The sequence below is a fragment of the Talpa europaea genome, assembly GCF_964194135.1.
Source record: "Talpa europaea genome assembly, chromosome: 11".
In the NCBI taxonomy this organism is placed as follows: domain Eukaryota; kingdom Metazoa; phylum Chordata; class Mammalia; order Eulipotyphla; family Talpidae; genus Talpa; species Talpa europaea.
The window spans coordinates 7,012,090-7,082,625 of NC_140078.1; the positions used below are offsets into that span (position 1 = coordinate 7,012,090).

The 70,536-nt window shown below is 52.3% G+C and overlaps 3 protein-coding genes across 4 annotated transcripts in view; 2 read left to right on the forward strand and 1 right to left on the reverse strand.

Annotated features, from left to right (window-relative positions):
- Positions 1-5,626: 5,626 nt before the first annotated feature.
- CEBPB (CCAAT enhancer binding protein beta) lies at positions 5,627-6,661 on the reverse strand (the record flags this gene model as incomplete). The annotated part of the gene is made up of 1 exon (XM_084248334.1): positions 5,627-6,661. One exon carries the CDS (start codon positions 6,659-6,661, stop codon positions 5,627-5,629), a length of 1,035 nt encoding a protein of 344 aa, XP_084104460.1.
- A 21,684-nt stretch (positions 6,662-28,345) lies between these two features.
- LOC311180196 (plasmanylethanolamine desaturase 1) lies at positions 28,346-42,859 on the forward strand (the record flags this gene model as incomplete). Of its 2 annotated transcripts, none has more annotated exons than XM_084247857.1 (6): positions 28,346-28,469; positions 34,470-34,589; positions 40,021-40,112; positions 41,209-41,353; positions 41,871-42,083; positions 42,680-42,859. In XM_084247857.1, 6 exons carry the CDS (start codon positions 28,346-28,348, stop codon positions 42,799-42,801), a joined length of 816 nt encoding a protein of 271 aa, XP_084103983.1. In that variant the 3' UTR covers positions 42,802-42,859. The 2 variants fall into 2 exon arrangements, with proteins under 2 accessions (XP_084103983.1, XP_084103984.1); XM_084247858.1 differs by having other exon boundaries at positions 40,021-40,103.
- Positions 42,860-64,773: 21,914 nt separating this feature from the next.
- The window catches only part of UBE2V1 (ubiquitin conjugating enzyme E2 V1), a gene marked incomplete at its 5' end in the record, with an annotated part of 9,612 nt that continues 3,849 nt past the window's right edge, over positions 64,774-70,536 (forward strand). Inside the window, one exon of the mRNA XM_084247859.1 lies at positions 64,774-64,818. Coding sequence (XP_084103985.1) covers positions 64,774-64,818 — 45 coding nt within the window. The remainder of the gene's footprint in view (positions 64,819-70,536) is intronic.

Below are 70,536 nucleotides of genomic sequence, written 5' to 3' on the forward strand. Positions count from 1 at the left end.
AAAGTGACTTGCTCAAGGCCACACAGCAAGTGTTGACACAGTTTATTTCTGGGTAGTAGAATTATGGGTGTTTGCTTTTATGGATACCCTACCTTCTCTCAGCCCTTCCACCACAATGGTGCAATACTTAGGAAATCAAGGAAAAAGAAATAAAACCCTGAAGGGTCCAGCCTGCTCCCCAGGCCCCACTACACTCACCCCTGAAGCCTCAGGGAGGCCTGGCCCCGCCTCCCTCTCCAGCCTTGCCTCTCTCCCTCCCCAGTGCCCTCTCCCCTGCAGTGTAAGCTTCCCAAAGAACTCTCCCTCTCTTGGCTCCCAGCCTCTGCTCCTCCAGTACCCCTTCCTGGCATGCCCTTCTCCTCATTCCTGCCCGATGAACAGCTCCTCGTGGCTCCAGGCCCTGGGTCAGAGGTTCCTCACCCACGAGGTCTCCCAGGCCCAGGCAAGCGGCCTCCCTGTGCCCTTCACCCATTGCACTTTGCCTCCTCCTCAGAGCCGAGGGGCCTGTTTCGTCCCATCAACAACCTTGTCAAGGGTTTTCCTGGTGCCATGCCCTGACAGGGGCATTCACGCGTTCCTCCTCAAAACCACCTCTCTTAGCAGCACCCCGGCCTCCAAGGCCCTGGTGAAGGACGATGCCTCCCCTCTGCCCCCCCTCCCCATTCACCTGGCTGGCTCCTCCATCTTTCCCTAACACACTGAGCTCAGTCCTGTCACAGGGCCTTTGCACCTGCTGCTCCTTGGGTCTGGCACGCTCTCTAAAAACCCTCCCTGGTCACCCTCCACCACCTCCCCACCAAGGTCTTTATCACAATCTAAGGTGAGTTTGCCAATTTGCCAGCTGTTCATCATCCATCTCGCCCACCAGAATGTCAGCTCCGGGAGGGCAGGAACCATCTTGGGCCCACGGTAGGTGCTCACCTGACACCCGTTAAATGCATAAATGGAAACCAGTGCTACTCTGTCAGAGGTGAGGGGGCCAGGCCCAAAAGGATCACGCATCTTGTCTCAAGTCGCCCAGCAAATGCATTCGCCCAGCCTGCCAGGGTGAATGGGGAGGGCAGGGCAGAGGGGGGGGGGGTGCTCTCCTGCCGCCAGTCCCTGTGCTTCAGGGGGACAGACACACAGAGCTGGATTCGAGCCCCAACTTTTCTGCTTTCTGGGTAAGAGATGTTCCCTCTTAGCTCTGAGGTCCCCACTCGGTGATGCCAGACTCCTGGCTCTTGACCTCAGAGGACAGCCAGGAGGACTCCAACTTCAGCAGGCTGCAACCTCCACAGCCGCCTGCCTCCCCGGCCCACCCCGGCCTCTTCAGCCCCTGCTCCTGGCCATGATCGACCCCCGAGGAGGGGCAGCCAGGCAGCCGGCTGGGGCCAGGGGGACTCTGTCACGGCCACCCGGTGGGTCAGCCGGCCAAGAAAGGACACAGGCTGGGGTGGGGGACAGGACAGGAGAAGAGAGCAGAGAAAAGGGGTGCAAAGGAAAGGGGGAGGTGGAAAGACCTGGTCTCGCAGGTTCAGGTGTAAGGTGTGAATTCAAGTCTCACAGAGTGAGATCTTAGTCACCAGCCCTTGGGACTTCACCTCTAATGCCTCAGTTTCCTCAACCAGGGAGGAGGGCTGATAAGCAGCACCCACGTCATCAGCTGTCAGAAGGGGAAAGGCAGGAAGGTACCCCGCGTGCAGAATGAGCGCTCGATCACCGTGGCTCCTCCCCACTCCTGCCTCACCTGGCTCAGGTGCCACCTCCTCAGAGAGGCCTTCCCAGACCTCCTGGCCCCACCTGTCATTAACTTGTTCTAGTTACCGGATACTTCGTGTCTGCACTTCCACAAGTATCACCCTCCAGCTTGGTCACATGTCCCCAGAACCCACGTAGGGCCTGGCACACACAGGTGCCCAATAAATGCTTTTGGAAGAAATATTTTTAAATTAAAAAAAAAAAAATAGGACAAGTGAATGGCTCAGAGATAAGAACAAAACCATCTCGGGGGGTCTGGACAGGACTTTAGTAGGGGGAGGAGGAAACATGCCTTGGGTGTTTCCATAGGAATGTCCCATTCTCTGTCCCCCCCACCTCCGCCCCCAACTCGCACAGGTGAGGCGGCTTCTCAGCTATGCAAACTCGGGCACGTTCCTGCCTCGCCGGGCCCGGCTGCTGCACTGGAATACTCCGCGAGGCCGATGAGCAGATCGCACTGGAGAGTTCCTCTGAGCCAGGGCCAGCGCCTGGCTCTCCGTTCTGACACCTACTTTTCTCCGGGGAAAGTCATCTGGCAGTGGGGTGACTGCATAAGATTATGAGGTGTAAAGGTGTTTTGTCAATTCTCCTGGCCCGTGCAAGCCTGGGTTGGGGTTCCAGCTAGCCTTGGTGGTCAGCCTCACTAGCTGGGTCTGTGGTCAGCATGATCAGCCGCCTTGGCACATGGAAGGATCCAGCAAGTCCTGTGTGCCAGGCCTTGGAGGGGTGCTTTGCACATCGTAAACCTTGAACTCCAATCCACTGCTGTTATTATTCCCTCGAGGCACTTCCCTGGCCTCCTGGGCTTCCGTGCGCCCCTTCACCCCATCCCAGCTTTTTTTTCTCATTTCCCAGCTTTTGATGCTCTGGTTCCTCCTCCCTGCAAGGCTCTAGTCCTCCTAAGCTACCGTGGAGCACGTGTTCCCCCATCTACAATGTCCCCCTGAGTCCTTTGGGCACAGCTCTGTCCTCAGTGCTCCCAGACCACCATCAAAGCCTCCCACCTGTTAACTGTTTCCCAGCCTTCTTCAAGGGCTGTGTGATGGGCTCAAGTTCAAATCCCCCATTGCTTCCAAACTGTTACGTCCAAACTAGTTCTTGGGGTGTCTGAACTTGGGGGCCAGGCCAGGAGCCCCCCAGGCAAGGCCCCAGATCTGGGGCAGGAACTGAGATCAGACTGAGCTTTGGAATCGGCTTCCCCTGCTTCCATCTGAGCCCTCACCCCACTTCTGTGGGTCTCCGTTTACTCCTACAAAGTGGGTGTGATCCTCTCCATGGGCACTCGTGCAGTCGAGTGGGACGTGGGCATGTGCGGAGGCACAGGCCGGAGACGCTGGCCAGGCTGCTCCCCTCTCCCCTCTTTTGGGTCCTCTGCAAAACAGGTGAGCAGTGGCCACCAGCCAACTCTCAGTGACACAGAGCAGCAGAGAGTGGACTGGGGAGACCCGTTCCTCAATTGTGAGTCTTCCACCCGGCGCCTAAGACTGAGCCACTCCCTTCCCCAGGTGCAGCCCCCCACCCCATCCTTTGCCCAGCAGAAGGTAAATCCTAAAGTTGGCAGAAGGGCTGAGCAGGTGCTGCACTGAGTCCCAGGCTCCGGGGCACGGCCACCACAGCACGGACCTCGCAGAGCAAGCAGACCTGTCTGAGGCCACACCAGAGACCTGGGCTGCCCTGAGGTTATCTGTGTCCAGCGCTCTGCACAGCCCTTTGCCACGAACTGGAGACGCTAGCACTAAGGATGGCGTTTGCCAGGACCCTCAACTCCATCATGGTGGAGACCGTGCATCTGTCCCACACACCCCAGACTCCCAAAGGGAAAGCACATGCAGCCCCCCAGCCCCGCATCCCCAAGAGACAAGGAAGGGAAACACATTTTCTGCTCTCCAACCAAAGTATCAGCAGCCGCTCCCAAGACCCGGGCTGCCCCAGGCCCTCGGTCAAGCAATCTCTGAAGCCCCCCCATTCCACTCCCGCCCCTAAATTCCTCAGGGCGGGAAACCCACAGTAGCCTCTTTCCTCTAGGGATCTGACAGTCAGCACGCTGCTCCACGACCCTAAGAACAGATCTCATGATGGTAACCCCCCACCCCCCACCAAGGTTGTCGTGAAGTTTAAATGAGATGGGGCAGGTTCAGAGTTTACCAGACGCCCAGCCCCTGGCAAGGGCACACCACACTGAAGGCCGGGATGCCAAATGCCAGAGCCTCCCAGAGAAAAATAATAACAAGAGCAAAGCTTATATAACACCTCCTGCGTGCCAGGCACCGTGGGACGCAGTACGTGTATCCACTAACCCCTCTACACCCCTCCGTCTCTATCTTCAGCTCTCAGGAATGCCTGACAGGGCTGGAAGCTGGGTGGGGGTGCGGTGACGAGGAGCCGGAGGGTATCAGGGGCAGGGAAGCAGGAGCCTGGCCGGGGGACCCTCTCAGGACCAGAGATTTAAGACCGAGTCCCCAGGCTGAACCCCAGGCTCAGCCTCCTTGAGCAAGCAGGTGAGGCTGGCTTCTGTGTCCACATCTGGGCCAAGAGGGCAAGTGGTTAAGTCTCCCCCGTCAAGGCCAGTGAGTGGAAGTATGGGCGCCCTCCCCCAGGTCCCTCCACCTGGCCGGCTTCTCCCCACAGCCAGCCAGGGACACGCAAACCAACAGAGACACACAAACACAAACTCGCCCACACACCCGGGCCCTGCTCTTAAAATATATACACACACACCAAGTATTCCCTAAACAACCCCCCCGCCACTCACTGCACTGACCAAAAGAATCTGCCCCCATTTGGGCTCAGCAGGACCAAGACCTGCGCCCTCCTCCTGCAGAGACCTGCCTAGTCCCCAGTCTCCAGGCAGGGATCCCAGACCAGCGCGCCCGGCCCTCCAAACCCGAGTCTGGCCCGCGGAACCGAGCCGGGGCCCTGCACCCCCTCCCCAGGAAGAGTTCCCAGTCACTCCTCCCCAGCACCCAGGGGCGCTGAGTCACCCTGAAAGCCTGACCCAGCACTCTCAGCCCCTCCCCCACCCGGTTTCCAGGCACAGCCCGGGGGAAGTAGCGAACAGGAGAAAAAGCAGCTGCAACACCCCCTCCCCGCCACCAAAAAAGGCAAAACTCATGGCAGCCCCCCACACACACACACCCCCCCCCACCGCGGAAAAGCAAAAACAAAGCCATATAAATCCCAACTAAAGGGGAAAAAAAATCAAAAGCCAACTACTGCCCCCAAAAGGCTTTTTAACCATTCTCCAAAAAAAAAAAAAAGTTTATTAAAAGTGTTCTTAATGCTTGAAACGGAAGATTCCCAAATATACAGACGCCTCTTCTCATAGAAATAATTATTTTTTATAATACAAAAAAAGACAAAAAAAAACCAACAACACGACACGGACCGCGCGCGCCCCGCAGGCCGTCTGGGCGCGACTCCTCCGGCCCGGCTGACAGTTGCACGTGGGTTGCGTCAGGCCGCGGACACGCGCGTGCAGCCATGTTGGGCCGATTGCATCAACTTCGCGGGCGGCCCGCCCGCCCGGCGCGCCTGGAGAGGGGCCGCGCCTGGAGAGGGGCGCGCGCCCCCCCTGCACACCTGGACCCGGCTCCTTAAATAGCAGCGCGCGCGGGCGCCCCCGTCTGCAGGTGCGGCTGGCTCGGACAAAAATATAGATATATATATAATAAAATATTAAAATTACCGAGGAGCTCCCCGCGCTGCCGAGCGCCCCAGTGCCAAAGTTTCGCCGGCGCCACCGGGGCGGGGCGGGCGCGGGCGCTGCCCGGAGTCTCGGCGGCCGCGGCGCGCGGGGCGCGCGGGGGGCGCGGGGCGCGCGGGGGGCGCGCGGGGCGCGCGGGGGCGCGCGGGGGCCGGCCGGCGGGGGGGCGCGCGCGGGGCCGCGCTAGCAGTGGCCGGAGGAGGCGAGCAGGGGCTCGGGCAGCTGCTTGAACAAGTTCCGCAGGGTGCTGAGCTCGCGCGACAGCTGCTCCACCTTCTTCTGCAGCCGCTCGTTCTCGGCCGTGAGCTCCAGGACCTTGTGCTGCGTCTCCAGGTTGCGCATCTTGGCCTTGTCGCGGCTCTTGCGCACGGCGATGTTGTTGCGCTCGCGCCGGATCTTGTACTCGTCGCTGTGCTTGTCCACCGTCTTCTTGGCCTTGCTCTTGACCTGCGAGGGCGCCGGCGCCGCCCCCGCGAAGCAGGCGGCGGGGGGCGCCTTGGCGTCGGCGGGGCTCGGCGTGCCGGGCGGGCTGGACGACGAGGACGTGGACAGGCTCCCGCTGCTGCCGCTCGGCACCGCCTGGTAGCCGAGGTAGGCGCGCAGCGCGTACGGGAAGCCCGCCGCCATGCCTGCGGGGCCGCCGCCCGGCGCGCCGGCCTCCTCCTTCCGCTTGCAGTCCGCGGGCTCGAAGCCCGGCTCCGCCTTGAGCTCGGCGGGCGGCGGCGGCGGGGGCGGGGGGTGCAGGGGCGCGAAGCAGCCGGGGTGCAGCGCGCCCTTGGCGGCCCCCAGGCGCCCCAGGCTCACGTAGCCGTAGTCGGCCGCCTTCTTGCAGTTCTTGCCCCCGTAGTCGTCGGACAGCAGGTCGGAGAGGAAGTCGTGGTGCGGCCCGGAGGAGGCGGGCGCGGGGGCGGGCGCGGGCGGAGCCGCCTCGAAGGTGTCCGTGACCGCGGCCGGCGCCGGGGCCTGCGGCGCGCCCAGCGGCTCCAGGTACGGGCTGAAGTCGATGGCGCGCTCGTGGTCGCCGATGCTGCCCAGCTCGCCGGCGGGGGGGCGCGGCCCGGGTCTGGCCGCGGGGGGCGCCGCGGGGGCCGCCTTGCCGCCGTACGCAGCAGCCAAGCAGTCCGCCTCGTAGTAGAAGTTGGCCACTTCCATGGATTTAAAGGCGGGCGGCGGCGGCAGCGGGAGACATGCTGGGTCCCAGGCCACCAGGCGTTGCATGAACGCGGGCGCCCGGGGAGGGGGCCTGGGGCTGCCCGCTCCGGCCGGCCCGCAGGTGGCGCGGCCTCCCGGCCCCGAACTGCCGCCGCGGGGCTGCTGCCGGGGCTGAAGCTGCCGCTGCCGGGGCTGCCGCTGCTGCTGCCGCCGTCCCGGGGCCGCGCTCGGTGCGGGGGCTGCCGGCCGGACCCTCGGGTGGGTCCCCTTCCCGGTCCCGTGCGCGGCTCTGACTCGCTAAAGTTTCTCCCGAGCCCGGTTATTTATAAGGCGGCCCATGGCAACGGCTGCGTCACGCCTGGCGGCCGCCCCGGCCCCTCCCGCCGCGGGGCGCGCGGGCCCCCGAGTGGCCGCGGGGACCCCCGGGCGGGCGGCGGCGGGCGGCGGCGGCCCCGCGGCGGCCCCGGCGCGCGCCCCCGGGGGTCCCCCGCGCCCGGGGGGGGCGGCCTCACGCCCCCCGCCCACCCCCACCCCGCGGCCCCGGGATTGGGAGCGACGAGGGGCGGCGCGACCCCGCCCCCGGCCCGCCCCTCCGGGCTGGGGCCGCGCCGGGAGAGGCCGGGAGGGGCCCCGAGCGCCGGCCCCGCTCCAGGCACGGCCGGGCCCGCCCCCTGCTGGAGGCGGCGGCGGCCTCGGGATCCGCGCGCCCCGACGCCGCTCGACGGGGGCGCCGCGCCGGCCGGGCCCCGAGGGCCCCGACGCCGCCCGGCTCCGCGACGGGTGACCGTGTCCAGGCCGGGCCCGGGCGCGCGTCCCCGCCCCTCGGCGCGCCCCCAGCCCCGACGCGGAGGAGGACAGGACTCCACGCCCGGGCGCCTCCCGTCCTAAGCCGAGATGAGGACCCTGGGGGGAGGGGGGGGGGCGGAGGGGCGCGCCTCGCCCCAGCCCCGCCCCCCACACCTGCCCGCCCCCTTGCGCCACCCCCGCTCCCTTCCAGCCCCACCCACCCCATCCTGCAGCCCCGAGTGGGGAAGGGGCGCAGGTGGGGGAGGGAGTCGGCGGGAGGCAGGGCCCGGGCGCTCATGCTCAGTTCACGTCGAACCCCATCCGTGAAGGTGCCGTGCCCCCTCGTTCTCTGCCGGCCCAGACGCCCAAACACAAGGCTGAAGTTTCAAGTCCACTCTGGAGGAACATCAGAAAGAAAGGTCCACGCTGCAGAGGACGCAGAGGGGCCAGGAGGGGGAGCGTCCACCCACGGTCACAGGCCTCTCGCGTCCCCATTCGCAACAGAAAAGCGCTTTTTGCCACCCCGCAGCCCAAGAACCCGCTTCTGACGGTGATGAGGTGGCCGCTGCTGGGGCCATGCAGGAGAGAAGGGACTTCCCTGCTCTCTACCCAGCCCGGCTGTAGCTGGGGAGGGCCCCGACCTAGGCTGCCCTTTCTCCCTGGCCGGCCGGGAAGACGCTTTTGCTGCCCCTGGTTCATAGACGGGAGCCCGCCATGCCGTCCCGGATTTGACACAGGCCTGAGACACCCCCTTGCTCCCTCCAGGCCCATTCCTAAGCCATCGGGGCACCTCCTGGCCCCACCCCTCTGCCACGCCTTGCCCAGACCATCCTGGGGGGAGCGCCCAACTGCCTGGGGCTGACCCCCGGCCCACTGACCCCAGCCCTGGCCCTGGCGGGCAGGCGGGCATTGCTCAACCTTCAGCGTTATCTGCTGAGCTGGGGTGACCTCCGCCCTGGAGAACTGGAGAAATGACATCTCCCAGCGCCCTTGGGGGGTGGGGGGTGGGGAGGGATGAGATGAAACACCCGCCTAGCCTACTGGCTTTCTGGGCCTTCCCAACAGCCCAGACTGGCTTTCTGGGCTGGGGAAGGATCCAGGACCCAAGGGGGTGCAGCTGCGTTCGCCAGGGCCACCCAGCTAGGCCTTCCACTGTGCAGTGTCGGACACTCGGGGCTACACTTGAAGGGCACCACCTCCAAGAGGCCCTCCTGATCCCAGCTGCTGCTGCTTGTCCACCTGACTCCCCGCCAAACTGCCTCCTCCATGAGGGCTGGCCCTCAAATCCTGGAACTTCTGGGCCACGCATGCTCATACTTCACCATGGGATGAATGCATTTGCTGCGTATTGCCCCAGTTCTGTCCAGTGCAGGGCCTCAGGGTGCAGCTCAAAGGTTCCCTCCTCCAGAAAGTCCTCCCTGACCTCCCAATTGAAAGTCCCAGGCCCTCTTTCCACAATCCCTATTTTATCGCCTTCGTCATTCTCATTACAATCAGATTTTCCTCACCTACCCATTTTGCTTTCTGTCCCCACTGCCTCCTTCCGTTGCCAGCCCCATCAGATCAGGGATCATTGATTTGTTCAGCGTTGCTACCGTGCTGCCTAGAACAGTGCCTGGCACACGGAAGGGGCTCAGGGAATGCAGAATAAGAAGGCGGTGAGATTCTCCCAGTAGCTAGGCCTTGTGACTTCAGGCAAGATGGCTGCTCTCTCTGAGCCTCAGCACCCCCTTCCTGCCTCTCAAGGTTCCAGGGATGCAGTTAGACGGGAGACCTGAAGTTGATTTGGTGTGTGTCCTCAAGCCAATCTTCACCCTGTCTGAACCACACTTTCAGCTCTTTGCATGTATTAACTCATTTAATCCTCCCAATAATTTGTAGGAAGCAGGTCCTATTATTAGCTCCACTTTACCGTGAGGAAGCAGGCCCAGCAGAGCTAAGTGTGCCTCCCAAGGTCACAGTGGAGGGGGGAGTCTGTCCAGCTGACCTTTCCCTTCGGGTTTGTACTAAATCACACGGGCATAGCAATGTACACCCCATTTTCTGGCTGGAAAAGTTCAGTCCCAGAGACAGGTGTCCTGGGGCCATTCATACAGTAAGTCAAGAGGCAACCCAGGGCCTCCCCTGGTGGCACAGGCGGTTGAGCGCTGCACTGTGAAGCTGTCTGCAGCCTCTGCAGCGCTGGTTTAATCCCAGCCGGCCGGCGAGGGTCCCACATGGCGCAGCAGACCTCTCTTGTCTCACCTTCTGCTCCCCTCAGCAGTGTATTTCGTCAGTCTGCCTGTTCTGTTCCCCGCTCTGTCTCTGGTGAATCCTCTCACCCTCCCGTGCATCTGGCCTGTACCCCGGTTCTTGTATAAGTAAATAAATAAATCTTTAAAAAAAAAAAAAAAAGAGGCAGCCCAGACCCTGGGGGCCAGTCCCAAAGGACCAGTTCAGACCCATCAGGGTCATGCCCCTCTGGTCTCGGGGAAGGACTTTGCCCACTAAACTCTGAAGGGAGCCCTTTGCTTCCCACCCTCCGGGCCCAGGAGTCCCCACTCTGGCCCAACAGTGAGATCCGTAGCAGTTGCCACCCGATGCCACACAGGTCACCTGTGACGTCAGCCCGCTTCCACCAGCTTGTTGCTCAACAGGCCCGGCCTGCTGCCCCGCCAATGATGCTCAGCCCTTGCCCAAGGAGGTCCCTGAACCACGGCAGCCACGGGCCCGAGCACACCCCAGCAACCCACAGGCAGCAGGGCCGGACCCCAGGAGCTGCCATCACCGCCCTGACTTCTCCCGGGACATCCCCCATGGCAGGAACCTGGGGGCAGAAGGGGCTCAAACTGGCCACCAGCAGCCAAATCCAACCCACAGCCATTTTGCCTTTTTTTTTTTAATAAATTTATCACTAACATTTAAAGAGCAGGAGACCTAACATCAAAATCCCCATTTCCAGCTTCTCTTAAAACCCAAAGCTGTAGGCTGGGCCCACGAGAAGGCAAGTAGTGGGCAGCAGCCAGGTGGGGGCTGCAAAGGGAACACACTTGACTTTCTGGGAACACACACACCCCCACCCCCAGGCTACTCCCCAAATGCCTCCTCTTGGTCTCTGCAGCCTTGTCTTAGCCCCATGTTCAGGCCCGCAGGGAGCCCCCGCCACTTCGTTGCTGAGAGGGGTGAAGGCGTCCTCAGAGGCTAAGGAGTCGGCCAGCGGGCAGGGAAGGAGGCTGAAGGGCGCAGCAGCAGGGCATTCAGGGAGGCTGGCTCATGGAGGCTACAGGTGGGTGCCTGTGCCGCTCTCTGCCCTCCTGGCTGTGGCACTGCTGCACCCCCTCCAAACCTTGGTCTAGATAACAGGGCAATGGCCCTTCTCTCTGGGTGTTCTGGGCCTCCCGTCCCCTCACTCTGGCCTCCCCAGTGAGTGGAAATGAATCAGACTCCTCTTAGCCCCACCAAGGGCTTGACCAGGCACCACCTCACAGATGGGAAACAGGCCCGAGAGGGCTCGGACCTCTCCAAAGCCCACTTCCTCCAAGACCACGGTGAACCAGTAAAACAGCTGGACGCAAAGTCAGATTCCCCCAACCCCAATGCCTGACATTTACCCCACCACGCCGCCTCTTTGAGGTTGTCTCTCCATATGCCAAATGGGATCCAAATTAGATCCCTGGGGGCTGCCAGGCCTGGGGTCTGGAATTTCGGAGTCCCGGGATCTGGAATTTTGGAGATCTGGGAGACGGAGACCGGGGAGCTGGCGGGTGAAACTTGCCTGGGTATATGCTGCCCCCATGTGGCCGTCCATGGGAGTGCAGGACTAACTGAAATGAATCCTATTGATTGGGGACCTACTGGGTGTCTCACTTTGGAATACAGAGAAGTCAGCACTGTGGGTACAATCAGTGCTCACAGATCAGGAACAGACCACTAAAAAAGGCACTCACTTTCACTTAGTCATTCATCAAATCATTGGCACCTGCTGTGGCTCAGGCCCTAGAGACACTCACAAACCAGGCAGAAGCAATACCTGTCCTCATGGAGCTGACAGTCCCCTTGGGAGGACAAGCGCTTGAGTAACCGATACATCGTGTTAGATGCTAGTAAGCACTACAGAGAAAAAATACAGGAGAGTGGGAGCTGGGAGATTTGGTCTTAGCTTTAGATTAACATAGTCAGGGAGACCTCATTAAGGTGGTAGTTGAGCAAGAACAAGAATGCAGTGAGGGATCAGGCCATGCAACTCTCTCTCTCATGGGTCAGCACGCCTGACCCATGTAGTTGCTGTGGGTGGAGCAGAGGGAGAGTTGAAGGGAACACACACACCCCACCCCCAGGCCATGTCACAAAGCGCTTTGTGGGCCACTGTCAAGTCAGTGGCTTTTGCTGGCCAGTGGGAGCCACTGAGCACTCTAAGTGAGGAGGGGCAGGACCTCACTTAGATTCCGCAGAAGCCCTCTGGCCACGTGTAGAAGATGGATGACTGCACAGGAGGTAAGGGCAGCCAGCGGGCTCCACCAGGGTGGTGGCTGAATTGGTGAGAAGTGGTCAGGTTCTGAATCTGTTTTGAAAGGATCTGCCAACAGACCCAATTATATGGCCAGAGCGGTCATGCATGCGCCACTCCATCAGCAATAACCGGCCAAGGTGAACGATCTCACAAGCACTGGCAACAAGGAAAAATGTGATAAATTGGCCTGCAGTAAAATTTAAAACTTCCGGGACCTCCCTGGTGGCACAGCGGGTTGAGCACAGTGCTGTGAAGCTGTCCGCAGCTTCTGCAGTGCGGGTTCGATTCCCAATCTGCCAAGGGAGATTCCCACATGATGCAGCAGATCTCTCCTGTCACGCCCGCTGCTCCCCTCAACAGTGCTTTTGGTCCATCTGCCTGTTCTGTTCCCCTCTCTGCCTCTGGTGAATCCTCTCACCCTCCCACATCTCTGGCCGGTACCCCAGCTCTTGTTTAAATAAATAAATCTTAAAAAAAAAAATTTAAAACTTCAGGGCCTCAACAGACATAATCAACAGACCAGAAAGGCAGCCAGCCCACAGGACCAGGGAGGGTACTTCAGATCAGATCTCTGGTAAGGGGTGAAAATCCAGAATATATAAGAACTCGTACAACTCAACAACCAAAAATTGCCATTTAAAAATGGGCAAAGGACTTGAAAACACACTTCCCGAAGATCTAAGAAGAGCTAATGGGCTCCTGAGAAGGTGCTCATTGTCAGGAAGATGCAGGTCAAGGCCACGGGGAGATGCACTCACACCCACGGGAACGGTCACTACCAAGAAAAGCAGAAAATAGCACGAATTGGCAACGCTGTGGAGAAACTGAGACTTTCCAGGGTTAGTGGGATCGAAAAATGATGAAGCCACTGAGCAAACAGTGGCAGTTGCTCAAAAAATGAAGCGAAGAGGTACATGATGCAGCAAGTCCACACCTGGTTGTAAATCCAAAGAGCAGAAAGTGGCCCTCTGCTGGGAGCCCCCACAGGTCAGCCCCATCTGGGTCAGCCCCGGAATCATGCAGGTGGTGAGTAGGTGCTCAGTGACCAGGGAAAACAACACACTTGCCTCCCCCAGGACCAGTGTGGCCTCTCTGGTGTACTGTCTAGATTGGCCACCAGGGGGCGATAGAGCAGGTCTCCACCCTCCACAGGTGCTGCGCCCGGGAAAGCACCTGCCGGCAGATTCTGGGAGGTCAGAGACCCCAGCACAGTGGGTACCAAGCCCAGATGCGAAGAGAAAGGTCCCATCCTTATGCTCACTCCTCTACTTCAAACTCTGCTTCCCCCTCGACTCAGCTGCCTTCAGTTACAGGAGTGCCAGCCACTGAGAAATGCAGCAAACCGGATGAATCTCCAAAATCCTGCACGGAGTGAAAGACACAAGGAACATTTACAGGGCTGCCCCACGAGACAAAGGGAGGACACTCCTATTTGGCTATGATTTAGGTTATTTGGGGAGGGTTGCAAAGGTTTTTTTTTTTCCTTTTGCCTTTTATACATGTATGCAGCCATCTAATATGGAAAAGCATCCCCAAGCCTCAAAAGCAACCTACCAAATCGCGCCAAATAGGAACATTCTACTTCAGAGAGCAGAGGAAATATGCACACAGAGCTCTAGAACGGGCAAAGGTAATCTATGATGGAAAAGAGTGGACAGGAGGTTGCCTCGGAGAGGGGACTAACAGGGCAGAGGCAGGAGATACTTTCGGGGGTGATGGTAAATGTTCTGTATGCGTTTCGCAAGGCTGCCATCACAAAGTGCCACAAACCCAACAGCTTAAAGCAATGTAAAGTTACCCCTCACAGCTGTGGAGACCAGAAACCTGAAATCAGGCCATGCACCCCCTGAAGTCGCTGGGGAAGAATCCTCCTTACCGCCTCCAGCTCAGGGCGGGTGCCAGCAGGCCTTGGCGCTGCCTGACCTGCCGCTGCCTCCCGGTCTCCTCTCCCCTCCCCCCCAGTGTCTCTACGTCCATTCTCCCTACTCTTATAAAGGGGCCCCTTGGAGTTAGAGCCCCTCTGGTCCAGAATGAGCTCACCTCACTTCCTTACCTCTGCAAGACCCTATTTCCAAGTAGGGCCACAGTCACAAGTATCAAGGCCCTGATCTCAGGTGCACCTTTCCGAGGGGCACAATTCAACCTATTGCTCTGCATCTTGGAGTTTGGATCACACAGGGAGAAGCATTTGTGGAAAATGATCAAAAGGACACCTGAGGTTTGTGTGTTTCTCTGAAAGTGAGTTTCTCCAACAGTGAAACAATTACTGGATCTAGCTAATGGGGTGTGATGATGGATTTGGGGGTGAGTCCTACCAGTATCTGCGGCTTTCTCTGCATTTATTTGCCCTCCATGAGGGTCTTTCACTCGGAACAACCCCTCTGTCTTTCCTCCTCAATCTTGACCTTGATGCTGCTGAAGAGGATGGACTAGTTACTTCACAGAAGGTCCCTCCTGTGGGTCTGCCTGAAGTCACTCATGGTTGGACCAGGCTACGCACCCCTGTTAGGGACCCCAGGTAGTGGTGTGTCCTCGCAGGACTGTCCCCTTTACTGTGATGTTAATACTGGCCTCTCAGCAACGATGATATGGCAACTGTTCCACGACTGTTTTTCTCTTTGCAACGAGGAAGTATAGCGGGATATCTTTGAACTATTCATCCAATTCCTCCTCCAACTTTCACCCACCAATTTTAACATCCATCCTCAATCAGCTATCACGTGTATTAAGTGACCCCCCCCAACTTAGCAGCTTAAAAGAAGCCTCATCCATGTGCTCAGTTTTTTTTTTAGGATTCATTTATTTATTTATACAAAGACACGAATGAAATTCACTCTAGTGATAACTTTTACTTAATCCAAATAGCTAAAATCTTCTCATTTCAACAGGTACGCGGTATAAAAATTTAACAAGATATCTGCCATGTCTTGTCACACTGGCTCTGAGATTCGGGGTGTACTGAACATTCGGGGTCCACTCCAGGTTGGACGAGCAAGGTCGGGGCTACTTCCCAGGGGGGCTCGCTCCTGCGGCCCCTACGGTCCCACCCTAAGGGCTCTTCCCAAGGCCCTTCAGTGACCTCACCATGTGGACGCTGTCCTCCCCCAGGGAGTGACCACTGACAGCCTGTGACGCCTGATGCCTTTTATGACCTCATTTTCCAACACAGCGTCACTTCTGCCAGATTCCACCGCCTCGAACCGAATCACCGAGTCCAGCCCCAACTCCGAAGGAAGTGACTCCACTGCACCCCCTGAAGTGGGTCACAGAGCTGGTGAATACATCTTTTTTTTTTTTTTACACAAGCACTGGGTATAGTCAAAAGCGCAGGAGGGTGAGAGAATTCACCAGAGCCAGAGCGGGGAGAACAGGCAGAAGGACCGAAGGACACTGCTGAGGGGAGCAGCGGGCGGCAGGAGAGGTCTGCGCGCCATGTGGGACCCTCCTCCGGTGGCCGGGGAGCAGCCGGGGATCGAACCAGCGCTGCAGAGGCTGCGGGCAGCTTCGCAACCCAGCGCTCAACCGCTGCGCCATAGGGGAGGCCCCTGGTGAAATATATCTTAAAACCACCACACACACCCCTTTATTCGCTAGGTGATCTCAGCAGGGTCCCATGGATTGGATTTCATTCCAGGGGTTCCAAATCCATGGGTTCCTCCTGTTGTTCATCTCGACGTTCCACCTGGCCCCCGTTGGGCCGGGGTGCCCCCTTTCAGCTATCCGGGGGCCTCTCACCGTGGCCCCATCATTCTGGGAGCACACGGAGACGTCCAGGCTCGACTTCTACTTCCCTCTCGGCCAAGGCCAGTCCCTTTCGGTGGAGAACAGCGCCAGGGCGCGCCCCAGCTTTTCCATGTTTACCAGCCTCCTTGGGGGGCTGATGCGTTTCCCATTTCCAAGGAGCCTGCGCCTTCCAGGCGCTGGTTTTCCTCTCCCCTCCATTGCACTTCACATCCGCCGCCCTCTTTCCATCAGGCCACTGCCTCTGCTGTTTATTTGCAGACCTTGCGTGTGTATTCCCAGCACTTCTGTTTGAGACGCCGCAGTGCCTCCGGCTCTGACGTCTGTCTTCCTTTGTCCCTGATGCACCCTTTGGCCAGAATGCCTTTATTTTGAAGTAACCAAAACAAATATTAAAGCGTTTTCTTGCCTTTGATCCATTTGAGCTTTTTTTTTAAGTTGTGCAACATTTACCTTTTTTTTTTTTTTAAGATTTATTTATTTATGCATACAAGAACTGGGGTACAGGCCAGAGGTGCAGGGGGTGAGAGGATTCACCAGAGACAGAGTGGGGAGCAGAACAGGCAGACTGACTGAAATACACTGCTGAGGGGAGCAGCGGGGAGACAGGAGAGGTCTGCTGCACCATGTGGGTAGCTCCCTGGCCCACTAGGGATTGAACTTGTGCTGCAGAGGCTGCGGATTGTTTCACAGTGCGGTGCTCAACCTCTTGCGCCACCAGGGAGGCCAACATTTACCATTTTTAAGGTTACAATTCTGTGGCAGGAAATACATTCACAATGTAACGGCATTATCTACACCCGAAAACCTTGCATCCTCCCCAACATAAACTCTGCCCCCATCAACCACCCCCTCCCCACCCCCGGTGCCCCCTTCCTGCTCGCTCTAGCCCATGGCGCCCACCCTTCTGCCGTGTCTATGAATGGGGCTGTTCCCGCACGAGTGTCACCCTGCAGGGAGCATCCTTCTGTACCTGGTTTCTCAGCATGACGTTTCCGAGGTCCATCCATGTTGCAGCCTGTGTCAAAACTCCATCTTTGAATGGCTGAATAGTATTCCATGGTGTATCTACAGCTTCTTCGAATTTATATTTTCACACCCCATATTGTGATTTCCAGCCATCTAGAGCCCACCTGTGTTTGCAGTGTGACTTCAGGATTCAGTGCTATTGGCGGCCAGGTCCCAGTATCATCTTCTGGAAATCTCTCCTTTCCCCCACGGGCTGCGTTTGTTGTATATTTGGTGTTTATCCATCTGTCCATCTCTGGCCCCACTGCTCAACCTCACTGGTGTGTTTCTCTTCACACCAGCACCCCACTTTTTTACTATGTGGTGCATGTCTTTTAACTGCCGGAAGGGGAAGTTCCCCCCCCCCCCCGTCCTGTTCTACTCTAAGGTCACATGCCATGCCCCCTGGAATCCTTAGCTCCTCCTGTGCCGATGGGACCTTCCCTATTCCCACACAACAGTGAGGAAACGAGGCTTCAGGAAAGGGATGCGATGGATCAAGTCTACAGAGCTGGACCTGGCAGAGAAAGGACAGGCCAAGTCTGCCTCTAGGGTCGACCTTGATCCCCAGCAGCCAGCTGCCTCTCCCATCTGCAGGCCCCAGGGCTTTCATCTGTAAGAAGAGAGATGGGCTGGCGTGGCCTGTGGAGCTGGGCCCTTCCCTCATATCAATCAGTGTTTAACCAGGAAACCACTGAGCATGTGAACACAGGGACCTTCTCAGGGGGAGCTGGTTACAGAGATGATGGAGGAGAGGCTTGGAGACTGACCACACCAGGGAGCCATAGCTACCTCTGAGCTGGAGAGACTGACTCAGGGGTCACATTTCAGCAGCCCACTCGGTAAATCTAGAGACATACTGGGCCATCCTGGGGGAGCTGGAGCCCAAAGGAGACGCAGTAGTTCACAGAGATACCGACCAAGGTGTAAGGAGCCAGAAACACTCCCTCCAGCCTCCAGTGTCCCACCACCGCCTCCCAGTGGCCAATAAAGTCACTTGGCCTGGACCTGAGAACTGCAGCCCGCAGAGCTCAGCCCCTCCAAGTTCGGCGGGGGATGGATCTGAGAACAAAGAGGAACAGGATGGCCCTTCCAGGTCGCAGTTTCCACCAGCTGTCCCCACTGTGGTCTGAGCCTGGGATTCTTGAATCTAATGGCACCATACCCTCCTCCAGCTGCAGTGCATCCTGGGATGGCATCTTGCCCTCTGGTGACTCTGCTTTTCCAACATCTGTCTAAGCGCTTTCCCATATCCATCCTTCTCCCTGGCGTGTCTATGTGGTCTCCATTCCCCACGCTGGGCCCAACTGATACACCAGATACGCCATCAGGGACAGAATGGCAGAGTGGTAACATGTGATATTGTGGACAGCCTGAGAAATGACCCAGCGGGGGAGGCCGACATCAAGTGAGCTGGGTCCCCAAGTCAGGGCCGATCCGGAGGCCCCGTGTGGGTGGAGCTACAGAGTGACCGCAGGGATGTCAGGATGCTGGGTCCACAAAGATGCTGAGGATCCCCGAGCCAGGCTCCAGCTCAGCTGAGAGGCACCGAGTGGCTCTGGGCCGAGGGAACCAGCTTCTACTAGGGCCTGTCTGTGTTCACAAGTCACCCCATGTTCATCCGCTACAGCTGTGTAACAAGTACCCGAGACATGTTTTCAGTTCTGGAGGCTGAAGTCCAAGGTCAAGGTGTCAGCTGAGTTGGTTTCTCCTGAGGCCTCTCTCAGGGCCAGCAGATGACCACCTTCCCCTGCGTCCCCACATGGTCCTCCCTCGGTGCGTGTCTGTGTCCTCTCCTTATAAGGACACCAGTCATAGTGGACTTGGGCCCACCATCTGACCTCATTTAATCACCCCTTTATGCCCATGAATCACCCTGTCTCCAAATACAGTCACATGCTGACATACTAGGGTTTGAGACTTATATATGGATTTGTGGGGATACGACTCAGCCCATTACAACCCCTCATCTCACAAGGTGGGCATTTTCAGCCTTATTTTCCAAATGAGGAAATGGAAGCCCAGGCGATGATTTGCCCAAGGCCACCCAGAGCTGGGTCGGCTTGGGGCCGGGGCTGCTCCTCTTCCTGCCAGGCCCCAAGGAGTCTTCTCTGTGACTTCCTCTGATGCTGGGGAATGGGTTCAACCTCCCCTTTGACTCCTTTGCCCTGTGTGATGAGACTCTGGCCCACCATTTACTGAGAATTCATTATGTGCCACTGGCTGTTCCGCTGGCATTGCAGACCCAGTCTTTATGCCCAGGAGGCAGCTCGGCAGGCCCTGCACACACCTCAGAGAGGCCCTCCCTGAATGCCCTATTTGTAATGATGCTTCCCCCACACATATCCACCTCCTGCTTTACTTTCCTATGTAGGGTTCTCGATACCTGTAATGACCCAATACGTGTATTTGTTCATTATATCCCCCACACTGAACTGTAAGGTCCATGTGGGTAGTCCCAGGTCTTGATGTATCCTTAGTGCACAAATGTGATTCTCAACCCATCAGGTGCTCAATGCTGGTTCAGCAATCAATGAGCACATGCTCACCAGTCCTCTGAGGCTCAGAGAAGGGTCCCAGATCTACCCAAGTTGACCCAGCTACCAAATAGTGAAGCTGGAACTCACTATTCCAGCTGTGTAATCTGTGTTCTACACCCAGGCCGGTTTCCTTAACTTGAACTTCCTTCCAAATCTCTCTCCCTGTTCTGTGGCTTCCCAAACCAAGCTAACCTCTACCCCAAACCTCTCCCGGCTACCCCATGGGTGAGGCTGAGCTGGCCTGCAGTACCATGTTTTGCCAGCAGGTGTCAGCATAGACCTCCTCGTGCCCACAGCGTGCCAGAGGCGAATGTGCGTGCAAGCAGTGACAGCTGCTTTTAAAGTGAACCAGATCCGGAGCTGGGCTCCCAGGGGTCAGAGGTGACTCAGCAGAGGCCCTGCCCTCCATTCCAATGGGAAGACATTCCTGTACAGCCTCCTGTCAATAAAAGCTCAGAGACATGTCAGCTCTTAATCCAACTGCATCATTCACACATGAGTCACAAGCAGTTATGCCCATAAATCACCAAGTAGCTGCCGGGTTCAGGATTCCTGGCATGCTTCCCATTCTACCTCCCCAACCCCACTTTAGGGGGGAGCACATGGAGCCAAGGAAAGAAACAAAAGAAACAAGCACACAGCAAGAATTAGCTTGCATCAGACTCCTCCCAGTGGGGCCCCAGGGTGGCTGCAGTCTGGGGCACTTGTGAACATGGCTGGCCCTCCCGATGCACACAGGAGGAGGGCTTCCTAGGGTGGCTGGGGAAGCAGAATTGCTGGGGTGAACTGCAGATCCATGGGCTGCTCCAACTGCGGTAGAGGGAGGTGTCTCCCCCCAGTTCACCTACAAATCAGTTTCTCAACCTCCACCCTACTGACATTTTGGATCAGAGAATTCACATCAGAAGAGGACAGAGGCCAGTGCTATCACCATCCCTGATGTAACAAACACAAATGTCTCCAGACATTACCAACGTCCCCAGTTGAGAACAACTGCTCTGAACTCACACAGCCTACAGTGGGGGGTTTCCAAGCACACGTTCCAAAAGCAGATCTGTCAGAGCTACCTTCCCTCTGGCAGACACCTGCCTTCTCACTTTGCAAGGGGTCCACTGACCTCACTCATCCCTGGTTCAAGGATAAGCACTTCGGTCCTTGTGGATCACTAGCAGGGTCTGAGGATAGACATTAGCGCATAGCACCGGGACAGTGCTTCCTGACTCCAAAAATGATACAGAGACCGTGACGTGTCATCCTTATTCTTAGGAGATACAACGGGCACAGGACTGAATCTCCAGTGGTTCAGAAAACAAACACGCAAAGAATGAACCATCAGGCAACACGAGGTGAGAGTGGGGGGTGAGTGTGAAGGTGATGTGGAAGCTTATCACGCTAGTCTTACAACTTTTCTATACATTTTACATTATTTTAGAAATTACTATTTAAAGAGTTTTTATCACCTGTGTTCTCTTATTTTTAAAACATAAACCAGGTTATTATTTTATAATCTGTTATTCCCACCTGCTCCTAGGAAAAGCAAAATCACTCCTTGATGGAGCTTAGGATCCAGGCTCCATTTGGGCACGTCCCAAGCAACTCCCAGAAAGGGTTCTCGGTACAGTAAGCGTGGCAGGCTGGAAGGCCCTTTGCCTTTACGTGGGTCCCTAAATGCTTGAAAAGAAATTCCACCCCACATTACCAGCAATTAATAACACTACTAGGGATCTACCCAAAGGACACAAAAACATTGATTCAAAAGAACACCTGTACCCCTATGCTCACAGCAGCACTATTTGCAATAGGTAAAACCTGGAAACAACACAAATGCCAAAAAAAAGATGACTGGATCAAGAAGATGTGGCATATATACTCAATGGAATATTATTGAGCAATCAAAAAGGATAAACTCTTGCCATTCACAGCAACATGGATGGAGCTAGAAGGAATGATGCTCAGTGAAATAAGCCAGAAGGAAAAAGAAAAATATCAGATGGTTTCACTTATAGCAGGAATATAGGGGAACCCAATAAGACATCAGTGTAAAAAAATAGTAACAGTACAAAACACAACAAAGTGAAAACAGATAATTATAAATTAGAGACATCCTGCAGGGGAGGAGGAGGGAGAGGGGTCAGAGGGAGGGAGGGAGGAGCACAGGGGACTGAGGTGATGGTGCACGGGTGCATTGGGGAAGGAAACTCTATGGGGACTACACCTGAGGGGGTGGGGGGAAGCAAATACTGTTTAAAAATGAACAATGGGGCCTCCCTTTTGACGCAAGGGGTTAAGATGCAACCTCTGAAGCTATCCGCAGCCACTGCAGCACTAGTTCGATCCCTAGCCAGGGAGCAACCCATATGGCGCAGCAGACCTCTCCTGTCCTGCCCACTGCTCCCCTCAGCAGTGTATTTCAGTCAATCTGCCTGTTCTGTTCCCCACTCTGTTTCTGGTGAGTCCTCTCACAGCCCACGCTTCTGACCTGAACCCCAGGTCTTGTATGCATAAATAAATCTTAAAAAAAAATTTAAAAAATGAACAATGATGTAAAAAATTAAAAAGAAATTAAAAAAAAAGAAATACCACCCCACATTAACAGTATTTATAGGCTCCTCCACCATCCCAGTTCCCCCACCCCTCCCCCAGGCAGCCCAGGTCCCTCCTGCAAGTGAAGCATCCCCAAATCCTTGGGAGGACCTGGTGGGTCAAAGGGTAATCTTATCTCCCTCTGGTGACTGATCCAGGGATCGGCATGCGATGTAAGAGGACCAATGAGGCCCAAGGACTTGGACTGACTTTACTGATAAAAAGCTAGACGGTGACTTTATGAGACTTCTAAGTCCAGGATTCTTTGATGCTGCCCGGAGAAGGCCAAAGAAGCTGGCCTAAGAAATGAGAGGCCATGAACTGAGCTGAGAAGCCAGCAGCCAGCACCCACTGCTGCTCAGGCAAGAGGCCATCGGACCTTCCAGCGCAGCCCGCAGCTGTGAGAGCCAGCAGAGGCGCCACCAGCCAAATCAACTGTAAAAGAAATCCATCAGTGCTGTTTCAGCAACCATTTGGGGAATGGATGTGAAGATTCAGGGAGGTGATAACATAACCTGGCATGCAGTAAGTGCCTAATAAGTGCTGGTCATAGCTGACCATACATTTCTGCTCTTGTCACCTTTGCCGATCACTCCTAGGTGGAGGGGCACTAGGAGGGCTTACGGTGGGAAGCAAGCAATGAACTGTGATAAACACACAGGGAATTTACTAGAGAATAATGGGAAATTCTCAGGAACACCAAGGGCTGGAAAACCTAAGAAAACAGTTCAGATTCTAGAGGCCAAAAAGCACTAAAATTTGCCATTGTGGCTGAGGCTGTTGGATATCTAATGAAAAGAAAAATTCTTATTAACAGAACTGCCGCTTTTTAGTTAGTCCCCTGGGGTAACAGCGGGGGGCATGCACCTGAGTTCCAACCTATGGGAGAGAAGCGGGGAAATGGTGCCCTCTTTGTTCCTTCCCACCAGCTGGAATAGGACAAATGTCTGGCGTATGAGCCACCTCCTGGGACCCTGAGGTGGCAGTCACCTGTTAAGGATGGTAGAGCTGCCACCTGTTAAGGCCTGGTGATAGTGGAGCCCCACACCACCTCTGGTCGCCAACAGCTCGTGAGAGAAGAAATGTCTGCTGAGTTTAAGCCGCTGTACGTTGAGTCCAGGCCAGTGTCCTTTCGTGTCCCCATCTTACAAATAGGAAAACTGATGCACGTGGCCCTAACACAACAATGACAATGTCAACAGCCACCAATATTGACTGAGCCAGGCCCCGCCCTTCCTGGCTTTCTGATCTTTCATTACCCACTAATTCCCCTGGACTTGGGACGGCACCTGACCCCCCGCCAGTTTCATTCTCACGTCCTGGCCTTTGCTCTTGCCATACTGTCCAGCACACCCTGCTTTACCTTTTCTCCCTGGTGAAACTTCCTCTTTGGGCAAGTTGACTATTCTTGCAGCTGGGAACTCTCTGCAGCCCACGGTCCTTCTGCCAGGCTATGACCTGGGTCTTTTAGCTCCCTGAGGACCCCGAACCCACTTTTTCTCAACCTCTCACACATTCAGTCAAAACATTAAAAGTCAGTAAGGCTCCTTCCCCAGACAGGGCCTTTGCTCGGGCTACACGATCTGGCTGGAACACAACTCTCCCACAACCTCCCCTGGCTCCCTTCTTCCCTGCTGTAAGTCTGCTCACATCTCTGCTCACACGACTTTCCCTGGCCACCCTCCCAACCTGCAGGGCTTCTTCTCCTGCCCAGCGTTTCCCCAAAGCTGCCATCACCTCCTAGCATGCCACAGCTTATCTCCTGCTGACTGTACACCTCCCTCCCACGCCCAAGGGGCAGCTCCATGAGGCAGAGCCTTTGTCATTTCTTGCTCCTGCTACGTTTTCAGGACCTAAAAAATGTCCTGCCACACGGCACATGCTCAGTAAATATTTTCTGGATGAATGAATGGGCAAAAAAATGAAATGATAGCGATGTTCATTTCTGCCGGCAATTTTGTTGTTTGAAACATACATAAATATGCATGAAGAGGGATCTTAAACATTCTTCTAGATGTCAGGACTCACACTCCATTCCCCACCAGCCCCTTTGCTCTCCCCTCATTATCCCCCACCCCCACCCCATGGCACTGGAGAAGAGCAACGCTGACAGGTGCACACACACTGTCAGGTGGAGGAGGGGCTGCAGGTGGGAGTCCTCACCACAGCCGCCTTCATCCCGCCTTCACCCTGATTCTACCGCTACCGCCATCACTCTGGTCCCTTCTCCCGCAGCATCTCTCACTAGGCTCACCCACCCTAATCCACCTCTGCTCAGCCGCAGCGGGGTCCCACCTCTTCCCTCCCTGCTGGCTTTGCTGTAACTTGGTGACCAAAGTCACATCAGAAACCACGTTTCTCCACCAGAGGAGGACTCAGTGCCCACGTGACAGCTCTGCCTGGGATGTCCTGCTGGAATCTCACACAAAGTGCACCCAAAACAGAACCCCAGACGACCCCCTCCCCAAACGTGCTCAGGCAGCAGCCTCCCCATCTCAGGCCATGCCACCTCTCTCCTTCCAGGGGCTGGGGCCAGACACCTGAGTCTCCGCATGATGCTGGGCTTCTCCTTCCCTCCCCCCTCACCCACCCGCAGGTAAATCCTGGCCGCTCCACCTTCAAAATGCATCCGGAATCAACCAGCCGCTTCTCCACCTTCAGGGTGACCTAAACTGACCGCTGGCTCCCCTACCTGGACTATGGTAGCCACCTGCTCCCCAGCCGCCTGCCTCCACCCAGCCCCTGCATCTATCCTCCACAGCCAAAGCAATCCTATTAAAAGGTAAAGTCAAGGTTACTGTACAAGTCTTGACCAGACGGTCACTGGGCTATCTGTGGGGGCGGAACGATTCTGTGTCTGCACCATCCCATCCCCACGCCACAGATCACTCCCCAGCCCCTAGATGTGCTTCGTGCAACCAAAGAAGTGAATTCTTCGTTTTTTGTTACTTTCATAGCTGCTCTCTGTTGGCAAGTTGGGTAGAAACAAGTCTCTCCAACACAGCAGGTGGGAATGTCAATTGGCAAATGATTCCAATGTCAGTGTCTCCCTACCTATTGATCTGTTTGTCAATATCTGCCAAAATGACAAAGACATTTAACATTTGTCACAGCAACCCCACTTCACTTCAAGAGTGTGTCCTATTGATCTACCTTCACACTCAAAAAAACCTTGTGTACAGGTTTATAACACCTAAAGGCAGGAAAAAACTCAAGTGTCCATTAATGGGCAACTAGTTAAATGAATCGTGGTCCTGCCACACCATGGGATACTATGAAGTTGGAAGGGGGAAAAATGAAGAAATATGATAGTTAAAGCAAAAATAACCAAAAAAAAAAAAGAATAAATTAAACTTCATCAAAAGTAATAATACTTGTGGGCCTCCCCTGGTGGCGCAGCGGTTAAGCACTGAGTTGCGAGGCTGCCCGCAGCCTCTGCAGTGCCAGTTCGATCCCTGGCCGCCGGCGAGGGTCCCACAAAAAAAAAAAAAGTAATAATATTTGTGCATCAAAGGACACTCTGAAGAAAGTGAAAAGACAACCAACAGAGAAAATATTGGCCAAGTGATATATCAGATCCAGAATATATAAAGAGCTCCTATAATTCAACAACTAATAGATAACTCAATATTTAAATGGGCAAAGAGTCTGGATAGATACTTCTCTTAAAAATACATGCAAATGGTCACTAAGCACAGGAAAAGTTACAAGGGAAATGTAAATCAAAGGCACCCCAGATACCAGTTCACACTAATTGTGGGATTGTAACAAAAAATACTAAGTGTTGGTGAGGATGTGGAGCTTCTGGAACACTCAGACAATGCTGGGGGTGCAGCTGCAGTGGAAAGTTTGACAGTCCCTCAAAAAGTTAAACACAGTGACCGTTTCACCCAGCAGTTCCACTCCTAGGTAGAGACATGAAACATCTCCACACAAGCCTGTACCTGAATGCCCACAGCAGCATGACCAGCAGTGGCCAAAATACAGAAACTCTAATGCCCATCGGTTGAATGGAAAAGCAAAATGCGCTCCATTCATACACTGGACTGTTATTTGGCCATAAAAAAAAAGAAGGAAGTCCTACATCACCGTGAAGCCTGAAAAGTGATATTCAGTGGAAGAAGCCAGACACCCCTCCCAAAAAAAGCCACATATTATCTGATCCTACTATATTATTATATTTAATAATAGGTGTATAAAATTTTTATTTTCAAGCATGTGAATTTCCTAAATACTAAAAAAAAAAATTTTTTTTTAATGTAAGTTAGGTCATGTGATTCCTGTGTTTAAAACCCTAGAGGGGGCCTCCCTGGTGGCACAAGGGGTTAAGTCTCAGCACTTTGAAGCTATCAGCAGCCACTGCAGCATGAGTTCGATCCCCAGCCAGGGAGCAACCTACATGGCACAGCAGACCTCTCCTGTCTCTCCCGCGGCTCCCCTCAGCAGTGGATTTCAGTCAGTCTGCCTGTTCTGTTCCCCGCTCTGTCTCTGGTGAATCCTCTCATCCCCCCCGCCACACACACACACACATACCTCTGGCCTGTACCCCAACCTTTGTATGCATAAATAAATCTTAAAAAAAACAAGACCCCCCTAAACCCTTTCCTGTCCCTGCCCCATTAGTCTCTCTCTCCCCTCCTCTCTGACCTGCCCCCTTGCTTCCCTCTTTCTCTCTCAATGGCTCCTGGCTCTCTCTTTGCTCTTCCTGGACCTGGCAAGTATGTTCCTGCCTCAGGACCTCTGAACTTGCTCTTCTTTCAGTATGGCACAATTTGACCCCTAAATTTTACAACAGCTCTCTCGTTTCTTTTAGGTCTTGTCTCAAATGTCACTTTCTTCAAGAAGCCTTCCCACACACACACGTCCCAGAGGATGCTGTCATGTTCCATGATTCCCTAGAACAATGCCTGGGCCAGAATGAGCCTTCATAAAAGTGTGTTGAGTGAATGAATGATCTCAGGCCATCTGTCCCTCACCCATCTCATGCTGGCCACTAGGGGGTTTCCAGATGCCAGTGATAAAACAGGCACCCCCAGACTGCTGGGAGGTCTGCCACACATGCAGTTTTGCGGTGTGTTCCCCTGGAATCTAAAATCCAGTCCCCACCAAGATACGCCTCCCTTAGCTCCGGGGTTGAAAATCCAATTGTATAGTTAATAAATGACCCAAGAGATCAGCTATTTCCTCCAGAATTCATCAAAACTCGGGCCGCAATCTGTCTCAGTCATGGAAGCAAATTTGGAAGGAGGGAGCAGGGACCTGCAGGGCACAGTGGCCACCTGGGTCAGGGACACTCAGGAAACAGAGCCAAAGGGACTGTTTTTTCCCAGCAGCTGAGTTTGCAGATCTTAAATGCCCTGAGAACAAGGGCAGGATGGTGCCTCAGAATGTCATCCGCGTTTGGAAGTTGTCTTACCTCTCATCCTGCTTCCCTGGGCACCTGAAGGGTCTTTCCAAGGCCTGGGAGGCAGCCCCCATTTGGCGACACTGTACATGAGAGCAATTATTGTGGACTCTGTAGTCAGCTCCACACAGAGGTAAAACCCTGGCCCTCGCATTTGCCTGCTGAGAGAGTAAGAGCATCCTTACTCTGCGTTCATTCAGCAAATATTCATTGAGCTCCTACTATGTGCTCTATGCAGATGCAGACACAGGGGTTCAGCAGCCAACAAGGCAAACCAGGCCCTCAGGAGCTAGTTTTCTGGGGGGAGGGTGAGAACAGGAACTGCACATTCACTGACGATGCCAAGCGCTGTGAAGACAAAACAGGGTGATGTCACAGTGCCTGGAGGGGGGGCAACTTTGAGCAGGGTGGTCCGGAGGGGCCTCTGAGTAAACGGGAGGCTGGCGTTTCGCGCTTCGCCCAGCGCCCGGCAGATATGAAACGCTCCATAAATCTTTCAGTGTCTCCTAGGGTCGTTTTCATCCGCTTGCTGTCCTCTCCCTCCGGGGAATATGCGTTCCTGGGGGTCAGACAGCCCGTTCCTCCCCAGATGCACAGCGCCAGCTGGCACACAGTAGGTGTACGCACAGTCCTCGTGAGCTCTGCGCACGGTAGGGCTAGGTGATGGAGTCCAGTGTGAACGGCACCCAGCTGAGGCGCCCTGGTAAAGCCCCATCAAGTGCTCGCTGCCAGGCCCAGCTGGCGCCGTCCACGCGAGCTCCTCGCACACAGTAGGCGCTTCAAGGCGCGTACGGCGGAAACGCCCATTTCTGGGTCCGGGGAAGCACGGCCTCAGCCCCTTGCTCCTGCCGGGAAAGCGAGCCCGAGGTGGGCGGCGACCCGCGTCCGCGGGCGGGTGCCGGGCGCCGGGCGGAGCCGGGCCGGACCGGGCCGGGGCGAGCCTGGACGCGCCCAGCTGCGCCCAGCTGCGGCCCCGCCCCCGGAGCGCGCCGGTTGGCTGCGGCTCCGCGGCCGCTGATTGGCTGGCGTGGCCCCAGCGCGGGTGCCGATTGGCTGTGACGCGCGGCCGGGCGAGGGCCCCGCCGGCCCCGCCCCCGCGCCGGGCGCCGGGCGGTCATTGGGCGGCGTGATAGCGCCGCGGTCCCGCGGCCCTGCCGCCGCCGCCAGCAGAGCGCACCGGGCGGGCCGGGCGAGTGGCCATGGCGGGCCCCGAGGACGGGCCGGGCCAGCGGCCGGAACTCGACGAGGACGAGGCGGCGTACTGCCGGCGCTGGGGCGCGCAGCACGCCGGGGCCCGCGAGCTCGCCGCGCTCTACTCGCCAGGTAGGACCTCGGGGCCCCTCCGGCCTGCAGTCACCAGCCCGGGCTGCAGACCGCGAGCTCGGGTTCCCCCGATCGGATCCCCAGCCGCAGGCCCCGATGCAGAGCTTAACCTCAGCTTCTAACTTGCAAATAGCTCCCCAAGCCCGGGGACCCCACCCAGCGCCCCTGCCAAGCCAAGGCAGATCCCTGGCCCGAGGACTTGCTGGGTGCAGAGCGGCCCCCCACATCTGGGAACTGCTATAAACTGCCCCCCTTTGCAACCCCAGATCCGGATCCTAGCCACCGGACACCCACGGCTGCAAGCGGCGCACCTTGACTTAGGAATCCCCCCAACTCCAGGACCCGATCCCAAGAGGCAGCCTCTCAGCTAACATGCACTGCCCCCCCGCCACCTAAAAGTCGCATCCCACCCCATGTTCCCAGATCTTGAATTCACTCCCTGGGACCCCATCTGGGCCTCACTCAGGGCCCTCACTCCCCAAAACCTGGCGTCTCAACACAGGCCCCAACTATCCAGTGCCCCAGAAGCCTTACCCCTAAAACCCCATCCTACTTTAAGCTCCAGTCACTATAGACCAACACCCCAGCCTTCCTACCCTTCCCCTGCTTCCCCTGCCATCACCCTGTATTTAGGAATCCCAGGTAGTGAAGGCTTTGCACATCCTCCAGGTTAAGCTCCTCCCCCACACAAGCACCCCTACTGGTGTGCCTATATTATCCCCCTTCATTAGGACTTCTGGCTGGAGTCCCACGATGCCCCAGACCACAACTCAGAGACCTCAGTCCTCAAGCCAAGGTCCCTGGCTTATTCCTGCCGTGCCTACCATTCTTTCTCCAGCAAGCACCAGCCACCCCCTCCCTTCCTTTCTCTGACTTCACTTGAACTCCTGGCATCCCTTTACCAACCCACGGGAAAGGTGAATTTCCCCTAGGAGTTAAGGAAGTGCCTGTGAGAGAGCCCAGAGTCAGGTGATGGGGAGCTGCCAGAGGCCCCACTCTGCCTGAACCAGGAGCTTTATCAGTCGGGCATCTTTCCTTTTGTCAAGGGACAGCGGCACAGCCTGTACCTGCAGTGGGCTCGGGTCCCACCTTTGGTCTGCCCTGCTTGCCTGCCATCTCTCTCACAACTTGCTGCATGACCTTGGGCCATTTGCTTTCTTGCTGTTTTCTGCATGACCAGAGGCCTTCCTGGCTTCAACTTCCATGCTCTGGGTGTGATGTTTTTCCTAATCTGACTTGGGCACCTGACTCATGCTGCCATGGTTTCTTCAGCCCAAACACCCAGCCAGTAGATTTAAAATCCCCATCCCTGGGACGCGAATACTTGGTGTCCTTACTGGGTTACCTAAGTGTGTGACCTGGGCCGGGCTGCTGGCCCTCTCTGAGCCTCAGCTTCCTCCCATCGACAGTGGGTACAAGATGGAGTTTATCTGTTCCTTGGTATCATTGGGAAGAGGAAATGAAATGAGATCATCCACTGTTTGCAGTGCCTGGCATACAGCAGGCACTCCTTATTGTTAGCCTAATGGTCTGACTTTCCTGTAAGTCTCCAGCAAACTGCCTCACCTCTCTGGTCCTCAGATTTACCAGCTGGGAATCAGGCAGATTCCCTCGAGATCCTCCTTTGGTGTCTAGCTCTGCCCTCTCATGTAAGCCCTACCCCCTTTCAACCAAGTCATCTGAGGCCATTCCAAGGGACCGCAGTCTCCCCATTATGTGATTGCGTCTTTGTCCTGTTCTGGTTTCCCCAAGTGTGCCTCACGCTAAAGAACAGCCACACAGAAATCTGAGGCTAGGGATGCTATTGCCCCAAACCAGAGTCAAGGCCTTGATTGCCTCCTGACCTGGATTTGGGGGTTGGGGGAGAATGAAAGAGTGGGAAACTGGCCAGACTAGTTTCTCCACACCTCACAGGCCTCCCTTTGTCTGCCTCTGCCCCCTCACCTTGTGGCCCTGGAAAATTTTCTTGACCTCTCTGGGGCTGACCTGCAAAGTGAGGGACCAGATTCAGTACATATAGGGCACTTTTCACCCTGCTCCCCCTGCCAGCCCCCAGGGGAAAAGCAGCAAAGGAAAAAATGGAGATGGCATTTTAGCAAAACGATAAATAAGGAAAATAGCACACTTACCAATGGTGGCGAGCTCTCTGGAACAAGTATAAACTAGGAAAGGGGAGGTGAAATGTTGGGGCTGCAAAGGCCTCCCAGAGCAGGACACATTTGAACAGACACCTGCAGGGAGGGAGGCGTGAAGCTATTTGAAGAAGGACTGGTCCAGACCAGGGACAAGCACGTGCAAAGACCCTGAGGTGGGAGCATGCCTGGAGTGTTGGCGGGACGCCCAGGAGGCCTGTGGGCTCAAACAGTGAGGGGAGAATAGAAGTTTATGGGTTTCAGGGCTGAATTCCTGAGATTCCTGGGGCCAGAGGTGGCACCCTGATAGTTGGCAGCAATAAGGCAGTAACGGGCAGTTTCTGGGCACTGACTGTGCCGGCCAGTGTCCTCACATGCTCTGTCTCATCCCCCCACACTTGTCTGAGGTGCATCCTGATATTGATTCCATTTTAAGGGGAAGAAACCGAGGCCCCCGTAGTCCCCCCCTGTACCCACCCCAGATGTGTTCTTCCTAACACTCATCCTTCCTGGGGTCTGGCTTGCCTCTGCCCTCCCACCAGGGGATGATCAGCACATCTGTTTGTGCTGAAGTGCCTGGTGCCCTGTCCATCTTCCAGACATTTCCTGAGGCTCAGCAAAGAGTAGTGACCTGCCTGCTGTCACCCAGCCAATGAGCAACAGGGCCAGAACCAGAACCTGGCGGGGGGTGTTCTGGGTTCCGTGTTCTTTGCCTTCACTGTGGGGCTGAACCAGCCCAGGACGGGTGTGTGGGAGGGTCCAATGTTCCAGGCCAGCAGAGGGGCATGTGCGCGGGGCCAGCAGCAGAGAGAGCGGACCTAGTGTCTGCAGAGAGCTGTGAGTAGGCCGCTCAGGGGCACAGGGACCAGGGAGGGGAGAGGCAGCCTCAGCCATTCCTGTGGGACCCTGGTGTTTGGCCAGGAGTTGGCCCTGGGCCTGGGCTCTGGGAGCCATAGAGGGTCTCACTCTGGATTTAGGTCCACCCCCTATCAGGGGTCAGGGGTGGTGAAGGGCCTAGAGGGCTTGGCAGGCCTCCTCTGCCTCATGGACAAATCAAGAGGTGAGGCAGGGACGTGGCTTCCTAGCAGGTGCTGGCTGTTACCAGGCACAGGTGTGCAAGACTGTCTCAGGTGCCCAACTCCAGGGGCCAGCTGTTCACCCACCCTGGCCTACTACGATGCCTCCTGTGTTGGGGACATAAGTTCTTAGCATGGAGTTGGGAAGGCTGCAGCAGTGTGCCAGGGTCCTGGGCAGGAGCCCGGGCTGTAGTCCTAGAGCTGAGCCTGGCTTCAGAGCCCCCAGTGGGCCTGAGGGCAGAGGCCTGATCCCAGCCAGACTCCCAGCCTAGCATCCTCTCTGCCTCAACCCAGTTCTCCTTCCCGCCCTTTCTCTCTCCTTTTGGGCCCTACACCTTCTCTTTTGTCTCTCTGTCTCCATATAATCTCTCCCTGTCTCTCCCTTTTTCTCCTCTCTGTGTTTCTCATCTCTCTGTATGTCTGACTCTTCTCTGTCTCTCTCTGGCCCCTGCCCTCTCCTACCTCCTGCCCCCCATCCCGAGGCTGAGGGTCTCCTAGTGGCCGAGGTACATCCGAAGTCAGGCTATTCAAGGCTTGTCTGACTGAAGCAAGAAGAGAAGGGCAGGCCTCATGCCAAGCCTGTGGCTGCCTCCTGCCCCAGGAAAGCAGAGTTGGCCCACGCCTGGCGCCCCGCCTCCCCTGTGCCTCCCAGCTCCCCATGCCCACCACACACAAGCCTGGCTCCTCCCAGGCCAACAAGCTGCCATTGCTGTAACTCAGCTCAGATCCCAGAGCTGGGCCAGGCCAGGGGCGCCATCCAGGGTGGCCTGGGCCTCTTGTGTCCCAAGCCAAGTCCTCCCCTCCCCAGGGCTCAGTCTGCTCATCTGTAAAGTGACATAATTTAGGCCACGGGGCCCATGGACCCTGCCAGGCTGACTGTCCGTGCTGTGACTTTGGTGACCCTCAAGTGACTTTGGACAAAATCATTTTAGAGTGACCGTAAGGAAACTGCTCTCCAGGCCTATTCTCTCCCCAAGGAGGGCAAGTGGTCTGGGACTCAGGTGTGGCAGGAGCCAGATCCTCCCTGGCATGTAGGCTGCTCCATGTGACTGTTACAGATGTATTTTTTGTGGATCCGAGTTGAGGCACATGGTCTGCAGAAGGATCCAGAGGCCAAAGAGATGGCATCCAGAGGGGAAAATATTCAGATTCAGGGACATTCTTTCTCCGTGGCGGGGGCAGTGCTGAGGGACTGGGAACAGGACCGTCCAGAGTATCCAGACTGACATTTCCTGCTCACAGGCCCAGCATCCAAACCAGGTCTTCCTTCTTACCCTTGAGCCTCAGTCTTTTCCTCTGGGAAAGGGAATCACAGGGTTCTTTCCAGAGGGACTGGGCTTGAATGGGACTGTGCCTTGCATTCAAGATGACGCAGGGCTTGGCCAGAAGTGCCATCGAGGAGACCGCCTACGTCAGCTGCCACGCAGGGAGGGCCGGGGAGGGGCCGTGACCTATCTCATGGGGGCAGCTCGACTGCTGACTGGGGGCCGGAGCCCCGTCTTCTCAGGGGAAGCAGGAAACTAGACATTTTATGTGATTTCTTTTTTGAAGCTTGGCTAATTTATTTTAAAACCGAAAGCAAAATTTGCCCGAGGGAGCCCATGTGTCTCTGATGTGGGCCCCCAGCACCATAGGCCTGAGTGGTGTAGACCATTGTGTTGTTCCTGTTATTTGATCCCCTTGCTGTCCCACAGGCTGGGGAGGGGAGAGCAGGTTGGCACTGAGGAGTCACCTGTCCTTTTCCCTTGTGTCCCCCCTCCCTGGGCTTCCTGCTTCTGAACCCCAGGTCCTGGCCACAGACAGGAACCAGAAAGGGGAAGGTCCAGCTGGGCTTGATACTGTTTACCCCAGGTGGGGACCGCAGAGAAACAGCTGCCCAGGCTTTCCTGGCTGTGTAGGCCGTGACTCAGCCCTGGCTGATTTGACCGATCCACCAGGCGGTGGGCTCGTAGGTTAAACTCCCAAGGCCCTGACACCCTGGACAAAGCTGCAGTTTGTCCTACCTCACACACCTTTCAAAAATGTGGCAACATGCATATCCACGTCCTGGTCCCTGGCATCTCCTGAGAATGAGACTCTCCAGCCTCTCCTGGCCCTCATGCCCGCCTGGTGGCAGTGAGCCAGCTTGTCACCCCTCCCTGGGACAGGGCACACACCTGCATGACCCCTGCCCACACCTAGCCCACCTCCCTCCACTCACCTAACTTCAAGCCCTTCGTCCCCCATGGCGAATCCCAGACCACTGCTCCTACCCTCAGAGTGGAAACGGGAGGGCCTGATGCTCCAAGATGCTTGGCTAGGTGCCTGGAGCCTACTTGATGGAGGTTGGGCAGAATCTGAACCTCGGGGATTAAACTTTGCTTGCATCCTCCATCTCCAAATAATTACCTGCAAATGGAGACCAGCAATGCTGTGATGAGTTACGAAAAGCTCACCAACCTTCCGCAGGCATCTCCAGAGATTGCTGCACAGGGTCCAGAGCTCAGATCCCCATTGTCAAAGGCTTGGTGGGCACAGGCCAGCTTCCTGGGCTGTGACCTGTGCACAGGGGCCCCTTGGGGAGAGCCCTTCGCTTGCTATAATGGCAGCCAGCCCTGAGACTGTGCCACCGGCTGGCACTTACTCTGCCGTGCACCCCTGTGACATCCAGGAAATGGGTAGTGGGGGCTTGTCTTTGAGTTCAGCCTGTCTTAGCGCCATAGACTCGTGGAGCCCCATTGAGGAGGCCCCAGGGGTCGCTGACTTTCTGCTCCTTGCTCGTGTGCACTCATCTCTGGCCCCCTTCCCCGCAGGCAAGCGCTTCCAGGAATGGTGCTGCGTGGTCCTGTGCTTCAGCCTCATCGCCCACAACCTGGCCCATCTCCTGTTGCTGGCCCGCTGGGAGCACACGCCCCTTGTCATGCTGGGTGTCGGTGAGTGTCCACAGCCTGCTACCTGCCAGGGACCAACCCCATGTCTGCACCGCTCTTATGGCGATTTGCAGGCATGTGGACGTGTGTGTGGGTGTGTGGGCTTGTGTGTGTGTGCACTGTGTGCGCACGCAGGTCGGCTGTGGGAACCTGCCCTCCGTCTTAGTCAGTGGCACCTCTGCCCTTCCTGTAGCTTGGGCCAAAAATCTGAGTGCCCCCCTTGGTTCCTCTCTCTTGCTCACATTCCAAACCATCAGTAAATGCTCTTGACTCTACTTTCCAAGATGTTTCCAAAATACAGCTGTTTCTCTTCATCTCCACTGTCCCCACCCTGGTCCGGCCACCATCCTCACCCATCTGGACTGTCATGGAAGTCTCCTCCGTGGCCTCCCTGCCTCCACTTTGCCCCCCACCATCTGCACTTGCAGCCTTTCTGTCACAGAGCACCACGTTCAAGGGCAGGAATGTGAAGTGTGAGCCCTGAAGCTCCATCTGGGGGGCAGCTGCAAGCAGGCCCCTGCAGACATGAGTCCCCCACCTGCTGGCCGTGTGGCCTTGGGCAAGGGTCGTTGTGTCTCTCCACATTGTAACGTGAGCCTAGTTTGCAGGACTTGCCTCCCAGGACTGTCGTGAGGGCAGAATGCAGGTGTCTGTGACGCCAAAGGGACCAGGACTGGATAGCGATGGGGAGGGGACACTGCCAGGGGACACGCCACTCACCATGGCTCGAACCTTCCACCTCAGTGGTCATTCTGACAGTGGCTATTCCCAGGCACATGCTCTGTGCAAACCCTTCCTGGGCACTATAAGTTCTCAGTAGCCACCTACTAAGGGTTTCCCATCACCGTGCCCCAAGAAGTCCCATGACTTGCCCATGCCCAGGCAGCAGCAGAGACCCCTCAGGCAGGTCACCAACCCCCTTCCCTGGTTGGGGTCAGAGTTTCCAATCCTGGGCCCAGGAGATCTCTGACCATCCAGCCACGTCATGTGATGCCAGCTTCGCCATCAGACTCCTTTGTCTCTGGGTTGATAAGAGTAGACAATCTCCTGATAACTGTGTTTGCTCGGTGTTTGCTCAGTCCCTAATCGATTTAAGTAGCTGCCCTGATTTGTGTGTTAACATGCAGGAGGTAAGGCACCGTGCCAACCTGAGGAACCTGTCCGTGGCCCAGCACTGTGTCCTGGTGCTTCTGGCAGGCCCTAGAAACCAGCAGAGGTAGAAGCATTAAAAGATGTGTGGTTAATAAATGCAGAGAGATGATGCAATGCTGGAAAACAAGACAAAGATAAGGGACTAGGCAGGAAAGAGGTGAGAGGTTAGGCAATGCCTCGCTGGAAAGTGACGTTTACAGAAAGACCTGAAGGAAGTCAGGAGACAAGCTCAAGCAGATAGCTCAGAGAAGGGCAGTCCAGGTAAAGGAACAGCAAGAGCAAAGGCCCTGTGGTTGGTATGTGCCCCATGCACTTGGGGACTAAAGAGGAGGCCACTGTGGCTGGAGAAAACTGATCAAAGGAAAAGGAGTTGGTGTCAGCGTGGAGACACAGTGGGGAAAGTCACGAAGGGCTGGAGGTCATGCCCCTGACTCAGGGTTTTATTCTATGGGGCATGAGGAGCCCCATTGGGTGAGTTTCCCAGGGAGCTGACATGATCTGGATGGATGGGGGCAGGGAGGACCAGACAGGAGGAGGCAGAGGCAGGGGCTCACACCCATGTAGGGCAGCAAAGATGGTGAAAAGTTGTCAAATTCTAGGTGAGCTATGAAAGGGAAGCTGCTGGGATGTGCTGCCAGGTTGGTTGTGCAGGCGAGAAAGGGAGGCAGGCGTTTGGCCTGAGTGCTGGAAGATAGGAACAGTTGCAGGAGCTGGCATGTGGGGAGATGCTTGAGATACCTGCCTGAGAGCCCAGGGAGGTGTGGAGCAGGAAACTGCAAATCTGAGGGCTGAGTCTGGAGTCAGAGAGGCAGCCGGTGGATATAGATGGATAGTGTTTGGTGCTCAGATGATGCCAGAGTGTCCCCAGGGCCTTGTGGGAGCAGAGAAAAGAAAGCACAGGAGGCCTCCAGAGTGTCCCTGTCAGCAGAGGAGGGAGAACCAGGTGAATTGGCAAGGCCAAGAGAAGAACATGTTTCCAGAGGACTTGGGGATCAGCTAGAAGCAGCCATCAATCTGCCCTGCAAGATGGAGCCACATGGAGGTCACGAGCGACCTTGACAAAAGCAGTGTTGTCTTGATGGCCCTGGGAGCGCTGAGCTGTTTGCTGCCCTTGGGAGGAGTAGAGGAAAGGCACGAGGGCCAGTGACTTGGACCTTGAAGAAGGGAGTAGGAACTTTCTGGCAAACAGAGAGGCAGGTGTTCCAGGCCGGGGACACTGAGTGCAAAGGTCAGCAGTGAGGTCAGAGATCACACAGCCTCAGGTCATGCTAGCCTGGTGGGCCAGGTGGGGCATTTCCATGAGAGTCTGAGCTGAAAGGTAGTAAAGACAGGACTGGGGCCCAGGACCACAGGGACCAGCCCTCGGCGGTGGACAGCAGCACCCACTTCTGTCCAGCCACTCTCTCTTTCCATACCAGGCCTTGGGGTGGCCAGGGGCGAAGAAGAAGTCCCAGCTGGGGCATCCTTGGAGAAACAGAGGCCCCAAGGGACCCAGACACTGTCTCAAGGTCACCCAGTGAACCAGAGTAGCTTGCAGTGAGTCATCCGCCATCCTGTCCCAGTGTCCTGCAGACAGGGTGGTGACCAGGCCAAAGCCACCCCCAGAGTGAGCCAGCTACCAGCTGCTGCCTCCAGTAGCGGGACAAAGAAGCTTCTGTGTCCCGGCCTCTGCCACCCCTGCCCCCACTGAAGCAGCCACAGGCAGCAGCCACCTGCCCACGAAGAGCCAATCCTTCTCCCTACCCCCACCCCTCAACTCGAGGGCAGGCTCCTCTCCGAAAGTAATACCTCCTGCTACCTCCTCTTGGTCATTTGACAGGTGACAAGACTGAGGCTCCGAGCGGGGCTGGTATTTAAAGTGCTAACTCGCGTCCCACCAGGGGCTCTGGCTGTGTCTCGGGGGCTCCACCGGCCTCAGCCCATTGGCGGGTTGTAGTGCAGCAGATACTCAGTATTAACATCCCATTCCCAGATCTGATGCAAAGGCCCCGTGTCACCAGGAACAACCCTGGATGGTCTGCGAGTCTGCGGCCACTCCCCGAGGCCCTGGCCCCCCCACCCCCACCCCCACGTCCCGTGGGCAGTCCTCTTCCTAGTCTCATTTCCCCTCTGGGAAATCAGGACATGGCAGGGCCCATCACTCTGGTCAAGAAGTGCGAGAACACGCTTTTTAAAAATAGACTTTATTTTTCAGAACCGTTTTTTACATTTTGAGCAAATGAGCAGAAAGTACAAAGAATTCCCCTATATGTCCCTGCCCCCAGTTTCCTCTATTATTAACATCTTATGTCTGCGTTAGTGTCACACGGTGGTTACAGTGAATGTGCTAAGGATACATTATTGTGAACTCAAGTCCAGCGGTGGTTCAGCTTTCCTGTTTTACCCAGTGTCCCTTCCTCATTCCTGGGACACCGCCCCCTATTCCGTTCCCAGATCCCCTGATTCCACGCACATTTTGTGCCACGTCCCTGTGGGTTCCTCTTGGCTGTGCCGGTTTTGCACACTCTGGTTTTTGGTGACAGTCGTTTTAGGGCCTGCCAGTGTTTCACAGGATAACCCTCTGTTGACACTTGTCTGGTGTTTTCTTCGACTGGGTTATGTGTTCTGGGAAGAGCTCAGAGCTAAGAGGGCCACTTTGACCCCCTCTTAGGGAGGCAGGTGTGTGCTACCAACAGAACGTATCAGTGTGATGTTGGCCTTGACCCCTGGCCAGGTAGGGTTTGTCCCCGAGTAACTCCCGATGATGCACCTTTTAACTCAGGCGTCAGAGCCCCGGGAAGTGCTACAGCAGGAAGTGCTCCCGTGCTAACCTTTCTCACAAACTTTGTTTCTGTGATACTATTATTGTCACCTAGTCATCTGAAAGGATTATATGCTTAGGACGATGAAGGAGATCAGATACGAAACCAACTCAGGCTTGGCCTTGGTACAATTTAGGGATTAAAAGAGATAAAACATTTAAGGGGCTGGCACAGGGCCTGGTCCCTATAAGTGCTCAATAAATGTCAAGTAAATAAATAAGTAAACAGCTGACTCCGTCTTCACGCGGAGGAAGTGAGGATACGTGTGTGCTCACAGGCCACATATGAACCTCATGGCAGTTTGGGTCACAACAGCCGGGACACCCAGCACCAGCTGAAGGGACGCCCAGTGGTGTATCTGGACAGTGGACTGTTCCTGGGGTACAGAGGATGGACAACTGGTGCGACTGTGGAGGCCTCTAGAAGCACAATGCTAGCAAAGGAAGCTGGGCTCAGAAAGAACATAAGCCACATGCACCAATCTACAGAATGTTCTCGAACAGGCCACCCCAATCTGAGATGCTGGGAAGCAGATAGTGGTTGCACGGGGCAGGGTTGGGGAGGAAGTGGGGGCAGGAGGTAGCCTGCTGGGGCTCCCTTCTCGGGAAGGCAGCGTGTGGAGGCAACGCTGGCGCTGTGAGGACCAGGCCTCAGGTGGGCCTCATGCAAGTAAAGCTGCTGTGGCCCAGAATGGGCAGTATGGTGCTGAGGACCCCCAACTCTGGACCTAGCTGCACCTTAGCTCCTGGTCACGGCCTCGTGGTGGAGACAAGGCAGCGTGTACACAGCATCCTGGAGTATGCACACAGAGGTTAAGTAACACACTGAGTGTCACACAGCTAGTGAGAAGCGGCAGCTGGAATTTGAGTCCAGATCCAAGTTTTTAAGCTCTGTATTATACTGATCCCTCAAGTGAGCTTGTGTTGGGGCCTCTGAGAGGCCCCCAGTCCTCTTCAGAACAAATTGAGAGCAAACACAATGAAAGGATGCTGGAGAGCAAATCCCCAGTTTATTGTCGGTGAAAGCGAGGTCGGGAGGGCACGCGGCTCTCTCTGCACTAAGGCACTTCCCGACACCAGGCCCCAGCAGGACATTCCCATCTTGTCACCGGCAGCCCTGGAGCACAGTGGGCTTCCCTGTGGGGGCAGTACGGGCTCTGAGAGGAAGGGACACTCAGCTCCGAGTAGAAAAACAACAGGCTGGCCTGAGCATGCCCATTGTATTCTCTTGAGACTCATGGTGCAAATGAGTCCTGCATCTCCTGGAGCAAAGCAAGTAAAGGGACAGAACGAGGCTGAGCCCATTCTTAAGGCCCCATTCAGGGGAGGAGACGTGCCCCACGCGGGGACACCCTCCCTGCTAATGATGAATGAATGAGCAAGCACGGAGTGAATGGCCGCCTGACTCCCTGATGCAAGGTGGGAGCTGGACAGGAGGTCCCTCTGTGTGTCCCCCACCCCCGCTCACCTCCTCCTCTCCAGTTGCAGGGGCTCTCATTGCTGACTTCCTGTCTGGCCTGGTGCACTGGGGAGCCGACACGTGGGGCTCCGTGGAGCTGCCCATCGTGGGGAAGGTGCGTATGTGGACCCAACCCATTACCCTTCTCTCCCGGCCTGTCTCCCTCTCCGAAAGACGCGAACTGTCAGTCCTGCCAAAGCCCCACACACCACTCTGGGACTAGAACAGCAGTCCCCTGCAGGTGCTAGAAGCAAAACCACCAAGCATGGGACAGCCAGAGAGACTTGAGATGTGCCCACCTCCTTGGAACCCCTTGAATTGGGGGCTACATCTTGTTCTCCTCTGCCTGCCCTGCTGCACCTTGACCTTCAAATGATTTAACTAAACGTCACCTTGTATCATCTTGGGTTGTAATAGAAAATCTACTGCACACTGGCTTAAGGTTGGATCCCAGTACAGAGGTACTAACTGCTGTTACTGAACATTTCAGAATAGAGACACTTAAGACCTGGCCGGGTCCGCCCAGACGTTAGACCACCTCCACCAGGCTTGGCCTCTCCGCTGTCTCTCTGTTGGCGTCTCGCTTATATAGGCCGCCTGCTGAGCTGGTGGAGCTGGATCCCAGCTCTCTGGACCCCGTCCTCCCCAGTGGTAGGAGGACACCCCTCTCCCACATGCCAGCCAGGCCATGGCTCGCACCCTCTGGCTCAGCTGGGTCTCATGTGCATCCCTCAGCCAGTCAGTGGGATGGAGCAGGGGGGCGTAGTCTGTTTGTCCAGGTCAGGGTCCTGATACCTAGCTTAACTCAGGTGTGGTGGTATCAGCCCCTCTGGAAACAGCCTATACTAAGAGGGAAAGATTGTTACTAGGCAGGGGCTTGGATAATACAACCAAGAAGCTGAGGGTCCTGTCTGTTACCATGAGGAACCTCTTCTGCTGTCTTGGGGTAAAGGCAGAGACGGTCTCCAAACCCCCTCCAGCCTAGGTGGCAAGGCTGAGACCCATAGGAAGGCAGTGCCAGCCTGAGGTCTCAGCCAGGTCATTTCCACCTATCCTTGGGCTGTAGCTGCTAGACTAGATGCTGGAGCCTGGGTTTATAAGTGGAATGTTCCAGCACCCCAAAGGCAGGGAGATGGGCCTGCACAAGGTTGTGGAGAGCTGCTGAGCATCATGGACTGACTGGCCATCGTACCTCCCTCCCTGCCCCCCAGGCTTTCATCCGGCCATTCCGGGAGCATCACATCGACCCCACAGCCATTACGCGACACGACTTCATTGAGACCAACGGGGACAATTGCCTGGTGACTCTGCTGCCACTGCTAAACATGGCCTACAAGTTCCGCACCCAGACCCCTGGTGAGCGTGTGTGCCCCGATGGCAGGGATCTGCCAGACGCAGACACCCCCCACCACCTTGCGCCTCCTGTGGTGTGAGTGCGTGTGTGTCCCTCCAGGATACTACAAAAAAATGTTAGCTCTCTTCATGCAAAATTAGGATATTTGACATAAAGGCCTGTGTTTCCAGCTTCTCTTGAACAATCCAATCTGGCCATCCTGGGTCTTTATTCCCACCTGGCTTCACTGGATCAGAGCTGAGCTGAGCGTGGCTGCCACCGTTAGACAGGACGCGAGCTCTCCAGTGTACCGCAGTCCTCACTACTACTTACTTACTACCCTCCACCTGGCCAACCTTGCTCATGTGCATTGCCTGCCCAGGGGGATGTCTGAGCCCACCGGAGTCTCTCTGGGATGTTGGCAGGAGGCCCGGGTACCGTCCTGAGACGAGAGCTGGCCACAGGCGAGTGGTGAGGGCTAGACTGGTGGCAGCCTCCACCCCGCGTGACGGCTGTGGACACCCTCTCCCCACCCTGCAGAAGCCTTGGAGCAGCTGTATCCCTGGGAGTGCTTTGTCTTCTGCCTGATCATCTTCGGCACGTTCACCAACCAGATCCACAAGTGGTCGCACACATACTTCGGGCTGCCACGCTGGGTCACACTCCTGCAGGACTGGCACATCATCCTGCCTCGTAAACACCACCGCATCCACCACGTCTCACCCCACGAGACCTACTTCTGCATCACCACAGGTGCGGCTCTGGGGCAGCCTGGGAGGGCCTACCCAGCAGCTGCTTCTGTCAGGGTTGGGGGGGCAGAGGTCACAGCGGGACAGGCACACACGTTTATCGAACCCCACCACAGACCAGCATCTTCCAGGTCTGAGGACACAGCAGCTCTGCTGCTCAGCGCTGGCGTTCTAGTTGCGGGGGAACCCACACAGAACAGGGAAGTGGTGAGTCAGCGGGAATGGCTGCTGGTTATCAGAAAGGCCATAAAGAAATAAAAGCAAAGTGACAGGCATGGAGTTCTGCTTAAGCTGTGGTCAGGGGAGGTTCCCCGGAAGAGGTAGCATTTGAGCTGAGTGATAAGAACCACTGCCAACATGCCTGGCATCCAGTCAGCTCCCAGGAAGAAAGGGAATGAGTCAAGGGATGGAGGCACGTCAGAGCCGCCCCCAAGCCATTGGTGGGAGGCCCCAAACCCCAGATTCCCCAGTCAGTCCTTGCCCCCACCCTCTATAGACTCACACACACACACACATTGTGGGCGCCAGGGACGCCCAGTTCCCTCCCTACTTCCCCTTGACTGCTGCTCTTTCAACCTCCCTGCTCTGTTTCCGCTGCAGGCTGGCTCAACTACCCTCTGGAGAAGATGGGCTTCTGGCGACGGCTGGAGGACCTCATCCAGGGCCTGACGGGAGAGAAGCCTCGGGCGGATGACATGAAATGGGCCCAGAAGATCAAATAACTCCTCCAAGCCTGTCACCTTATTGCCAACCTTCCCCGGTCCCCCTCCCAAACCGAAGCCATCTGCCAAATTCCAGCCTCCTCGCTGGCCCCTCCGAGTGGAGAGGATGCCTCCTGGGCTGGGCCCGGGCACCCCTAGCCCACCCCTCGTGACACAGAATACTTGAGCCACTGATTTTTCATTTCCTTCCTTTTCTGTTTCCTTGGCCCCTGCCCAGCCACCTGAGCTGCTCTGTCTACCAAGCCTGACTCTGCAGAAAAAGGAGCCCCATCTGCCAGCCACCCCTTGGTCAGAGGGGACACTCACCCGCAACCTGTGTCACCGGGCAGCCCTTCAGCATGGCTGGTGTTGGGGCCACTGAGTCGTCTTATCTGCCCCTCCTTGTCTGGCCCAAGTTGGTCTCGGAGCTGCTAAGTACACCCCAGTGCCCCTGTACCATTGCCCTGCCACAGCACTCAAGCTGACCCCGCAGGCCTGGGTGGGTGGGCATCCCCAGCCTGCCTACCCTGGGTGATGAAGTGCAGCCAACATCTGAGGGCAGCCGGCCTTCCCCTGGATCGCCCTCCCTTGCCCCTCCCCCATCTGTCCATGATTCCAGCTAGAGCTGATGCCTCTAACGGGAGCCCCTGCAAAGGGTCTTTGCAATTTACAAGGGGACTCATTGTCCCCTCTGGCCAGGGGTATGTCAGAGAAGGAAGAGGGGCTTTTTTGTTTTGACTGGTTTTTTTTTTTAAAGGTGCTTGCTTGTTTAATGTAAATAATAGAAAGCCTTAATATCTTTTCTGTAACACGGAGTAATATTTTAATGTCATGTTTTGGATGTACATAATATATTTATAACAAAGCAGCAAGAGTCTACTTAACCTTGGCTGCGTGGTGTTTCCTGGCTGGTTGGCTGGGGGAGGGGTGGTAAGGAGCCTGGTGGGTGAGGCCCCCACTCCACTCCCAATGCCCCCTCCAACCTTGGGCTCAGGATGGAATTGTTGCCTGAGACAGTGAATAAATGTTAACAAATCGTGGAGGGGACCCACGATTTGATGAGGCATGCTTTTCGTTCAGGAGATCATGGTCATGAGACATGAAGGGAGATCCCTATTGGTGAATTCCTGTGGCAAGTATTGACTGGCACCTGCTGTAGGCCAGGCCTCACCTGGACACTAGGGCACAGCAGTGAACAAACAGGCAAAGATTAACCCTGGCAGAGCTGACCTACCAGGGAAAGAGACAATAAATATCAATAAATGCACATGGACCTGCAGATGCTGATTTGTAAAGGATGGAACCACATTGGGGAAGCAGGGTGGGCTGCTTGGGCAGGGTGGTCAGGGAGGTCCTCTCTGAGGTGGTGACATCTGAGCTGAGATCTGGAGGAGGAGATGGAGCTGCTGGGGAAGGAACTGAAGGAATAGGACTCCTGCAGGGACAGCAAGTGCAAAGGCCCTGGGGCAGAAACAAGCATGGGGTTTTTAAGAGACAGGCAGCCAGTGTGACTGGACTCGAGTGGGCAAGGGAAAGTAGAATATGATGTTGGGGAAAAAAGGGACTAGTTACAGAATCACAGGCTGAGGCAAGTGGGCAGGCATTGGACAGTACAGACAAATGAGTATCTTGTTCATTTATTCAATTATAAGGCAGATATCTGTGTGCCAGACACTGGGATTCAATAGTGAATACTACAGACATTACAACTGATACTTAGTCTGGGCTACATAGTTTCTACAATATTAGCCAGAAAACAAGAAGAAAGCCTCCTGGGAACAAAGAAAGGATAAGAGTCTTTAGTCATAGTTAGAGCATTTAAAACTGACATATAACTTCATTTCCTTAAAGTTTGCCCATCACTAGACTTTTGAAGAAGTATTAGAATTTATCAACTCAAATGACAGAAAACTGTAACTTATGCAGAAATTAATAGATAAAACAGTTGTATTAGTTCACATAACTGAAAAGTTCAGAAGTGGTTCGGACAAGGTTTGCCAGCACCCTAGGGCTCGCAAGATTCATCGGTCTCTGGCTAGCTCTGATAGGGCGCTGGCTAGCTAGCTCAGCAATTCCAATGGAAAATCCACTTTCCAAGAGTTGCAGCAAAAGCTCCTGGCTCTCATTGCTTTGGATTGGGTCATGTGTGAACCAATCACCTTGCAGGATTAATGAAGGGAAGAATTCTGATGGTCTACCTGGAGTTGCAGGCCTAGGTCAGCCAACAAGATAATAGGTAGGAAGGAGGGTTCCCAAAAGAGAACTGAAGCCGTGGTGGGGCACTCTTCACAGCGGCCACAAGAACAGCCTTGAGACTATAGTCTCTGGTTTCCTGGGACTGGGCCCTGCTGGGGCCCAGCAAACTGTGTTAATTCCCTTGGAGCCAGCAAAAAAACAATAGCCTGAATCTAGAGGTGAAGTGACTTGCCCAAGTTCCCACAGCTAGTAAGATTCAGACCATCTGACATTCAGACCATCTTGCTGCTCCTGCATTCCAGGGTGGGTGAAAAAATCCTTTTCAAAACCAGAAGAAAGAAGTGTGTCAGGTCTGGGAATGTTGGGCCATTTCTGAGATGGGGTGTTTCAAGAAAATGCAAACATGCAGGGGGAAATCTATCAAACACTTACCAAGTGCCGGCTCCATGTATCAGATCTCCATCTCTGAGTACACTCAGTCCCATTTGCAGATGGGAATACTGAGGCACAGAGGGCCTATAACCTGCCCAAGATCAAACAGCTGGTAGGTGACAGGAAGATGAGGAAGCAGGCGGCCAGTGAGAAACAGGTCCCTGCTGAGAAAACAGCAACAACAGGATGAGAAACAGCAGTTGACATTGGGGACTGGGACCCTGGAGACATCGGGCCCCAAAGACATCAGCTGATTAAAGAGGAGCCAGAAATCCAGATATTCCATGCTGGCTCTAGGTATACAGGCCAGCTTCTGCCCAAGACTTCCCAGCAGTTTCAGGATGGCCCAGATTTAGGTGGATTTGTGCTGCTATCTGGTGGCAGAGCAGAGCAGCTGGCAGTGGCAGGCAGATAAACTGGGTTTCCAGCCCCACTGTGCTCAGGTAGGACACTTGCCCCCAGCTTTTAACCCCACCGCACTTGTGAAAACTAAACATTTCAAGCTACCACGTTAAACATTGTATAATAGGTAACATGCTTACAGTAAAGATTAAGAATCAAATGCTACGAAACAGCCAATTCAATCTGTTTATCTATGAATGACCCACAAGCATTTTTTTTTTTAATGGTTGGAGGAAAAAAGATTATCTCCTAACACAATAAATTCAAACTTTGGGGTATTTTTCGATTGCACACAGCCACGCCCGTTCATGTGCTTATTATTGCTCATGGCTGCTTTATCAACACAGTGGTGGAGCTGATGGATCAAATGACCCACACCGCCTTAAATATTTATAATCAGACCCTTTATGGAAAAAAAAATGTAGGGCTTCCCTGGTGGCACAGGGGTTAAAGTCTCAGCCCTATCAGCCAGGGTGGCATGAGTTCGATCCCCAGCCAGGGAACTGACCCGTATGGCACAGCAGACGTCTCCTGTCTTGCCCCCTGCTCCCCTCAGCAGTGTATTTCAGTAGCTCTGCCTGTTCTGCTCCCCACTCTGTCTCTGATGAATCCTCTCACTCTCCCCCGCCCCACCCGCCTCTAGCCTACACCCCAGCTCTTGTATGCATAAATAAATTTTAAAAATAATTACTGACTCCTGGTCTAAAGTGAAGAGAAAATTGCTCCCCACTCATGTTCCCCAAAGCCCTCAGTTCCCAGAGGCCATGACTAAGCCCCTTGCAAGTCCCTGATGCAGACAGAGGCCTGGCTGTCCCCTGCTGTCCCACGGAAGGTAAAACAACACACACTGGCCTCTGCACTTTGCCTTTTTCCTCTTCTGTATTTTGAGACAGTGTCATAACAATGCTCAGAAAGCTCCCTTATTTTTTTACAGCTGTGTAGCATTTCAACTCCAGGACAGACCTTTTTTAACTCAGTCTCTCATTGGATGTTGAGGTTGTATTCAGTCTTGTGTAATGCAATCTGTTGTGAAGTGTGCATTTATGTCCATTTGCTCTTAAGGCCAACAGACACGAAAGGTCAGTTCCTAGGGGTGGAACTGCTGGGTGAAGGGTGTTTATGCATTACATTCTGACAGCTCACGCCAGGCAGCCTTGCACCAAGGCTGGGCCCATTTAGACTCCTGCAACTTTGGAGCCAGCCTGATTACCCACACCCTTGCCAACAAGGTGTGTTAGCCAGTATTTTGTTCTTTGCCAATCTGATAGGTGGTTTTAATTTGCATTTCTCTTACAGTATTTCACTGAATCTAAGATGTGATTGATAGTAAGAGGCAACCCAGTTTCAGAGGTTTTTGAATGTAAAACTTTGCATCTGAGAATCACTGGAACCCAATGTTACATACTGGGCAGCTCGTCCTATTTCCTTACTCTGTACATGGTCTTTTCCTATTTTTCTTGAGAAAGAGCATAGCAGTGATTAAGAGCCTGGGATTCAAATCCCAGCTTTGTCACGTAAGTTTGTGACTTTTGGCAAGTTACTAAACCTTTCTGTTCTAAGACTTCTTATCTAAAAGATAGGGCTGATGACCTGCCATGAAGGGGAATCATAAAAACTAATGCACTATGCAAAACTCTGTTCCTGGACCACAGTAAATGCTCCATAAGTGTTGGTTATGATTCTCATATTTCTTTTGAGTGGTTTATCTTCTTTTCTTAATGAGTTGCAATGCTCTTTTTAAAACCTTTTTCCAGGGCCTCCTTGGTGACACAGGGGATTAAACACCTCACCATGAAGCAATCCTCAGCCTCTGCAGCACAAGTTCAATTCCTGGCCGGCCAAGGAGAAACCCACATGGCGAGGCAGACCTCTCCTGTCTCGCTCGCTGCTCCCCTCAGCAGTGTATTTCAGTCAGTCTGCCTGTTCTGTTCCCCACCCTGTCTCTGGTGGATCCTCTCACCCCCCACATCTCTGGCCTGCACCCCAGTTCTTGTATGCATAAAAATAAATAAATCATTAAAAAAAAAAAAAAAGCAGCAGTCCTCTGCCCACCTGTGACTATGCAGGTGCTTCTTTTCACCAACTTGCTCCCTCTACAGGGCAGCAGCCTTCCTGCCTGCCGGTGACCTGTACCATGCCTGGACTTCTCTTCATTGATCTCTCTCAGTAGGGGCAGCTCTCCTCAAGGCCGCCCACCTGCAACCACGCAGGACTCTCAGCAAACCTGTCCCCTTCCGGGCAGCTCTTTCTGCCTGCTTGTGTCTATGCAAGTGTACTTTACTCTTCTGTCCCTTTTTCTAATAAACCTACTCTTTCAAATAAAAAAAATTTTTTTTCCATTTATTGTTACTTTATTTGGATTGCTTTTGTTCAAACAACTGTATATGACTGTTTGCACCACTGTATATGACTTAGGGGTACAGATTCACACCTCTTCAGGTGTGTAAACCACACCTAGCACCAAAGGCCCCATCATTCTCCCCCATAGTCCACTGAGTCCCCTCCCCACCAACACTCTATAAATTAAGGAAGCTCATTCTTTTTGTTTTCCAACCAATTCCAGTCTCCTGGCTTTCTTTTTACTGACTAAATGAAACAAAACGATACAAAAGTAATAGGTGATATAAAAGGTAACAGATGCTACACAATCCAGACATCACAGAAATAATTGTATGGAAGAAGCCAATGGAAACAACCGAGATGAACCATTAGTGAAGAAGTAAATCAATGACACCTTGAGCCCCCATCCACCCACTCCCTTCCCTATTTGGTTTGATACAACTGCATCAAACATTTATATATATATATATATATATACACACACACACATACACATATATATACATACATACATACATATAAAGAGAGAGGTAATGTTGGTTTATAACACAGTATATGACTTAATATTCTCTTAATGCTATGCTACAGGCACACTTGAGGGAGATGAGACTCCATGTCTGTGCCATAAAATGGCACTAGCAAGTGAGTCACACACCCTATGGACCACAGACCCCTTCCCAGGGATTCTGCTTTCAGTCTTCTGGGTGACTGTAACACTTCCTGTCAACAATAAGACAGTTTTACTTTCTGTAGTTTGTATTATAAAAGCTTTACATGAGGTTGGGAGTTTTCTTAGCTATAAATTAGAAATAAAAATACATAATTATATAATGTAATCCACAACCTTGCTACTCCAAGTGTGGTTTGTGGATCCAAATTTGCACACCTAGGAGTTTTAGAAATGCAAAATCTCAGGATTCCCCCACGCCCCTGGAATCAGAATCAGCACTGTTAAGAATTTGTGTGCATGTTAGATATAAGTATTGCTGTAAAATTAATATTGCAGATTTTATAAAGCATTGCATTTTTCACATTTCAAATATACTTTTTGGAAACTACTCATGCCTTTCACATCCCAGCGATCCCAAGACTGCAGGGGTAGCTTCCCTTCATGCTGAGAACAGAGTTTTTGAATGAAGGCTGTAGAACAACAGTTCGCAGCTATGTCTCAAATGGAGCACTGCACCACCTTCCTGTATCTATTAGGTATGCTTTTGGCTATAGATAACAAAAACCTACCTTTAAGTACAACTTAAGCAATAAAAATGCTTATTATCTCAAGTCTTAAGACACCTATAAGTAAGCAGCCCCCAGAATTAGTTCAGCAGTTCAATCAAATCATTGAAGTCCTAGCTCTTTCCATCTCTGTGCTCACATCTTCATTGTGCTTTTTGGCCTCACACCTGTGCCTCATGGTCTCATGATTGCCACCGTTCCAGCCATCGCAGCCTCATATTACAGGAAGAAAGGGGGCAAAAAAGGCTTTCTCCCCAACTATAGTCGGGAGATGGAAACTTTCCAAACAAACCCCCTCCCTGACTCACTGATCAGAAGAAACTAGGTTACAGGCACACCAGTGGGCCAACTACCGGCAACAGGAAATGGCAATGCTTGTGATTAGCTTGGGTTCGCACCTGGAGCAGGAAGCTCTGCCTCCTGAATAAAAACAGGCTTTTGTTAGCATAGCAAACCACCGTGACCGGACAGGCAGTCACGATGCAGACACTCTTTGGCGGCAAGGTCTCCAATCTTGCAGCCGCCGAATTCTGTCTCCTCGAGGCAGCATTTGTAAAAATGCAAGCCTTTCCACGTTTTGCTTAATCCCTCCCAGGCACTACCCACTTCACCCCACAGGAAAGAGCAGGTGCCCCAAAGTTTAAGGGAACTGGTTTCCAAACCTGCTTTTATACCTCCCTTGCTGTGTGACCCTGGGAAAGTTATCTAACTCTTCTGTTTCCTTATCTGACACATGGAGTCGATAATATGCAAAGTCACTGAGGGCCAAATAATAAAAGCGAATACTTACACAGCGTTCACTCTGTGCCAAGCCCTTTTCTAAAATCTCTGGTTGTATTAACCATTTTAATCTTCCCAACAATCCGATAAAACAAGAATCTCTTACTCCCACCCGTTGAAGCTACCACCTCGAGCGCCGAGCGGAATTGGGACTTGTCATATCCGGAGAGGTGGGGCAGAGCCTTTGCTGGGGAAGCAGAGCGCGGGCAGGACTACAACTCCCAGCAGGCAACGCGGCTAGACTACAATAACCGGCATGCCCCGGGCTGCCCCATTATCCTTTCTCCTGAGATCTGCTCTGTTCAGGAATTCGCTTTATTGTCAGTTTTGCTTGTCAGGAATTCCCTACGAGAACCAAGGGACCTACGCTAGGGACATCCCCTGAGGGTTGCCACCTCGAGTTGTTATGAGGATTAAAAACTGGTGATGCCTTGGTGAATGTCAGCTTTTCTAGTGTCTCCTCCTCCCTCTGTGCCAAAGGGTTTTACTCAAGGGTTGCATCTCTATAGTAACCCCGTGAGGTTGACACTGTCACCTCTCTTTTCACGAGGGGTCTGACTGATGCCAGGAAAGATTCAAGTCTTTGAAGTTATACAGCAAAGTGAATGGTGAAGGAGCCTTAAACCCAGAGAATTTTCACTCCAGAGATGGGTCCTTGGAAACCTAAATGCTTCCCACTTGTTAGCAACTTTACAGTAACCTAGAATCCAGAGCAAAGATTTTCTGTGATCTTCAAGGCACATCTGAATTACGTGCTAATGGTAGGAAGGAGATGTATGTGGAACTCTGAGAGTTCAGCTGAATTTGGACTGATTGATGAAATCAGGGAAGGCTTCCATAACTTCCATAACAGGCAAAGGTCCTGAGGATAGAGAGCACGTGTGCTTCAGAGGCCTTAAAGATCTGTAGAGGTGCAGCAAATCGCAGAGGTACAGGCAGTGTGTGTGTGGCGGGGGGGGGGGGGGGGTGGGCAAAGAGAGAAGCCAGGAGCCCAATGTGCAAATTCTAAGGAGACCTAACTCATAGGACAGTGCAAGTGCTGAGCCTCCTTCAATTTGATGTTCTAGACATCTCACTGACTCTATACCTGTTCTAGGTGAAGGGCCTTGAGGCTAGGGTGGCCATCAATTCTGGTTTGCCCTGGACAATCTTGGTGTTTGCTGTTGTCCCACAAAATTATACTGTTGTTCCCCTTTCAGTCTCATGATTGCCCTTTCTTGGATATTTCTGTGGCTGTTCAGAGTCTGTATTTTATCCTAAAAGAATGGGGAGCCAGTGAGTTTGAGCTGAGGTGTATTTTGAGGAGATATGGAGCATGGAGGGAATGCGATGGAAAGGGGCAAGAATGGAGGCTGCTGGGGTCATCCAACTGAGAAACAAGGAGCAGCCTACCCAGAGCGGGAGAAATGGATAGAGCTGAGATGCTTAGGAGGCACTGCCGTCAGAACAAGGTGATGAATTGGATGTGCTGGATGAGGGCTTCCAGCTTCCTTGTTCCCTGGTAATGAATGTCCTGTTTATTCCTCCGCAAGTGTTAGGTGAAGTACCTGAGACAGTACCTTACCTTTCTCAGGCTGTTTCCACATCCACATAAGGGACTCTCAGCCTATTGATGATAAAGGACAGTTGCTTCTTAGATTTAACATATATCTGAAAAGCATGCTGTTCTACTACCTCCTTCTCATCACTTTCAGGTCTCCATTGAAATATGATCACCTAGGATCTCCCTGGTGGCGCAAGGGGTTAAGATGCAACCTATGAAGCAATCTGCAGCCACTGCAACATGAGTTCAATCCCAGGCCAGGGAGCTACCCACATGGCACAGCAGACCTCTCCTGACTAGCCCGCTGCTCCCCTCAGCGTGTATTTCAGTAGATCTGCCTGTTCTGTTCCCCACTTTGTCTCTGGTGAATCCTCTCACCCATCACGCCTCTGGCCTGTACCCCAGTTCTTGTATGCATAAGTAAATAAATCTTAAAAAAAAAATATGATCACCTTAGCAGTTCCTTCCTGAGCATCCCCTGCTACCCCTTGCCTAGTTTATTCCCTGTCCTGTCTTAGATATGCTCTTTCTTATTTGTTTACTTGCTTTCTGCCTTGGACTAGAATGTAAGCCCATATGAGCAGACACTTGCTTTTTCAGGAATGTATATTTATCCCCAGCTCCTAGCACAGCACAATGCACATGATAGGTGCTTACTATTTGGATGATTGAATGAATGAGTAAGTGCTTTCCCTAGCACCATAACGCCCTCCAAGTCATTTATCTGTCCTCCAAGCCTCTTCTGGCCAGGGAGCATTGCCCCTGGAAGCAAGACATCTGGCCTGGGTTCACATTCTAGCTCAGCCACTTAACAGCTTCATTTCTCACATTCAGCCCGACCTGGAAGAGATGTCGTGAGGCTCCAACCACCAGGAAAACGTCCGAAGCGAAATAGGTGCTTTTTACTCAGAGCTTCTTTTTTTCTTTTGCTTTCACCATCGCGCCCTCCTAAGTCTGATCGCCCCTGCCTTCCTCACCGAGCACCTCAATACCTCCTTCGCACCCGAGCCGGCAGAGGTTTGCAGGTCGCCGGCCCTCGCGCATGCCAATGTTTGTTCTCTCTAAAAAGGAAAGAAAAAAACATTCCCGCAACGACTCGAGCGGGTCCGCGGGCCGGCGGCGGCGTCTGCGCGTGCGCGCGCGCCTGCGCAGACGGGCCCGGGAGCGGGCGGGGGGTGAAGAAGGGGCCGGCCTTCGCGCGACAGCGACGCAAGATGGCAGCCACCACGGGCTCGGGTGAGCGGGGGCGCCGGGCCCGGCCGGCCGAGGGGGCGCGGGCTCGAGCCGGGGACCGGGGACCCGCAGAGGGCCTTGCAGCGAGACCAGGGCCTCGGCGCCGCCTCTGTCCGCTGGGCCCCGCGGCGGCGACTCGGGCGGCCTGATGGGGGAGGAGGAGCAGGCGGTGGCCGGAAGCACGGGCGGGGGCCGGAGGGGCCTGTGGGCGGCGCGGCGAGGCCCAGAGGCTCCCCGGGGCGGCGTGGGGGCCCGGCTGAGAGGAAGGGTCGGGCCCTGCGGCGCTGCTGAACGGCCGGAGGGGGCGAGGGGCGAGCCCCGAGACACACCTGAAGAGATCGGGGCTGGTGGCTCTTTGGGGGAGATCTGGGAGCCCCCTGGAAGACAGGCGCCCCCAAACGCGGGAGAGCCCTTCTTGGGTGCTGGAGATGCGGGTGGGATGTCCTTTGGGAGGGGACTTAAGAGAAGTTCCTCAGTGTGGATGGGAGAAGGACACAGGATCCAGCAGCGACTGAGGGCAGAGCATCCCCCAGTGGCTAAGGGTAGGCTCCAGCGTTAGTGTTGGGGATGGGTTAACTGAAGAAATCTCTGGATTGATTAGAAAGAAGTTTGGGGGTGGTTGCTTGGGGTGGGAAGGCTAAGGACAGTTCCATGGGATGAAAAGGGGGCAAGGATCTCAGATTCCCCAGGGATCCGGTTGGGGCAGCCGGCAGTGAAATGACCCATCATTATACCAGGTCCCTGTTTGAGAAGACAGATGAATTTCTCGAGGTTAGGTTTTAGGAGAGAAGCTGGAGTGGGACACTTTGTGAAACCCTCCGATGCCGGGTGAAGAACGGATGAATTGGGAATCCTGGAGATGTGTGTCTGGTGGGGCCAGGGAGGGTCAACTAGGGAAGCCCCATGGAGTGGGTCGGAGTTGGAAAAGGTCAGGTTTCAAAGATACTCATTTTAGAGAAGAAACGACTTCTCTTTATTGGGTGAGGGATGCACACTGGAAATACCTTTTATGGAGTCTGTCACGCCCATTCTTTTGGATGTGGGGAATGGATGGGCATGGACAGAGGAACAAATGAAGTGGGTACTCTTAGAAGAATAACAAATCCCCACTTAGATGGACAAGAGGGAAATGTGGGGGCTACACATTGAGCAGGGGGAAGGTCTTCCAGTCCTCAGAAAATGAGGGAAGCATCACCTGTTTGGAGGTTGGATTTCCTCAGATGGGGCCAAGGGTGAGATCCTGAAAGGTCCAGAGTTAGCTTTGGGCAGATGCAGATGGCCTTCATGAGGAAGTGAGTGAGCATTGATGAGAAAGATGGGGGTGGGGAGAGGGAGGTTAGGAGGTGAGAGTTTGACTCTGGAATTGCAGGCTTTTGGGGGAGAATGTTCCACGTTTGGCGAGGAGGCTATACCCTGAGGTGCCTGGCAGTGAAGTTAGCCAAGGAGGTTCTATCAGATGGAGTGATGATGGGTGGCCTCTGATGGAAGAAACAAACAGTGTCATCATCCTGGGGACTGAAGTCTTCAGACTATTTAAAGCCACCACAGCAGCACTGTTAGGAGAGGTTGGTGACATGAAGGGAACGGGGTCAGGGAATCCATCTTTCCAGGATGTTGCTCCCCTTGGACCCCAAAGAGCCATCTTTGCCTCTCGTTAGGGTGGGGATGGAAGAAGGATCTGGGTGTCTAGTCCTCCCTCAGGCTGCCTTTCCATTTAAAGCAGTGGGGGTCTTCCTGAAGGCTAGAGGAGACTACACATCTTTTTGTAGATTTTGGTTTCAACTGGAACAGCGCTGAATCAATTTACCAAGATATGTTTATGGGCACTCAGAAGAGAGAGGCTGAGTCAGACCAGACTGCTGGGGGAAACTTCTCACTAGAATAACCCCTGCCAGGTTGCTATGAAGTAGGGGGTACAATGTGCCCGAGGCAGGCAGCATTCTGTAGTATTGCAGCTCAGCTCTGCTTTGCAGTCACTTGAGATAGGCTACCTACAATCCGGTTTAGCAGCTATTTAATTCTAACTTCTTGATGCCCTGCCAATAGAAGAGTGCTTCATAAATGCTGTGGTGGTCAGATAAAATGTGTCAGCTGCTGTGTAGTGTCAAGAACACTTGGTGTGATTTAGGTAACATAGAACAGGCTTTGAGGTATCCTAAAATGGGTTCTTAAAAATCCTTTATTTATTGAGGGCCTGTTATGTCCCAGTGTGGATTGAGAAAATATAGGCATGGCCTCCATTCTAATCAGAGAGAAGACCATTAAATGAGTAAGTCATTAAGATAATTTCAGATAGCAGTAAGTACTATGAAGGAAATTGTCTGTTGGGATAAAGGGTGTCTGGTGAGATGCTTAGAGAAAGCTTCTCTGAGAAGGTGGAATTTGTACTGAGAAAAATGATGGAAGGAGCTGACTGTACAGCTATGTCACAGGCATAGCTGTAAGTGCAAAGGCCCTGTGGCAGGACCAAGCTTGGAATGTTAAAAGAACAGCATAAAGGCCTTGTGTGCAAGGGAGGCTTATTAAAGAGATGAGCTGGAGATACATACATGACTTTGGATTTTATTAAGTGTGAAGGGAAGCCATCCAATGAGTGCCTAGTATGAAGTTGGCACTCAGTAAATATTTGTTGAATGAATGAATGAATGAGTCTTAAAAAAGAGGAGAATAACAAGATCTGATCTTTGCCACTGGGCAGTAAAAAGAGTGCAGAGTAGGCCAGAAAGACTTTTTAATTAAACTAAAATGAATATTCAGGCCTGTTTTCTAAGCCAGGGGAGTATTTCAGGTGTAGTCAAGGGCCCTGAGGCCTTCCTTGGGGTTAGAACAAGCCTCTTAATCTGTGCCCCTTGGTTGCCAGGAAACAGCTTCCAAGTTCCTCTGAGGGCTGAACCTAGTTTTTTATGGTCCCTGCTTTCAACACATGGTTACCACACCTTCCCACCTCCCCTAGCTCTGCAGTGTGTGATCTCTGCATAGACCCTAGAGGATGGAACTGTGAGAAGCTCACTAGAAAACCTCAGGGTATCTTTACTCTGTCAGGTGACTTCTTCCATCCTTGACCAAGGTTGCAGGACCTCCATGAGCAGCCCTTGGCTGCCAGGTCCTTCCTCTCACCTGGCGTCTCACAGGCTTTCTTGACGTTAACCAGAAGCCGAGTGCCAGGAGGGTCAGCCTTGGCTAGGCATGGTTTTAAATTTGTGTTCACTGGTGTGGCCTCATGACCCACATCCAACTTAGGAAAATTTAACCGTATGGGCAGCAGAGGGTAAGTAGTCCTCCATTCCATTCTAGGGTGTCCCCCGGAAAGCACTGGAGATGGAAGAAGAGAACCTGCCGACTCTTAGTTGTTCTCATTGCTTTGTGTCTCTTGTGCCAGTGGCAGCTAATTACCTTTTGTACGTGCATTCAGGAGAACCGCCTCACTCAGGGCCCAGTGAAAAACAGCATCTGCTCTGTGATGCCCTCCTCAGGGATTGGCAGAGTTAATTTTGCTGGTCATGATTTCCCTTCCTGTAGCTCTCAAACCCGGTCTTCTCCCCCATGGCCCCTCTCCCCCTCCCTCCATCGCCTGCATTGTGTCTCTCTGTAATTTAATAAAAGTGGAAGACAAGATGTGAAGTTGGGGATCCTGCTGAGTACTGAAAGGTCCCAGGGAAGCGCAGAACAGTGTTTTTGGTGGCATGGAGGTTTTAATGCCAGTACTTTTATTTTATGTTAGTGCTTTGGCGTTTCCCAGCTCCTTTTATTCTCCACCACCCAGTGAACCAAGCACTGGCGGTGCTGACCCCTAGGATTGGGGGGTGCGGCTGACTGAGGAATAGTGACACCTACACTGGCGCTCAGCACCCTTCCCAACCATCTTGACACCTTAGGCAGGAAGTGCCCTGGAAAGGCCTGCTTCTAAGCAGCTGCTCTTCCGAAGTCTCAGCCTCGGCGCAGTTAGTCTTGGTGCGATAAAGGGCTAAGGGGAAGTCTCTGCCACCTGTAGAGACCACAGTCTCTGTAGCAGACCACAGTCCAGGAGAGTGACTTTCGTTTCTGTGGAAGTTCTTACTTGTATCTTACACTTGATAACTCACACTCGTTGGCTTAGTGGTGCCCTCATGTCATGTACAAAATAGGTCCTTGTCTTACTTGTGAACCTTTCAGACTTCAGGCTGCACTTCTGGGGCTTCCTGTGGCCTAACTGCTGCTAAGGCGTGGTCTCACTTCTGCAGCAGCCCTTTGGGCGGGATGTCTGTGGGAAGGTGAGGAAACAGACCTGAGGAGGAGAGCTGACTTGCCTGAGACCCACAGCCAGTGGCTGGCAGGACCAGGACAGTCCTGCTGCAGGTCACGTGCACTTGGCCATATTTTTCTTCTGGCCCTTTGCCAGTTTTCCAGTGCGGCACCCCAAGTGCCTTCCGCCAGTGGTGGATCTCTCCCTTGATTGATTAGCTCCTTCATGGGGAGAGAATACTGAGCGACCAGCAATAGAATTTTTCCTTGTTCTCACATTCACCCCATCACAAGCCCATGGACGTAACCCCAAAGTCATGTCGAATCCTCCTTTTCTCCATCTCCACTGTTGTCATTCTTGCCTAACCCGAATCATCTTTCTCTCACCTGCAACACTCCAAAAGCCTTCTTCTGGTCTTGCCCTTTTCCAACCACGACATACTGTAGATGCTCTACAGATATTTGTTGAATGTTGCAATTAATCCAGCTCTCAGCTTGATGTAGCTAAATTGTAAATTTGATGTATTTGAAGAAACAATGTCTGATAGGGCAGAAACAACCTTGCACCTTGCACAAAGCTCCTGTCCTGATTAGTTGTTATTTATGGAGAGGTTAGCATTGAATTGACTCTGTCCTCTCTTTCCTTAATAGCCCTGACACGCTAACCATGTCTCATTCTTTGTTTCCATCCATGTCTGAGGCAATCCGATCTTTGGCCTTGGTCACTCTAGCAGCAGAGAAATATAGGGTCTTGCATTTTGTCACCAACTGTTTCTTGTCACTTTATGTGGACTGTAAAGGATGACAGGTGGCTGCTGTTTCTCCCTAGATGGGTGGTTCCCAAACTAACCTGCTTAAGAATCAATCACCTGTATGCTTGTTCAGTTGTTGGGCCCCACCCTCAGAGTTTCAGATTCAAGGTGGTGGGCAGTATAGTAGTAGTAGCAGTGTATTTCTCCAAATACATCAAATTTGCAATTTGGCTACATCAAGCTGAGATGCTGGATTGATTTGGGTGCATGACCTGAGAATTACCTTTCTAGCAAGTCCCCAGGTGAAGTTGCTTCTCCAGCAGTCCTTTAGGACAGGGTCCATCTTTGGAGAGCCATTGCTGTGAGGGAGAGAATGCATTTGCTCCTCTGGGCAGGCAATTCATAGCCAGGCTACACTTGCCAGGTGCTCAGGAATAAGCGTTACCTGCCCTTGACTTTATATTTAGTCTTCAGGAACATTGAATCCAGGTGCATCACCTTCCAGGCCACCTTATTTTCAGTTTATTGTTTTCCTTGAGTGGGCATCCAGACCAGTTTTAACCAGCAGCGTTCTTTTCGGGACCTGGGCCAGCTCAGGGTTTCCAGGATTGGCGTGCTGTGATAGCTGCTGCTTTGTGCCCGTGATTTTCCCAAAAGATGTTTCAGAGGGCTTCCAAATCCTTCTTGTACCACAAATATTTTAATATGTTGCCGTGTTTCAAATTACAACATTAAATGTTTTACTGTGACATGGTATGAAACCCTATCAAATATTCACACTTAGTCAACCTGGTTGTCATATCTCCTTTGTCATACTCTGCAGCTGCTTACTTTTCAGTTTCTATTTAGCCAAGAACTGACTTTTGATACTGACACAGATCCAGGAAAAATCCTTCTGGAAAGAAGAATTCTAAAATAACAGGAACAGATATTTTCTTTTAAATGAGCTTTAGACTACTGTGATATTTTAGAACCTTGGTGATGTTATCCTTACATTTTCAGTTAACGTTTTAATGGATGTTATGTTAAGAAGAGTTTGCATTTATAGCCACTTTATTGTCACTTGAAGCTGCTCCTCCAGTTGCCTTTTAGATATCTGTTTTACACAATAATATTGAGAATCTTAAAATTTAGGTCAATTCAGTATATGAAAATGCCATAGGAATAAGACATATTCAAGTAGCCTTGAGTTTTTCCTTTCTGTTATGCTTCTGATCTTTGCCATGTTTGGACTCATTTTTTTTAGTATATTCACTGAAATCTTCTTTAAATTCATGGATTAAATTTATAGTTTTGCTTTTCTTTGCGGATAGGATGAGTCCTCACTGACTGATAGGCTTACAGGGTCTGAAGGATCTTGGAACTCTGCAATATTTGGATTTGTGTCCCTGAAGAGCTGTGTCCTGAAGTTCTAGAATTATGGTGTGGTCATTTGGAGTGTAACACTCTTGCTCTGTGAAAAATACTAATGTATTAATTCTGTCTGTAGTTTTTAAACAGTTTGGAATATAAGTAACATGCTTTCATATATTTTATCAAAATTCATTTTGTAGTGAAGACTCCTTTGATTTTGTTATTTGGGTAAAACAAACAGTTTACTTCTTAAAGAAAATGTGAATTTCTCTAGAAGTCTCAATCACACCTCATTAAAAAATAGAATTATCCAGTTAGAATGAACAAAATTTAAAACCATAGGTATCTCAGGTATATGGTATCAGTGTCCTGTATTTTGGCCCCATCAGATTTGCAGCAGGAAAGGAAGAAACAGGGAAGAAACTGCTGTTTCTTCCATCGGGAAATATTGAGTACCATTCTATATGCCAGGCAACATACCAGATTCTGGGGAGGCAGGATTGAATGAGTCACAGGTTTAACTTGAGAAGCTCAGAGAGTGAGTCAGACAATAAAAAAAGAAAAGAAAATTTAAAGAAAAGGAAAGAAAGAAAAAGTACAGCCCAGACATTTGTGTGGCTACTAATACAATGTGCTGACGCAGTTGGTTCAGCAGAAAGCTTGCCTGGAGCCAGGCATTACATGGAGGGCTTTACTGCTTTGCCTCATCTGTTCTTCCTTGCCACCTACAGCGGTGGGGGTCTTGGGAGCCCCATTTTGCGGAGGCTCCATGTAACTCGCATATCTCACAGCTAGATTGTTGAAAAGTTATCGAGCCGGGACTTGCTGGCAGGTCAGTGCTCCTAAACATCTGCTGAAAGATGGCAGAATTTTCTCTAAAGTAGACTCCACTGTTAATTTAGCCACTATTCTGACCAGCCTTTGTCAGCAGAGTTAGTACGCTGGGTGCCCTCACATCATGATTCTGCGTCCCTGGCAGCTCAGGACCCTTTATGTGAGTGCACCCTGACAGGGAAGCCCGGCTTGACCTTCTATTTACTTTTTATAAGATGGAGTTTCATATATTTTTAGCCTTCTTTGTACAATTTCGGGTTTTTCAGCAAACATTTATCAAAAGCTTGCCTTGAACAGGCCAGTCGGGTTTTTTTTTTTAAGTCACATTGTTTTAAAAAAAAAAAAAAACCGGGAACTACCGCCCCAGTCATGCAAATTAATAAGCACTGCCTTAACTATCTTGACAACTCCTCTGCGCCATCCAGCCATCCACGCCCTGTAGGAAGCTTGCTGAGCCTCAAGGTATTTGCTCTAAACAAATGCTGCTGCATTCTGCCCTGGGATGTGGATAGAAACACATTCCTCACCTGGCCCTAACCCATCCAGCCCTTCCTGAACATTACCCAGGAGATTTGCCTTATCTCTTGCTCTACTGGGAGCCTTTTGCAGTTCCCCACTAATTACCCTCACAATAAGGGGGGCTGGTGGCAATAACATGGCCCCACTTCTTTAGCTTTCATCAAATTCTGGGGGCCCTATGACCCCCACAAAGGCCAAGAAAGTATCCTGTGGTGTTATATTTCTCCCATATGCTTTAATACTGTTTTTGTTATTGAACTTTGTATGTGTCTATCTTGTTTAGACAGTGAGGCATTGCAGTTCTGAAATGTGTGGATTTTTTTCGCTTATAAACGTGGTGTAAGCTCAGTGTTGTACACTTAAACCTAGGAAGTCTCAGGGTGATCCTCACCTGTAGTGTTCATTCCTCCCGCTTACCAGGTGGTACCTTGCCATTTCTATTCATATAGCAGGGAATTCAGTGAGACACTTCGTATTTTGAATTTTTTGTAATCCCTGAATTCTGCTTGTTGCTATTCTTCCTGAACTTTGCTTTTATTTACTTTTTTAAAAAAGATTATTTATGCATACAAGACTTGGGGTGTAGGCTATAGCGGGGGTGGGGGAGAGGATTCACCAGAGACACAGTGGGGAGCAGAACAGGTGGATTGACTGAAATACACTGCTGAGGGGAGCAGCGGGCGAATCAGGAGAGGTCTGCTGCACCATGTGGGTCAGCTCCCTGGCCAGGGATCAAACTCATGCTGCAGTGGTTGGTGATAGCTTCAGTAGTGCTGAGACTAAGCCCTTGCACTACCAGGAAGGCCCCTGAACTTTGCTTTTAATTGGTTTTTGAGTGAAGATAAAAGTAACAGTTCTGCTTAAAAGCTATCCAGTTTGTGGGCTTAAATTCTTCAAGATTTAGCTGACTAAAGTTTAACAGAGTGCTTAACCAGCGGATGCCAGATTAGCACATTTATCAGCCTTACTCTTCCAACAAAAAAAGGGGGGGGGCTTTTATTATTCTCTGAACTAAACCTTGGTCGTAAGGGCTCAAAGGGAATTTTGAGAGCAGTTGGGTGACCCTAGATGTTTGCAAAGTGGTGCTCCTTAAGCAGAATCTGGCCTACGGACATATGACTAAGGTGAAGGGGTGGGTGTCCTTCGGTCAGGACCTGTGTCCTCCAGTTTACCTTAATTCTTAGGCCCCCTGACATTTAAGCCGGACCTAAAGAAATTTACAAAGCCAGAGCACTCTTCCCGCTAATTTTCTTTTGTTCTTTGGAAAATAGAGTTACATATTTGTTATGATTAGTTTTAAAATTAAATAATTTTAAATTATTTAAAATTAAATAATTTTAAATTTCCTCAGTTTTAATTCTGAATTCTAAAATATCAGTAGCTGTAAGCCACACAAGCAAAGGTTCTTTGTAGTCTTCAATAATATTTACGTGTAAAGGAATCTTGAGACCAAAAGAAATTTGAAAACTGCTTTCAAATGGAATGAATGACTACTGTATTAATCAGTATATAGTACAGTTATTCTGATATTTGTAAGTGTAGCCCACCTTCTACATGGAATATTTTTAAACTGCCTAACAGATATTGATCAGTCCAATGTTTTTCATTTATTAAATTGTTTTTGATGCTTATTTTATAATTGAATCAAATTGAATATTCCTATAATGCCAGTACCGCAATAACGACAAAAGCTGACATTTTCCTCTGTTGTGCTCACTGTTCCAAATACTAACCTAAAATAAGCCTGATTCTTTAGGTCTTTGGTTCTGTTGGACATGTGGGCTTTGTACACTTTGTTTTTTAAGTAATTGAATGTCTAGTCCAATGAAAATGTCTGTTAGAAGTATGGGATTAATTACCAATATAACATTTCTCCCAATTTCACAGGTTAAAATCAAACATCAGAAAAGTGTAACTTGCATTCACTGTTTTGAAATGAACAGCAATAAACTTGTGATTATTTCAATTAGGGTTTCCTGATCTGGTTGTGAGATGATGTAACATTCTAGCCATAGGCCTAGTTTGGGAATAGTCATACCAGAAGTAGTTAGCCCAACCTGGTTTAAATACCTGACAAAAGAAAGTCACCCATGTTTTATTTTGCTAAAAAGAGCAACTCAAATTAGAGGTCACATATTTAACTTCCATTCAACAGTGAAGGACTTAGCTATGGATACAGTTATATTTTTGCCATTGTTGATTTGATATGAACAAGTTTTAGTAACATAAAAAATCTTGGGCCACTTAGGGAATAACATTGAGACGCCCACTTAAGAGAAAATATGTACGTACACACACACACACACACACACACATCCATACATATGTAGGTATGTACACATATGTATATAACTGGCAACCTGACAGCAAATCTTATCAGCTCAGATCTCTAAAATACCTACACTCACGCTGTCTCACTACCGCCTCTGCTGTTACCCTGGTCCGAGCCAGTGTTATCTTTTGCTGGGATTAGTGCAGTGGCTTGTTAGCTGCTTCTGCTTTTGTTCCCTTCACTGCCTTCTTCACATAGCAGGCCCGGGGCCGGGAGGGGGGTGGGGTGGCCCGCAAGCCTGTGAAAAAGTAGTCAGGCCCCACTGCTCCTCTGGTCAGAGCTCAGGTCACTCAGTAACAGTTGGAATTCTTTGTCTCCTGCTATTCTTCATCTTACTGACTTGGTTTTAGTTAAATGGGCACTGTTGCTGTTGTGTGGCACTCAGCGCAAGGGGCTTACTTCAGAGCCTTTGCACTTTCTGTTCCAGTTGCCCAGAAGACGCTCCCCTCATTTCTCTGTAAATCCTACTCCCTCACCTTCAAGTCTTTAGTCTTGAACCCTGATGAGGCTTTCCTTAATACCTGATTCAAAAAGCAGCCTCCTCTTTCCCCTTCTTGTTTCAGAACACTGCCATTGTCATGGTATTTAATTTGCATATTTTGTCAGTGATGTTTCCCACACGAATGTAAGCTCTATGGGGCAGGCATTTTTGTTCTACTTACTCCCCAGTGCCTAGGAAAGTACCTGATATATAGTAGATACTCAGATACTTATTTCAGTTGCATGAATGAAGTGTAGTACGTGTCTCACACTTTGGGAAATGCTGATATACTGGGAACATCTGTAGTCTTGAGGCCCTCCAGTGGATCTGTTCTCCCAGTCACCTGGTAAGTGCTGCTTGCCTCTGAGAGTGACCATTTGGGGCCTTAGCATTCAAAGAAATGAGAGCTTGTAACTTGCTTGGATCCTGAGTTTTTTCTGTACAAAACAGTCCACACGTCAGGGAATTGGGGGGTGGGAGTGGGGAGCAGAGGCAGAATGTGTTGAGAGAGCCACCCTAGGAGCCTTGCCCTGTGCTCAAGCACAGGGGAAAAGCCCACGTCCCTGCCCTCCCACAGTCTCAGTGTGATAGCTTTGGTGAGATACTTGCCAGGCTTTGGGATTTGGGGAAACAAGCAAATCAGAGTTGACTACCCTCAGCTTCTTCACAAGAGAGAAACTATGGCTTAAGTAATTGAAAATGTTATCTTGGGTGCCTTCATTTGACTCGGTTGATCGAGAAGACACCATCTTTATTTGATCCACTCGTGAAGGCCATTCCTCCTAAGGTACTCAGTCATTCCCACAAGCGAGCACATCCTTAGAAAAGTGTGATGAGAACAAAATGGAAAAGAGGCCGCTGCTCTTCCAAGGCACTTTTGTTAGGTCTTGATATTGATAATTTTCATCCCAAACTGTGGACCCAAGTTAATCAACATTTAGACATGTGAATCCTTCACCAAGTTGGCCAGAGCTCAGGGATGGCAGTGGGGTGTCGTGCTAGGCTCTGTCGTCTGGCCCTGGTTAGTCTGTAACAGAATCGCGCGCCCCTTCTCCTGGCTGTGCCGGTTGGTATAGATAGCTTTGTGAGCAGCAAGTTTGAGGTGCGACCTGTTTCAGCAGTTTTTTTGCATGTTAGCATCTTTATCCCCAGGTAGTCATAATGAGCAGCTAGCTCTAGGCTTACAGGTTCCCCTGGAGTTGCTAGTATCTTGAATTTCTTTCCATTTATTTTAGGAGTAAAAGTCCCTCGCAATTTCCGACTGTTGGAAGAACTCGAAGAAGGCCAGAAAGGAGTAGGAGATGGCACAGTTAGCTGGGGTCTAGAAGATGACGAAGACATGACACTTACAAGATGGACAGGGATGATAATTGGGCCTCCAAGAGTAAGCGTCGAGCTGCGGCTATAAATGTCAATGTCTTAAATTCACTGTGCCTCCTTTTAAAAAATATTAGCCTTATCACGGAAAAAGCTCACCAATGGTATATTTTCTGAAATGTGGCTATTCTTTTACCAGTTTCAGTTTATATATTTGAACCTCCTCTGATGCTGTTTAATCCCTTTAAATGGTAAGCAAACACCTGTTTAGACTCATAGTGTGAATTAGCATGACAATGTAGACAGTGAGGGTTGTTGTTTAGAATAAACTCCTGGGCTTGTGGAAGAACAAGGCTCCAGGTAGAGCCAGCTTTCCTGAAGTGTCCGGATGAACTCCGGGAAGCCTTCACACTTGTGGTTTTTATTCACTCTTAACCCAGTTTGGTCGTGCACCTGATCCAGCAGACCACTGCCTCCCTGCTCAGCTCCGGTCTATCCAGGGCACTCTTAGGCCCAGAGGCCTTTGCAAAGAAGACAGAAACAATGGGGTTGGGCAAATGACCTGTCTTTTAGAGCTTGGTGATTGGTGCGAGTTTCCAGTCTCCATAACAGCAGCTAACCTTTTTTCAGGACACCTAGTAAAACCACCAGGAAATGTCATTTAAAGCTCACAGAAGCTGTTGCTAGACACTGCCATTTTATAGATGAGGAAACAGACTCAGACAAATGGATTACTTGCCCAAAGTCATATAACTGGTCATTCCCAAACCAGGTCTGACTCGAGCCTGTGCTCCTAACCATCACCTATATTCTCCCTCCTGTTTGTATTTTGACTTTTCCTCAGCTACCATTAGAGGATTCCCCCGAGAGGGAGTAAGCTGATGTAGGAGTAGAGTAGTCCTGCAGCTGACACTGATCTCAGACCAGCAGCGGGACTCTCAGGACTCTGCTGCTTGTGCTGAAGGAGCCGCCACAGGTTCATCCCCCTGGCTGGGCGGCTCTGGCGGCTCCCGGGCGGGGCTGCCAAGGGCCGTTCGCTGGTTTCCCCGAGACGCTCAGTCATAAACCCATGTGGTGAGTGGCTGGCTTTACCATTTAGTGTTCCTTCTTGACTCATTTTTCTGACCCTATTGTTTTGTTTTCAGGTTTTTAAAACTTCTTCTGTTTTTATTCTGGTTTTTTTCCCTTCTTTTTAATCTGTGAAAACCAGGCTTTTCTGGGTCTGTGAAATAATGGGAACCTGGCCTGGAAAGCGTGTGTCTTCATGGAGATCACTCTTCTTGCCCTCTCTGAAAGTCTGTGTGGTGATGGCTTCCTTTGCTGTGTCCCTTCTCCTCCTGGGAGTGGTTTAGGTGTCTTGAGGAGGAAAGCTGTCCCTTCCTGCTCTTCCCAGCACCTGGAAATGACTCAGAGTAGGGTAGCTGTTTAACAGAGGTGATCACAACAGATGCCTTTTTAGGTTCTAACAAGTTAAGAGCGAACCAGTGCAGAGCCTGTGAACACAGTCGGTGCCTCTGAGTATAACCCGAAACGAGCACACAGAGGGAACCGTTGGCTTCTGGAGAAAGTGCTCCTCCATTCCACCCCAGCCACTTTGCGCCCAAGTGTCAGTTTCTCTACTTTTCCAGAGGGGCCGCTTCTGTGAGCAGTTACCATATGTGAGTTGTCTTCATACCTTCTCTTTCTTTCTTAGTAACAGCCTTATTGAGATAGAACTCACATGCCACAGGATTCATTTACCATAGAATATCCCCTTAAAACACATCGCTCAGTGGTTTTCATTGTTCAGAATTACATGACTGTCATCAATCCCAGAACATTTTCATCATCCCAAAATGAAGCCCCATCACCACTGGCAGTCATTGCCATTCTACCCCCAGCTCCTCAGCCGTGACCTCCGCTCATTTATTTTCTGTCTCTGAATTTGCTTGTTCTGGACATTTAATGGAAATGGACTTGTACAATTTGTGGTCTTTGACCAACTGCCTTTACTTAGCATGCTGTTTTTAAGGTTCATCCATGGGATAGCACTTAGTAGCTCTTCCTCTTTTATGACCAAATAATATGCCATCATCTAAATATTCCAGATTTAATTAGCTGGTAAACATTTGGATTTTTCCTTCTTTTTGCCAGTTACAAACAATGCCTCTGACATTTGTATACAGGTTTTTGTGTGGGCATGTTACCATCCTCTTAGACATTGTTGGATCATGTAGTAACTGTATGTTTACATTTTAAAGAACTGCCAAACTGTTTTCCAAAGTGACTGTACCATTTCACATGCCCACCCGCAGTGCATGAGGATTTAGGTTTCCCTGCACCCTCCCCCATACCTGTTACTATCTGTCCTTTGAATCCCTGTAGTTGATTTGATTGCCCTGGTTCCCCAAGGTAAAAAGCAAAGAGTCATCAAAGGAGCTCTCTACTTCTAGATGCTTCCCGTGACTAATCTGTTTTGTGATTAGGATACAAGGTATATGTTGTGCCTCTAGAATATCGACATAATTATAAAAGCTGTAAATACAGCACTTGAGTAACTCATCTCCCCAGAACATTTTTGTTATTGTTACTAAAAGAAAATCCTCCACCTAAATTAAAAGGCCTGTACCTTACAATCCTGCAGTTCTGCTAGGAATTTACTTAGCTTTTCTTGAACATAGTGCCCAAAGGCAGTTTACCATGTATAAATTATTCCATATAATATTTTCAGTAATAGCAAAATATTAGGTACTGCTCAGCTATTGAAAAGAATGAGACATATATGTGTGCTGAAGTGGATGAGTCCATGATGCTTAAGTGAAAAAAGTAAGGTCCAAAGCAGCATAAAGAATAAATGCTGCCACTTGGGGTGGGGCGCACAGGGAGAGGGAAAGCTTGTGCATGGCTGTTTCTGTGCGGTTAGAATACTTTGGGAAGATCATAACAGAAGCTGCCTTCTTCATAATGGATCTGGCTGACTGGGGCCAGGTGAAAAGGACACTTATTTTTACTGTATACCTTTTGTATTCTCTGAGTGTGCTTTAATCATGAGTGTGTTAACTATTTACATATACCTTTTTTTTTTTTTTTTTTTTTTTTTTTAAGGGAAAGCAAGTCCTCCAAATCTAAAAGCTAAGCTTCCCATCTAAGTGCCCACGCAGAATTCTGGCAAATTCTGCCCACAGCTAACTGCCAGAAGCAGAGCCCAGAGGGGGTCTCAGAGCCGGGGGGAGAACAACGTTTCTCATACTTGGCTCTAATAACACCCTGGACTGTGGGTCATTCTTTGCTGTAGAGCCACCTTGGGCAGCGTAGGGTGTTAGGCAGCACCCCTGGTCTCTACTCACTGGGGCTAGTGCCTCCCTCCCCTAGTTGTGACCCCCGGAAGTGTCTCTGGACTTGGCCTAATTCCCACCTGACTGACAAGCACCTCTGACCTCTGGGGTTCTCCACCACAGTGTTCTGGGGTGTGTCCAGAAGTGCTGTTTGCGTGTTTGATGAAATCAGTTTGGGAGTGGGAAGTAAAAGGAAAGTGACCCTTTCTCCTTTTCATTAAACTGCCCACAGAATGAAAACTGGTCAGTTGGTGTGCTGCTTCCGGCTCTTGCTGTGGCCACAGACATAATTGTATATTCTTTTGAATAAAAGTGACGCCCTTCTATGCACAGTGTTTTTGCAACTTTTTTTTCTCTTTTATTTAGCAGGTAGATACTTGTCTATATCCGTGCATATGAGTGTATTTTTAAAAAACTCTTTTAAGTTACATGTCTGATACATGACTATATTCTTGTAAAAACTTTGAAACCGTACAGAGTGTCTGGAGTAAGTGCCCTTTCACTCTGTGTTAGTCAGGAAAAGAGAGCTACTAGGTGTTTCCACGGAGCTCACTCAGTGTAGGGAGTTGATCACAGCTGGGCAGAGCTGTGAGATGGGATAAGCAACAAAGGCACATTGCGGGCACACACAGATGATACTGCGGGGAACCATCGCGGCCCCTGGGGCTGGGGCATGGGAGGAGGCTAGGCGCAGAGCTGGGAGGAGAGGTACCCTCCGTAGCTGGTCCCTGCCACAGCCAGCGAGGTTGGCTAGGCGAGATCAGATACTGGAGACCAGAAGCAGCTCTTGCTGCCAAGATAAGAGGCCCCTGCTGAGGTGACACTGACAGGAACGGAAGGCAAATGAGAGGAGTGAGTACCTTTCTCGTTTTAGTATTTGGGTCACGTGGTTGACTTGACAGTTTGGCCTTCAGTTGTACCGTGTTCACGTGGCCCGGGGGTCGAGTGAGAGGCATGAATAATAGATACTGCCTGTGGTGAGTCCTGTGGCTCCCTGGGAAGTGAGCAGAGCGATCAGGACAGAGGAAAGGGGTGTCCTCGTGTGTAGAGGGCAGTGGGCAGGTGCTGCGAAGCTCCGAGCCCACCTGTCTCTTGTGGCTGGGGCTGTGCAGGCTACAGTGTCCCTTTGTCAGCCAGCTCCACACCTTCCCCTGTTGGATTCAGGAGACATCCTGAAAGGCCAGAGAAGGGGCACCGTTCCCTGTAGCCAGTCTAGGGGGTGTCCCAGCTGCCAGCCTGGGGCGCCTACAGAGGACTCCCTTGGAGTCTGGCGAGAGCTTCCTTCGAGCCTCTAGGCCTTTGCCTTTGTTGCCCCAGCTTTAAGGGTCACCACCTTCTTCCTTCAGTGATGCCCTATTAGCTCAGGTGTCGCTTGCTTGTTCAGCCCACCGACACCTGTTCACAGCCCCCCACACACATTAAATTCTCTGTTAAAATATCTAGTGTGGTGTCTTTTTCCTGCTTCTCCCTCCCTGTCGTGTCCCCCCTGTCCTCCCCAGGTGCACTACATGCATGAATCCTCTCGGGCTCCGCACAGCCCCGCTTTCTAGTGCGGAGGGCCCGCCCTTGGTGCCGACGCAGCACGGGCCCACACTGCACGTAAACATAATCCGTATTTAACCCCAAGATTTTAAATGAGTAGCTGTTGAGTAGTTGACCTAGTGTTGCCTTTTTATATATTAATTTAGGTTATTTATGATTTTCTTTGCATATGTTTGCTGCCCATGTTTTCCTTTCCTCGTATATTTTATGACACTTTAAGAGTTATAGAAAAGTTGCAAAGTTCCTCTACATGCTCTACCCCAGTTTCCCCTGCTTTGCACACCTTGTATCAGTTTGGTACCTTTGTCACCACCAGTGAGTGAATCAACACTGATACGTCATTATGAGCTAAGTCCATACTTTATTCAGGTGTTCTTAGTTTCTCCCGTGTCCATTTTCTGTTCCAGAAGCCTCTCCATGATATAGCACGTTGTATTTTGTCTTCATGTCCTGGGCTCCTTGTGGCTGCGACAGTTTAAGGTTTTTCTTATTTTCGTTGTCCCTGGAGAATGAATCTCTATTGGAATGTGTCTGGTATTTTATCATGACCAGGCTGGGGTTATCTTTTTTACACAGACATTTTTTTAGGCCCAGGAAAAGTTTAATCTCTAGGCTCTGGGCCTGTGGTGCATAATGGGTGAAGCCGCCCGAAGGCACATAAACCCCCCCCCAAGAACTGAGGAGGTGCTGTCTGCTCTTGCAGGGTCACAATCCTCTGCAGCTCACTGGCCATCTTTCAGTGTGTGCCTTCGAGAAAGGTAGCCAGTTCCATGAATACGCCATGTTTGTTTAGTCCCATGGGTTGTTTGCATCATATTTTCGTTCCCATGAGCCCAGCTGCTGGGCGTTCCTGGAAATGTGCTCCCACTTTGCTCAGTTCCGCGGGTTGCCCCACAGCTTGTACCACATCAGCGCGCAGAGCATTTGTG